At 42.3% G+C, this 71,693-nt stretch overlaps 4 protein-coding genes across 5 annotated transcripts in view; 1 reads left to right on the top strand and 3 right to left on the bottom strand.

Moving 5' to 3' along the window:
* The window catches only part of LOC308120635 (equilibrative nucleoside transporter 1-like), a 20,310-nt gene extending 13,320 nt beyond the window's left edge, over positions 1 to 6,990 (bottom strand). Inside the window, exon 1 of one of the 2 annotated variants that reach the window (XM_080481359.1) lies at positions 6,898 to 6,990. The gene's annotated coding sequence lies outside the window, so the exon portion shown is untranslated. Of the gene's footprint in view, positions 1 to 4,816; positions 4,899 to 6,897 lie in introns of those variants that run through there. The other variant, XM_080481358.1, reaches the window with a different exon arrangement.
* An 18,321-nt stretch (positions 6,991 to 25,311) lies between these two features.
* LOC308120727 (uncharacterized protein) lies at positions 25,312 to 28,199 on the bottom strand. Its single transcript, XM_080481508.1, has 2 exons — positions 28,003 to 28,199; positions 25,312 to 26,663 (listed from the first exon to the last, which is right to left on the bottom strand). The coding sequence occupies exons 1-2, from the start codon at positions 28,175 to 28,177 to the stop codon at positions 25,690 to 25,692; spliced, it is 1,149 nt and encodes a 382-aa protein (XP_080337634.1). The 5' UTR covers positions 28,178 to 28,199; the 3' UTR covers positions 25,312 to 25,689.
* Positions 28,200 to 28,781: 582 nt separating this feature from the next.
* On the bottom strand, positions 28,782 to 31,496 carry LOC308121201 (uncharacterized protein). Its single transcript, XM_080482314.1, has 2 exons — positions 31,250 to 31,496; positions 28,782 to 29,838 (listed from the first exon to the last, which is right to left on the bottom strand). The coding sequence occupies exons 1-2, from the start codon at positions 31,422 to 31,424 to the stop codon at positions 28,988 to 28,990; spliced, it is 1,026 nt and encodes a 341-aa protein (XP_080338440.1). The 5' UTR covers positions 31,425 to 31,496; the 3' UTR covers positions 28,782 to 28,987.
* Positions 31,497 to 36,837: 5,341 nt separating this feature from the next.
* On the top strand, positions 36,838 to 63,218 carry adss2 (adenylosuccinate synthase 2). The gene is made up of 13 exons (XM_080481577.1): positions 36,838 to 37,193; positions 45,767 to 45,869; positions 50,740 to 50,808; positions 50,928 to 50,978; positions 51,174 to 51,240; positions 54,255 to 54,362; positions 55,629 to 55,710; positions 55,792 to 55,918; positions 57,563 to 57,717; positions 59,156 to 59,280; positions 59,431 to 59,528; positions 59,982 to 60,131; positions 61,173 to 63,218. Exons 1-13 carry the CDS (start codon positions 36,840 to 36,842, stop codon positions 61,223 to 61,225), a joined length of 1,542 nt encoding a protein of 513 aa, XP_080337703.1. The 5' UTR covers positions 36,838 to 36,839; the 3' UTR covers positions 61,226 to 63,218.
* Positions 63,219 to 71,693: the final 8,475 nt, after the last annotated feature.

The following is a 71,693-nucleotide window of genomic DNA, read 5'->3' as shown; positions in this document are numbered from 1 at the left end:
ATGCCCCCTTCTGGTGAGAAGCAAGAACAGAGCAGAGGATCATAAGATTTTAAAATCCAATCTTTACACTTGACAATTATCTTTAATTATTCGAAAATAGCAAGATTTTTAGCAGAGTGGAAATTTGTGGTTAAAAAAAAACTTGGAACAATTTGATTGCTGTTTTAGCACATTTAAACAATCTCCCAGCTCCGGAATAGATGTTGAGAAAAGACAGTGACCCCAAAAACAGGGTTGCTTTTATTCAAAACACCAAGTAGACAGATGATGGTTAAATGATTAGGGGAAGCGTAACCTTTAGCAATTTCTGTTTCAGGTCATACACTTTTCTTCAAGCAACAGCAGACTTGAGTGTAATTTTGAGAATTGTCGAGAATGGAAGTACTTTATTTTGCACAGTCAGTGTTGACATACCTGATCAAAAGGTTTGCTCTAACTAGAAGTTCAGTTTTAAACCTTGATTTCAGGGAGTAAGGAAAAAAATAAATGAAAAAGAAGGAGAGATACAGCCTGGGTGTACTTTACTAAAATTGATTTCCTTCAGGCAAAAAAACAACAACTTAAGATTATCATCTGAGCCGTTGGATCCATCTCTTCCCATCAAGGACAATTGTGCGTTATGTCACCTTCAGAGGCTGGAAATGACCACCGACACTTAAACTGGGCCAGACAATGTCAATGAGAGTATCAGCGACTGGGCGGGTCTGAGTAACAACAAGCTAATTGTAATGGAGCTCAAGTTAAGGAGTATAACAGATGACTTGTGGTCAACAGGGGGTTTCCTTTGCACCACTTGGACAACAACAGTGAAGATGTGCATGCTATTCATAACTCTGGCCGACAGCTGAGTTTCCAATTTCACACCGTTCACAACATGATCGACACACACGCAGGAAAACTGGTCGGGTTAACAACCCAGATCTAGACTGTCCAGGAACACATTAAAAAAACTGCTTTATAGTACATTGATTTTTATCACCTCAAGTCCAATTTCACGCTGCCTTTCTTCCCCTCTTCTTTCAAGGACACAAGTATTGACTCTGTGTCTTCGAGGGAAACGTGTTAGACATTTAACAACTGCTGGGCTTGAAAAATTTAAGTATATGTAGGTGATATTTATTCACAATGTGTAAGCCTCTCATTGCTCAACACATCTCATCCGTTTCTTAACAAACAAAGAGATTAAAATCAAGCTTTTGTCAGCATTTTTGCAGAAGAAGCGTCTGCATCAGATTTAATCCATTACTTCAAGAACATCAGCAACACTGAACATGTGCTCAGATGATCCAACCGTGATAATGTGCATTCATTAGATGGCCAGGCATTGTGTTGATCTTATTTAAAAGGGTAAAGGTTCATAACTATGGGAGTGTTCACATGAAATGATGTCCTTGGCAAGACATTGTCTTTCGATCTACTGGGTTACTGAGTAACAATGAAAGAGGTCATTCTGAAGTTCACTATTAAAAAGTGAGCGGGGTGTGTAAAATGGCACTAGTGCAAACAAAAAGATACATGGAAAGAGACTGGTCACTACAAGTAGCAAACCCCCGATGCAGAAATAATCATTTGAAATCTTTCAGATGCAAAACAACCCCAACTGGAAATATATTGAAAATAAAGTGTATCCTGCAGCAGGGAGGATTCACAGATAATCAGTTCACTCTGAAATGATCATGATGAGCCAGTTTGTAAGTAGCACACAGTCTAGATTATCATCTGCATTGTAAACGACTTTGCAAGTTCAATTAGCAGCGGCAATGCGTCTAAATTCACTCACTTTAATAAGTTTGTGTGAGGGAAGATGAGAAAAAGCAATCCTCTGTAGTTAATATTCATTCTGTATTAATTTTCATTGGTTTCCTGTACAATGTAGGGTCTTTATATATATTGTAGTGAGTCATTATGAGAAAAAAATCTAGAACCTGCTGATCCCTCGCTCAAAAAAACAAGACCATATGAACAGAGAGGACTTTGGGTATTCAGGGGAAATCCAAAACGCAGCCAGTGTCCGTAACGCCACAAAGACCCTGAAAGACCAAAAGCACACGTCTAACAGTATCTGGACATAAAGCAATCAGACGAGGTAGTCATAAAGTAATATTGTTATATGGATTAAAAAAAAAACATTTTATCTGAGATATATATATTTAAAAAAAATAACGGTAAACAGAGAAACAAAGCTTGGCGGACATATACTAGTCATTGTGGTTTCAAGCCTCCATAAAGTCACATTGAGCAACCAAGGGAAAAATGGGCAGAAGCACAGTCAACAAATATATAGTGAAAAAAAAGCAAGAAAAACAATTAAATGCTGTCGTCACACGAGTTATATTAAGCATCTAAACCACGTCCTGTGGGGAGTTTGTGCTTTCTGTGGGTGCCGTCGAATTTAGTGTGTTGTTCAGTGTAGGGTGGTAACGGGTGTCTGAGCAAACACACTTGTCTCTCCATAACTGAGGATGCAATCAGCACAATACAAGTAAGAGCAGGAAACAATGACACAGAGACGGGAAACAAGACCTTTGTGAAACGCTAATGAGGGGAGCATGAACTGAAATCCTTGGGGAAAACTCTGGATATTGAGCAGAAGAAGGTTCATCCATGCCAGACGCAGGCAGGAAGAGAGGAGCCCTCTAAAACCATTGTTCGCCCGCTTTGCATGTCAAACCCTTTCCCGCCACTCTGTCAAGGCGGGAACAAAGGCCGAATGAGCTTTCAGTTCTCGAGGTGTGGATGAATGGCGAACCAATGAACAGGCAACGACAAGTCCACTATACACCATGACTACACTACAGCGGTGGCTGATAGTTTCAATGAGTAAGACCAATGTGGCTCCTCCCTTCCCTTTGATGACTCAGTTAATCTTCACAACAGCCTCAAATGGCAAACTTACTCTGGCGGTGTCGTGTACAGTAATAAATCTGCTTCTCGCTCCGAGAGTGCTCAACTCAGGAAACAGGTGGGGGAAACTTAACTCCCTCCGCTTATGAAACAGATAAATGTACGTGCATCCAGTGGTGAATCGATGCTGCTGTCCCACGAGTTCCTCAGTGGAAAACAAAGCCCCCATTCTGAAGCACTTACTCTCCTTGCTTCGGGTCAGCAGAGTCACAAATAGCACAGACACGTGTGACATGGAGCCAGAGCCAGAGAAAGAAAAATAAAAAATAAAAAAATAACACAATCGCTCGGTCAGTCAGACATTTCCCGACTTTCTGAGGAGTTCCACTTAAAAATGAGGTAATGTGTAAATAAGAGAGACTAACTTTATTCAGATCTACAAAAAAGATTTGTGTTTGACTTGTCATGATTGTCAAGATGAACACATGAAAGGGGGTAGGGGGGCTTGTTTTGCTTGATTTCCTCCAAACATCTTAGACCGAAAAAGTCAAACATCACAAATCATTAAAAACTTTACCACAATAGAAAGACAAAATGTAATGTATCCCGATTTTAAGTGTTGATGTCAACTTTCAACTTGACTCTATTCAATGACCTGATTACTGCATCATGTGCTGTCTTATTTGTGTAAACGAACATTATTCATAAAATATGCAGTACATAGTCACTTTGGGTCAAGGAGAGTGGCCCATGGACGAGACATGAACGTAGTCAGGAAATAGCTGAGACTGCAGATTTCATAGAAGTGAATTGTACAAAATAAGTTTTGAGAAAGACTGTTCAAATTCACTGCTTATGTCCATTTTTAATTGATATTAGACTGCTGATATGGCCAGTAACTGTATTTACTGTTATCAGCATTGGCCAATTTTTTCATATCGGTGCATCATTAATATATAAAAGGCAAGGTAATTTTATTTATATAGCACCATTCAAACAAAGCAATTTAAAGTGCTTTACAAAACAAAAATACATTAAAGCAAGACAATTATAGCTAGAATTAACATTTCTAAAGATGTCTAGCAATTATAAAACCACAGTATTGAAAGCAAAGCTTATGAGACATGCAGTCAAATCATAAACTAAACATGATGCTATATCAATTACACACACAGACATATATAATTCAGGGGTTGTACTAAGTAAATCAAGAGCTGGAGAGATATATGTTCATGAACTTTCCAGTGGTCTCCTGCGCTGCACTGCCGCAGCAGGAGAGCCTCTTTGAGTCATCGCCGCTGACACACTCATGAAGCGTGCGTGTCTTTTCCTGTGATGCGATAGCCCACGTGGTTCCAGTCAACCGCGCGCGTACAGCCGTTGTGTGAACGCACGTGGTTAATTAATACAGACGAGCCCCGCATGATAAGCACGAGCGGGGCTCGGGAATATCCCACGAATTTAAAACGTTTCACCTGCAGTATTTAAAGCGGAGGTCGTTGTTGGCTTGGTGAAAGATACCGCGAAATGAAGCCGGTGAAAGTGGGTGTTTCAACGAGTTAGATTATTTCACACGCCAAGCAGTGACTGGGGGGGGGGTCTGCCCGGTGCCGGTGAGCCGCTTACCGGGCTCCACCGACCACGCTTTGGGTTGGCGCTAAATTCAATTCGAGAGGCTCAGTCAACAAAGGACGCACGCTGCCATATCCGGAATTAGAAAAAAAAGAAAAAGCGGCAACCTCGTCAATTCAACGCTCCATGCTCAAGATAGAAACACCAAATAAAATAAAAAGAGACGAGATGAAAAGAGAATTACAAAACACAGTAAGTTAATTTTTATCAGACATGGAGGAGGCGACGGTCGGTTTAAAGTGGCCCGTCACCCCCCGAACAGACAACACTGAAAACGGAATAAAGCGACATCATTAGTTAGTCCAGGGTGTTGTAGTGAGAGAGAGAGATGAGCTCCTACCTTGTTCCAGTGAGAAGCCTTGTGTCTGAGCCACTCTCCCCGCGCGCGCGTGTGTGTTCTCCCCACTCAACTCTGAAGAACCACGAAGACGGCTTTAGTGTTGCTCGGAAAATTCAACTTCCCCTCTCTCACACACCCCTTTTTACACCCTCGTGTCACCGTTTTAAGTCTTGAACTGTGTATTTTCACGACATATCAATCCACGTATCCGCATCGCAGCTCGTGAGATTATAAAACAAAGTCCGGATGATTAAAAAGGGTAAAAATGTGTTTTTGGTTCAACTGACCGGGACAGAAGATGAAGTAATCATCGAAGGCGGGCAAAATTGGGATCGCTAGATTGTATGGAAATTGTGTGTCAACACAAAACTAAGTGGACACTACCTCTAAAAGGTGAAGGACAATCAATACTATAAGCTCAAAACACAAAATTAATAAAGTGTTACACAAATTAGACTCGAGGCCATTAACAATCTCATCCAGAACTGAAGGTCATAGATGTAGTCTGACAACAGAACATTAAAAGAAAATAAACTATATATATATATATATATATATATATATATATATATATATATATATATATATATATATATATATATATATATATATATATATATATATTAAATTGTCCATTTGTCCCTGAAGCGATCACCAGTAGAGCACTCCTCCCCTCAGTATTTCATGTGGGATGTCTTTAAAATGTCATCCAAATGCCTATGGTTTCTGAATGTGTTATTTCTGTGCACATTTTTGAAGTAAAGCGTCTTGAATTGAAACTTTATGAAGACAAATTCACCACCAGTGCTCTGTTGTGGTGTTCACTGTCCAAATAAAAATCATTACAACACAAATAACAGGTTCGGCTTTATTAAAATCTATGAATTCCATTTTAAGATATATTTTCAAAAGACGTTTATGTTTTTGAAAAAGGAAGTGTTGACATCCAGCCATTATCAATGTAACTTGATCACTTGTAAATTTGTCGAAGCAACTTCTGCATTTTTAACTGTTTCATTCAGCCTAACCGTGGATCATAACGCACCAAATAATGAGTGAGAAAATACTAACAAAAAAAACAAAAAAGAAGACTTCTGTGTTCAAAAGCAGGGAGGAAAAGTAGAAAGTCAACAAAAAAATAAATACTCAAGTACAGATACCTAAAAAGTAGAGTAACAAAGTGCAAACTCCTCGCTACGTTCCCATTGATCGTCCCAGAGAAGGATCGTCCGCCTGCTCAATTTGTTTTGTTTTTGACACTCTGGCAGGGGAAAAAAGAAAAAAGCGTCTGGAAATAATTTGTGACTCAGAGCTGAACTGCCAAGCGAAGGAGTCCTTAAAGCAGGATTCATCTTTCAACAGTTGAAAACTAAAAGTACACGAGCAGATTGGACTGTCCTCGATTAACTGACCATGTGCTTCTCACAGTCACAACAAGGATCAAGTCAAAGAAAATTACAGTATGCTGCCCCAGTTCATGTAAATGTACAAAAGTAAAGAGTTATGTTATGTTCATGGTCATGAGTCATAAATATATAATATATATATATAAATACTCACACTTGCTCATGGTGTGTTCTAGTGCTAAACGACTCCCTGAATTCAGACTGAAGGTTAAAGCTGACTGTGTTTACCACTTTGAGGCATGAGAGACAAAACTGCTGAGGAGAAGATAAAACAAAAAATAAATATTGAGTGCAGTGAGGAGAGTCGAACTCATGTGACCACTGAGGCTGTTTACCGAGGATAAAAAACATCCACTTCTGGCTCTCTATGAAAGGTCTTGCAAAATGACTTACTTGAGGAGAAATGTGCAATCAGAAGACGCTATTATGCAACCCAGTGTCCTCCGCATGAATCTGTCTGCAGGAGAGAGAACGCAAACATGCGCCACTGCTTCCCTCGCCTTCTTTCAGAGGACAGCTTGTTTTCTCGAGTGTCTACGAGAAGTGGCACCAGTGTATAATTTCATCAGAACACGTGGGCCCGGTCTGAACCGCCGCGCCGAGGCGTTGTTTATGGACGTATTTTGTGCCGTGTGTAGTGTGAGTCTGGACACACCGAGCTTTTCCGCTGTTTACCGGTATAGTTGTGGTAGGTGGTGGTACGCAGTCATCCACACCCTGTCTCCCCCCTCGTCTAAAAAAAGACTCCTGCGGTTCTGGACAGAAACCATCTGTGACAGAGAGCAAGTCTGGCTGCTTCCTCGCCAACGGAGGAGGAGGAGGACTGAGGACTGAAGCACTACTGTCTGTCTCACTCTCTCCCGGTGTGAACACACCAGCCAGTATATCTAATTTGCCTCAGTGATGATTTACATAAACCCTTTTGATGCAGGCCGACGTCTGGCTCTCCTTCCCTCGGTGCTCCTTCGAGAATGGTGTGGCCTGAAGGGCGATTCAGTCAGACTCTCCTGGGTGCAGAAAGGCACAACTTTGAGCGGGTTTTTCCATGGAGAGGAGGGAGACCGAGGAGGAGAGAGAAACAACAGACAAGTAGAGCAGCGGGAAAATGGAGGGTTTTTAAAAGGTTTGTCTTGAGCACGAACGCTGGAAGATGTGCCGAGAAGAGAAATGAAAGAAGTTTCACCACTTCTGGCAGCCACGCTTCTCTTTACTCCACCGATCACATTCAAACACACATTTACGTACACCGTGGGAGCTCGAACCGCCAACCGTGGGACTGGACGAGGACTCGCTTTACCACCGGAGCCACAGCCGCCCTGCAGATGAGCACAGGTGATAAACAGCAGAGAAAAGCAGCAGTTCCAACCATCTCAACTGTAAATCAGGGTGTGTGTGGTTGAGGTCTCTGTCACCAACTAATTCCTCCCGTGAGAAAAAACGCTGGAAATGTGCCGGTGCAAATCCAGAACAGATAGGAGCTAATTATTAATAATAACTGGAGTTTCTGTAAACTGGTAAATGATACATTCCCATCTTTTTGAAAGCAATTACAGAGTTGTGAAGCTGCTGTCTCTCTCTCTCTCTCTCTCTCTCTCTCTCTCTCTCTCTCTCTGCATCGCTCATGAAATGACTTCAGTATTTTCAGAAGTCAAAGCGCAGCCCTGCTACTATTTTACTGGCAGATTAAACATGAGCACATCTTTATCTATCTGCTGTTTATCTCAGGTGTTTTGTTATTTCTTCATTATACAGAGCATCTTCCTCCTATTGAACACAGGCATTACACCGATTCATATGTGCTGGGCGGATCATATGATTTGGATATTATGGAGCTATTATTAGGACCCGGAAGCGTCGCATTCCCACGTAACTTTTTTATATCTTGATCATCTACGTAATAGAGTACATCCACTCCCTGTTTAAAAATGTGTGGCAACTACATATAACAGCGTTGACAATACATGTTGCACAACAAGAGGCTCCATTTGTGGCCACTAAACCTGATGAGAAACCTGTATTTCAAAACATTGTCGAGAAGTAGCTGAAACAACAATCAGTCTTTCTGTTTTATGCTTTTGAGCATTTCTATAGTCAGACAGAATCTTCACTGGTTCCCTTCCTGCTGACCCCTGAAAGTTCCCCCTCACACCATTTTTAGAACACATGTTTATGGACAAATAAACATCACACATGTCCAATTTAACAATATCCTGTGAAGTCTGTGGCATAGGAGGGGCGCTCCATAAGAGGAGGAGGGTATGACATGAATGGGCTGGAAGTGACTTTTTGACCACATACAGAGACTTGAGAGGACAAAGTAGAAAGAGGAATTCCAGTGGATGGCCTCTTCAACCCCTAAACGACCCTGGAAACACAGAAAGTAAATCCCAATTGGGATTAAGATTTTGAGGCCCGACTCTGTTTAGGGGATTCAAGTTTTAGATAATGGCACAAAGGAGAAAGAAAACGTCCTCGGGGAGATCTGTGAGAGTGAAATCTCTCTTCATTTTTACCTTAAAGGGACCTTCGAATTCCCAACAGAGTGTGAGAAGTTTCGAAGGGTCACATGTCAGTATGGAAGGGTTCAAGGAGAACTTTCCACAAATCTGCTCCCGAACAGACAATAGATCCCTTTAAATCCAGGAGAGTCAATTATCGGAGACAACGTAAGTCCACCTGCTTCAAAACAGGCATTTGTCTCAATAATACGCCCCTGAATATCTCTCCTGTTGACTTGTTTCTCACATAATAAAAAAAATCTTTAGAAATTATTTGAATACAACACAATAGTAGAAATAAAGCATCCCTGCCTGCCATTAATTTTCTTTTTATTTATTGTCTCCTGCTTCTTTGAAAAATCTCATTAAATGTTTCAGGAAGGATAACAGGTATATCAATCACATGACTAGTACGAGACAGATTCACAAAGGTCTTGAAGACAAAGCATTTCAGTCATTTTTGGTCGCTACTTCCACAAGATTCACATAAACTTTGGACATTTTTGGAACTTTAATAAAAATCATGTGTTTGTGAATTCCTTTTCATTTCCACACTATCATGCTGAAGATATAAAAATAGATTATGGTCCTGATGAAACTGTTTCCAGGTCTCTGAAGAAAGGTCTTCCAGGATAGAATAGCGCTGACAATGTGTTCATGCACAAAACAATTACTTCAAATAGATTGTCAACTAAATAATAATGATAAGCAGTATCTATAGCAGGGGTGCAAACTCCATTTTGTAGCTAACAACATGGTAAAAAAAAAAAAAAAAAAAAAAGGACATTTATCTTATGCTGTTATATACGGAAGAGTTTTGGGGCCACTGAAGAAAAAAAAAAATTCGGAGGCTAAAAAAAAAAAAAACCTTCTTGGCCTCAGAAAAAGTCGAAAATCAAAGTCGAGATTTTTTTTTTCACGGTGGAAAAAAAAGTCCGTTCAGCCACATGCCAGCGCGTGTGACTGCTTCCTTAAAATGCATATCAGGTGGTGAAGTGATGAAAAGATGCTTCAGGACAGAATCTAGCATAAACACGGTGCAGTTATCATCAGTATCAGGACTAGAAGAGACAGAGCAGCCTGCTGCCTTGTTCCGTCGTGGAACTTCGTCGAGTACGAAGGACAAAGACACGGATCCTGGGCTGCTTATTTAAATGTGTTCTTATTAATCAAGGAAATCCTGTGTAAAATCACATGTCCATAAGCAGTAAGCAACCTGATATAGTCAGAATTAAGTGATTTAATGTGAATTCACATCTACGGGCAAATGATGAGGGATGGATAGACGTCTCTCCGTGAAAAAGAAAAAATCTCGACTTTGATTTTCAACTTTTTCTGAGGCCACGAAGGTTTTTTGTTTTTTTTTAGCCTCCGGATTTTTTTTTTTCTTCAGTGGCCCTAAAACTCTTCCGTAGTTATGTACAAATTATTGAGATTTTTCCAAATAAAAAAAAGTTTTCACTTCCTGAAATACACTTCTGGTCACTGCAACAAATCAAACTGCTCTGAAATTTGATGATTTGTTTGTAGTTTGTAAAATTCAAGCACATATATGTATGATATAATTTACTTTTCTTCTAAGAGTACGTGTACCTCTTGAAGAATTTTGTATGAAGGGATTCAGAGATCTTTTTTTTTTTTTTGAAATCTCTTTGGAAGTTGATGCCCTTTTATGAATAAAGACACTTGATTATACCGGACTCAGATTTCCTCCAATACATTGTGTTGAATTCTGTCCTGGTTGTTTTGCTGCAGTGCATCATGGTACAGTCTGTACTCTCTCTGAGAGGACTTCGGGGCTTTCCTGAGGGTCAGCTCATTCCTTTACCATGTGGACGCACCGTATCAGATTTACTCTGTCGCTCCAGCGTGTGTGTGTGTGTGTGTGTGTGTGTGTGTGTGTGTGTGTGTGTGTGTGTGTGTGTGTGTGTGTGTGTGTGTGTGTGTGTGTGTGTGTGTGTGTGTGTGTGTGTGTGTGTGTGTGTGTGTGTGTGTGTGTGTGTGTGTGTGTGTGTGTGTGTTAAATGTATATGTGTGGGGATACATTTTCTTTGTGTACCTACGGACATAACACCAGCTGCTGATTCCATTAAGAAAACCTGAATTCCCCGCTGACAGTTTCATGTGGTTGAATATACCAGAGAATGTGTAAGACTTTTATATGTCCACTCACATCTGATCTGAACTGATCTGATATGTGCCACTTTACAAAAAGACTGTTTCATCATCCTTTACATCGCACATCGCTTTATCTTATCAGCTGCCGGCAGCCATCCTGTTGGTCTGTCCTGAAGTGGAAAAGTAATAAAACAAAGCCAAGTGAGGGCAAGGTATTGTTTTTTTTTTAGGTATTGGACAGCAGCTATTACCATGTTTTTTTGCGGTGTGGTTATACCCGTTTGCCCATTACACAATTGTTCTTTCTCTGTTTGATTTTCCAGTCTTGCAGGTTGCACCCTAGAAAGTGTTTTCAATCCGGTTTTCTGAATGTGAAGGCAATCTGTGAAAGTCATCTAGAAAGACGCTCTGGGAGGTTATTTTTACAGAACATAGAACAAAAAGCAAATTATACAAGGATATTTTGACAACAGTTACGTCCCGCTGTACAATATCACAGTGAATGGAGCAGCATTTCTGTAAAATTGAAGGTTTCCAGTTTTGGTATTTCCTGTCTTGGCTTAGAAAAGAAAAACACATTAGCCACTTAAAATGAATTGACCCTACCTTTATGTTGGAAAGAAAGTAGGATAACCGATCACATCTACGGAGGAAATAGCTGCTTGTTTTATGTTTGTCACAAGTCTGCAAACGACCGTGTTTGAGCAGAGTTTTAAAAATGACCTTCAATCAAATATAGAAAACACTTTAATCCAAACTAAATTTAGAAAGAAAAAAAGTCCAACTGCAAATTTAACATTTCTTATTGTGCGTTCTGTCGCAAGCTACAGTGAAACGTCTCTAAAGCTTTGTCCTCCACTTCTGGCCAGCGTTCTCCCCTTACGTTTTGTCCAATTTGTCCAAATCTGCAAAACAGTCATAAATCCTCTCCGCTGCAGTCTTTCTCTTCAGGCTAATGTTGGTAAAAACCTGCTCTGGCACAAGACTTCTGCAGCCTTCTGCATGTATGTTTTTACAAATTCACCCTCACAGTACGCTAAAGCCACTCTGCTCCTGAACCAGCATTTACTGTATGTTTGCTAATGCAACCCCCTGTGAACAGACGCTACTTACTATTATTGAAACATGGATGTTAATATTCAATGTGAATATCTAATCTTAACCCCAGGCTAGTTCAATTGGTAGAGCACGAGACTCACAATCTCAGGGTAGTGGGTTCGTGTACCACGCCGGGCACCACCTTCCCGTGGGCTCACCACCTTAATCGGTGCGATGTGATCTGGGTGACAGTGCTCAGACTGTCTTCCCTGTGACCCGGAAATGGATAAGCGGAAGAAAATGGATGGATATCTAATCTTTGCCAGGTCTAGATTAAACTCCATGCAGCCCTGTGCTGCAGCCGACTGAGGCAACAATGAAAAGATCTGACAGGAAGTCTTTCTGATTAAACACGTGTCCTTATCACACCTGATTCTGCTCTCTGTTTTCCTTAACAAGCTGAGGTAAGGTCATTTCAGAGGAAGACACCGGATCCCTGGGATGCATGCGGACTATGTGGCCGTGTGACATCCGTATGATTTACTGAGATGCATCTGCCACATGCACGTCCCACAGACTGCCGCAGCCCACCAACTGCAGTGTGTGAAATAAAAGTCCAGCGCACAGATCGGGGAAAGGTCTCGCTTCGACACGTCGACAGAGAGCCGTTCAAGACTGAACATCACCGATGGAGAAGTCGACTGTCGGACAATGAAGTTCACAACTGTTGTATATTTGGCTTCTTTGGTGCCCCACCTCTATTTTTAGACACTGTGTCCCTGTGTGGCTGCAAGGTCATTAAATGACACAATGAAAGGTGAAGCCCGAGTTTCAAACACAACAACAAGACGGTTGTTGCCAATTATAGCAGACAATAAACAGAAGAGCAATGTTGGTCAACTTCAAACAACAGGATATCTCGTAATGTAAATCTACATTTGTCTGTTGTCTCAGAACCGTTTGAGCATCAATGTGCAGTGAAACATAGTCATGTTGTACAAGCGTGGCAGAATATTGAATTCTATGTGTTGAAAATGTATCTTTAACTGATCTCAAATGCTGAAATTACTATATAAAACACTGAGGATTTTAGTGTGTGACTGTAGCTGCTCCATCCCATGAAGGACTAATGTAGTGACAAATAATACTTGTGCCTTCACATGACTATGTAGCAGAACTGGCAATCTTCAAAACCACTAAATCCACTTCAGGATATCTGTTCCGATGAGTACCAGGTCATGATGTTTGGGTAGTCGCTCCACGCTTTCTAAGTACAGGCTTCAAGTCAGACAAGTGTGTGACAGAGCTGGACTTGTTCTCCCGATTGTTTTAAGGGCATCGGTTCTCTCATCAGATGGGCTCACATCTCTTCAAAATGGTGCAATGCTGTGTTGGCAAAACGATGGAGGTCTTGAATTTCCAGAAGTCAAGAGCAAGAAACAACGACACAACTCTCCGCCCTGAAACAGTGGGAGTCCCGCAGCGACCTTCATCTTCACGTAGAAATGTGAAGCGTCCACCTACAATCCATCCTTATAGTCTAGAATCGTCAACCTTTCCCTCTGACCAGCCGTAGAAGTGGACTGCAGAGGCCAGAGAACACTAAACTCCTTTAATGCACACATGCTGTTATCGCCTGTGCCCAGGAGTTATTTGCAGCAGTGTCTCGTGCCTTCATGCAGACCACCTGATGTTATGAAAATGACCCAGTTCCACATCAGAAAGCCCATTCCCTTCACAGAAACCTTCTGCAGCAGTTTGATCATGAAGCGACTGAAGGTTTCGCTGACTTTCAGCAGGTTTCGAGTGTCTGCAGTGCATAAAGACGTCTCCCACCACAACTGTTTGCCACAGCTCTGGTATGATGCCATCGACAGCAGCTCCACACCTGTGCATACATTTTGTCTTCCACTTAAATAAACCTGTGTCACGGAAAAGCTTCTGACTGGGATGCTCTGCACCGTGCAGTCCTCCCACGGGCCAATCAGGACAAGCAGCTCCAACATAAAGTCTCCATTGCTTGACACAGCCACAAAACAAATAAACTCCTGCTCGGGTGTTTGTGATGTCCTTGGATCCATCGATCACCAAATCAGCCAACCTCAGCTTGGCACTTATGGTTCTACTGACCAGCTACGTGTTTATCTTTATAAAGGTTTGTTTTGCCAGTGAGCAAATGGATTATTTTTTTCTTGTCTCGTTATTGGTACTGGCTCGTGTGCTTCTCAAAAGATGACTGTAGCTCTTCACATGTACCTGCTTTGTTTGAGCAGCTTGTGTTTGTCCACATTTCAGTGCGCTCTTCATTAACGTCAAGCCATAACACATCATGGAGACACATTCCTCAAAATAAATATATGTATACTGTATACTCTTCTGTTCAGACTCACAGTGTGTTGCTTCTTTGTAGGTGACAAAATAGTTACTTAATACCTGTTGTGTCGCTGCCCCCAGTGTTCAAATGCAACACCACTTGTTGACGTTTCACATTAACATTTTTTGTTGTCTACAGCAAGTATGTAGCTGCGTACTACATACACGTAAAGAAAGAAAAGTCAATTGAGACTCACAGGACGTCACACATGAGTTCTTTATCCAATTGACAATCTAATTTTGAAACATCAAAACGGTTTGGTGCTTAAATATTAAAAATGTTTCATGAGTCTCCCTGTGCAGCTGCATCAGGTTACATCTTAGCTTTGAGTGGCACAAAAGGGCACAGTCGAAGAGACTATTATTAATTCAGCAAATTGGCCCAATAATGAAGCTTCTGACACACAAAATGGCACAATCTGCCAATATGCTGAGGTGAAATTGTGGTTGTCTAGAAAGCAAAAACAGCCTCGCCAGGCTGAGTAATGTCAGAATTATAGAAACCACAGACCTCAAAACCTGTTTAAGCACATGAGTGGATTTATTCTAGAGACACAAAATGTTTTTTTTCCCTGTGGGACACGCAGTGCTCTGGTCTGGAGACAAGAAAGTGTGAAGGTAGAAATATGATTTGTCTCACTTTAGTATCTTTCTCGTGAGGACTTGAGAAAAACATTCCGTCTCCTACACATCAGCTGTTTGCGTTAGTTGAATCCAACGTCGTCACACGTCGTCATGTCATTGTGATGAAGAGTGTTTTACTTGGATTAGATTAGAGAGAAACAGTTTACTTGTAATGTTGATAGGTTGGAGAATCACGGTCACCCTTGTGCCTATAATCTATTTAGTTTCTGTCTTTTGCTCGATCTGTGTGTGGTCTTGGCTCTTTCTATCACAACAGCAATGTCCAAGCACATGTTAGTTTCAAAACCATCCCGCCAGTGTTTTTTTTTTGAGCAAGGCCACGCCATAGACACATTTAACAGTGTGAGCGAACTCTCAAGCATCACTGACTGAACCCTGGCTGTATTGTATGGAAGCATAGCTGCACTATAATTGACCAAAACACATCATCTTGAACACAATAAGTGTTTTGCACAGGTCCAAAATGAATGTAGGAGAATTCTAAAGCAAAGAATTGAATGACAAAGACAATCAAAACAAAAGTATATATACAGAAGAAAGGGAAACAAAAGGTTGCATCTGCAGGGTCATACATGACAACGATAGAAAAGATGCAAATCTAACACAAAGTAAATTTAAGAAGAATACAGAGCCACCAAAAGTAATGTAAATTGCATGGGAGTATGTACCAACATATGTTGTGACCTCTCTGTGATATCAACAAAAAAACCATCTCTCAGCATGTCCAAAGAAAGGAATCCATGTTAGATTAAACTTACTAAATGAATGGTTTCTCATGCACCTGATTTCCCCCAGTTTAATAAAGTAATCTTTCATGCATGAGGAGTGGGAGGGAGGCACAGGTGATTTCCATGTCAGCAGAATTAAATATTGTGCAAAGATGGTGACAAAAATGACAATATGTCAGTTTTTTTTCGGAGAGTGGGTGTGGGATGTAAGATCCTAAATAGAACAGTTTGTGCCGTCAAGTCAAGTGGAGCACTCGTTTCATCTCTGGCCACTAAGTTTCTTTTTTTGTATTCCAACCACCAAACAGTCGGTCTTCCTTCATTGCACAGGCCTGTTCACTCTCTGTTTTGAGTGTAGCATGTGAACCATATGATGTGAATTTACATTTTTTATCGTTACAAAGAAGACGGAGAGCGGAGCTTTAAGGAAGTGTTACACTTTGGAAGCCGTTTTCAAAAATCGTGCATCACGTGACAAAAACATTCCCTTTCCCCTTCGAGTCTTTACAAAAAGGTAAAATGCTTAGCGGAGCTCATTTTGACTGAAACTTTGGACTCGAGAAGCATGACTGCACGCACAAAGAGCAAAAAAGAGGCGCACCAGTGCAGTTTCCAAGTATGCAGGGTGTGGTTATCTGAGGGAGAGTGTGCATCCACCCTTCATCCTGTCAATGTTTCACTGCAGGCATAAAACTGACCCCCCCCCCCTCATACTAATTAATCCATTTCACCAACAGACTAACATAAAGTTTAAGGTCCCACACAGCATGCACTTGGTCACATGTAAAGGTGCAGGCTTTGGTTTAAGATAGACTTCTTAAGGAATTTCACTGTTGCGACAAATAAACAATGGAAAATTGAATATTGAACATTTTTACCTTGAAAGTGGAAGTTAGATGCTTTTTATACTAAGGTTTGTCATCACTTCACCTGTTCCTCACAATAGTGGATCACTTTAATATGTTCTCTTTAAAAATTTTAATTAACTCTTAAGTAGCAGTTTTTTTTAACCGTTTTAAACTCTACTTACCCCAATTATGACATTTTTGAAGGCATGCAGAGAAAACATACTAATCCCCCTGATCCCTTTTGTCTTTGCTTACGTACGGACAGCTATATGGAGAGCATATTATCAGGAAAGACGCCGAGCTGCTGACCTTTAAAACAATGTTCCAATGTTATTTGAAGGTTTCAAAAGGCAAACATATGTTTCCGATTAACAGAAGGAGTTTCCTTGAACCAACATGGCGAAGTTACATAATTCCAGCATTCACTCCCCGATGAAAAATTACTTTCCTACCCTTTTAGTCAGTGCTTGAAATTTCATGACACCATTTTGTTCTGTTATTGCAAAATATGCAGTTAGTTGATGTGAATGTTTGCGGAGACCAGCCAAACTGACCCCGGCTCGCCTCCTCTTGATACTCCACAACAAACTGGAACTTTGCGTCTGTCCAAGAAAAACAAACCTGAGATTATGAAGTTAATGAAATCACATTCCCGCATGTTCGAACTGAAGTGAGATAATATAAGCATGCCATCGCTACTGGGCGTATAGAATCAGTATTCCTGAAGATAACTTTGGAGCTTTAAGATGGTTTTAGTCATTCAGCTCAAAAAGCAAGCAAAATAAGCTTCTGCAGACGAGTGACACACAAGCATCCGCTCATCTTCACGTTTATTTAGAGGAGGCGCACAGAGAAATTGAACCTATCCCAGCTGACAGTAGAGCAAAGGAAGAGATCATTCTGAGCTTAACAAGCGAATCCAAATTCTGTGAACATGACCGCCTGTACTGTTAGGTTCTTACACTCTTATTGCCCCAGTTGAGATGAAACTGGGTTGTAAGTAAAGTATGTGGCCTCAGAACTAAAAAGAATTGGGCATAGCTGATTCAAGGTCACCAGATACTATCAAAACTATTCCTTTATGACTGAGTGAGGAAGCTGGAGCACCAGGCGATCACTGACACGTCAGTCTCGACCAGTCTGCAACTATTCCTGAAAAAAACATATTTTTTAACATTAAAATGGAAATAAAGCAGCTCATTGTGTTATTTAAAAGCTTTTCTATGCATGCAGAAACTCTGTGTTATGTTGCATTGGTGAAGTTTTGGAAAGGTAAATATTTTAATGACTTTTTTAATTGTTGTATAAAACAATGGTAGCCAACCAAAGCTATAGAATTTTTTTGCAGGTTGTTTTTTTTTTTACCTTTCAACAGGATTTTAAAAGTGGATTTAGCCATTTTAGTTGTTTTCTCCATTTCAATCATTGTTTTCCTTTTCTAATGGTGTAAGTTTTTTTTTCTTAGCCATTTCAGACAGAAGATGTGTCCCGTCGAAAAACAGTCTGGTGGAGGAATAAAAAACGTTTTTGCAACCAACTGTTTGTATTTGAACAAGAATCAGTTGGTAAAGTGGGTCGTCTCTCAACAGGGAGGTTGCAGGTTCAATCCCACATCTCCCCTGTTATATGTTGAAGTGCCTTTGAGCAAAATACTGAAACCCAAACTGCTCCCAATGCATGGATTGAGTGCCTTGCTTTTCAGTCATTTCCTTTGATGTATGAATGGGTTTAATCTGAATTTAGTTATTGTCACCATACATGACGCATGATGAAAACCAATCAGCTCCCGCTGAATGGTGAAAAAACACGTTAAAATATACATGAGGTAAAAAATATTGTACGATAACAATTGCTGAGATTGTCCAACTCCAGTGATTTGGCTCCTCATGTCAAGGATCTGAACCTCAGCAGCTGTCCAGGATGGGAGGAAACCTTCAAGATTTTTGCTGCCCTGCTAAAACAGCGGAAGCCAACACTGACCTCCAAGGGAGGGAGAGGGCAGCCGGTGGTCTTTTCAGCAGATCTGGTGACCCTTTGCGGAGCCTTGTCAGCACACGTTCTATGCAGTTTCTCCTCTTGGTGGCTCCTTCTGGGCCTTTTTAATCACTTGCTGATGTGTTGGCCGTCCAGGCGAAGTCAATGGAAATGGAATTTCCCAGAAACTTAAAGTTGGCCACCCTCACCACACATGTTTCTGTTTTGGATGCCTAAGATAGGGAGATCCTGATGTCCTGGCTATCTCCTCCGGGATGCTGTGGGACAACTAGAATGTGGCTGTCACTTCCTCTCCACACATTATTCTACAAATCGGCATGACTGTGGGAGAGTTTACATCCACTGGCACACGCACACACAAAAAAGTACACATAACAGAGTGAAAAAGCACCAATTCAGGGAGCAAAGAGCCGCAGTGACCTTGTGTGCCACCATCTAATATGATCAATGTAAATGTGATCTGCTCAAGTGAACAAGCACTGTATATGATGCTGACCATTGCCAGATAGTGCATTTGTTGTAATGTGTTGCCCTCAGTAAGTCTCTCTGTGACGATTTATAGCAGTCATGACTTTGTGTATGAGAGGGCATCCACTTGTAAACACAATGACGCATTGCTTGATCCAGTCTCGGTCACCTGGTTTCACTCCACCGCATCACATTCCCCTAGCTGCATATGCAGAGTACGTGCTGTCTCCTCTGTCTAGTTTTCAGAGTGGTCGTTCTAATTATAGTTGGTTAATTGTCTCAGGACACAAGGTCCCACGTCACGTGGTTATGGAGTGTTTGACTGAGGTGCAGAGAGGAACGGTGGGATCAAACTATGGCCATGCTGAAGCAGTAAGGAGATCAAAAAAACACTTGGAAGAACTAACATTTACAGTATGACCTGTGATCTCTGCATGGTCATGTGGAGCAAACATCACTATATATATTATTAATTATTTTAATTTACCAGAAAAACTACTTGAGGCCAAAACTTCACATATTTGTGCATACAGGGACAATTTAATAATTTAATTTCCTATCCAGGTCAGCCACAGTTTACTGGCAGATAAATGACATACATGAAATCATCAATTATAAACACTTGCATTAAATTAAACGTCCCACATCTACTTTTAGCACCAAATCAATAGGTTTTTTTTCACATTTTGTTCAGAAGAGGACATGGCAAAAAAAAAAAAGAGACTTGAAAATAAATGCTTGATAATAAAAAGTCTTTGCATAAACAAGCATTTTAAGGTTCATCGAGAACCTTTGTAATCGGTGCTAAAGTGTATGACCTTAGTGTGTTTGCCCTGTGATGGACTGGTGACCTGTCCTTGTATACGCCATTCATCGATATCAGCTGGGATCAAATGCAGCCCTAAGTTGGATGAAGCATTATAGAAAATGGATGGCTGTAAACGAAAAGGACAATAATACAACAGTGCCATAAGAATCACATGAGTTTAGGTTTTTGAGTTGAGATCCTAATAATCATCCAAATAAAGGCACGGGATGATGGAGTGGAGGTTTCGTGGTCTCGACCTGTAAAAGCTGTATTCAGCTAAAGTGAAATGGATGGATAGTGCAACTGAAGTACATATGGCATGTAAGAAACAATACAAACTATATTACAAACCTTCCTTTTATGTTTGAATTTAAAAATCAAACAAGAAACATAATCAAGTTTTCTAGCCCATGAATAAGATGGTGAAACCCACATGGCTTCAGTGAAGTTCAGGTTAAGTAATAATGACCAACGTTTTTAGTCTAGTGTGAACTTCTCTCCCTCCCAATGTACCCGGCGGTGCTCGCTGCAGGTGAAAACTGACATCAACAGAACAGCTTATCACTGTGAGAAAAGCAGCTTTCTCAAAACCCCAGGCAGGCAGCTGCATCAAACGTTATCCACACACTCCGCCAAGCCTGCAAGGAGCTCACTGAGGAGAGAGGACACTGGAAATATGTGGCTGCACTGGAAACACACTTACATGATACAGTAGGTAGTGTTTTTAGCTCAGTGGGGTCTATTCTTGGAGCCCTTTCATGTTATCTCCTGCTGGAGGAGAGTGTGTGAGTGTGTGTGTGAGGAGGATCCACAGTGTATTCTCACACTGTAACCAGCTGTGATGCTTCAACTCAAACTGTGTCCAAGTCTCGACCTCTGGCCCGCAGCAACTTTGAAACCCAAAGCCTCGTCATCTTTCAACTTCCTCTGCAGCTATCACAACATGGATGCACACGCAGGGAGATGACACGAATAAATCAGTTTTTAAATCAGCGCCATGCATCCATGGTTGCATGCATTCACACGGCCTGATCTCATGAGAGCCTCCAGCTGCGCACTTGGAGACATGACGCGTCGGTCACGTCCAAACGGCGCACTGCGACTTTGTGTGACAGTGTGACCTTGTCATCGTCTCTCTGCAGCTCCAGAATCTATTCCAAAATCTGCCACAAACCAAACACCTGCATCACCAGAGACTGTCTGCAGAGAAAAACAACATGCACTTTGTGGGCATCCTCAAGCACAGCTACCCCCCCTTACTGCGCCTCCCCTTATACGTGTCAGCAGACGGCACAAAGTCTTTTTTTACTTTATAGGACGCAGAGGTGTGAGACACACGGACTTACCCTCATTTAACCGGCCCTGCGTCGTTTCTTGGGTTACGACGTTGATGCATGCATTCGCCTGTTTTTTCCCTTTCTCGTCTCTGCAAAAAAAATCAACAGCCAAAAAACCCCCCCAAAAAACTCAGCGCTCCGTGCTCCTGCACGCTGGCACAGATACACTGGCTGCAGGGGGGTGCGCAGGGGGGGGGGGGGGGGGGGGGGGGGGGGGGATCTGTGACTGCCTGGTCCAGATTCCCACAAATAGCAGGCTGCCTGGCTACTCTGGATTTTATTTTATTTTTTTAGAATAAACCACCAGATTATAATCCTTTCGAAACATGCGCCAGATTCAGATACTGGGTCACGGAGAGAGGACACAGTCACAAGGTCTATAAAAAACATGAGGCTGTTGAAACTCCAACAACTCTGGTCCATCTGGACTCCGCATAGACTCCACTGCACATGGGCTCTGGGTCTATGCACTGCAGAAAAGGGTGGCACACTTATGAGATATAAACACTAAATTTGAGAAGACAATTACATAAAACTAGTGAAACTATCTGTCCATGCTGCAAGTAAATTTGACGATATGAAATCTTGAAACACGATTATTAAATCAAGAGAATAGAAAATAATAGATATATTTGATGTCTAAAAGTGATATTTGAAATCTTGTCAAGTGCCAAACAGTTCGCGGTGCTTTGGACCAATTAAAATCTTATTTATTCATCAAATCATCAGAGGTGCACAACAGCCAGAGGACGCTTTTCTGCAAAGAGTTACATTTGTACACCTCATTTAAGGAAGTAAGCCATGGATTGGCAATGATTTTCACAAATGATAATAGGAACGGAACCGGAATCTTATATACACCAACACACACACACACACACACACACACACACACACACACAGGCAGAACATGCAAACTCCACACAGAAAGGCTCAGGCCAGTATTTGAACCCATGATCTTGTCACTGTGAGGCAAGTGTGCAGACCACCACAACATGGCAAAATACTGATCTAACTGGTTTGGGGCAAGAGAAAGAGCACTGTTATTTGGAAGAGGAAACTTCAATCCACAAAATCAAAGACATTAACGTGACCTAAGTGTCGACCTTGCATTATTCCAAATTATGTCAACATTCAATATTAATGACATGTTAAGATGGAGGACGTGGTGGTGGATGGTGGGTGTATAATGCTAGATCCTTCTTTATGTGTAGCTTGTTGTGAATATTTACTTGTTTTTGCTTGAATTGCATCAAAACACAGACAGACAAATAAATAAGAACTGGTAAATAGATTTTCCAACAAGTCATGTTCAGTTTAGAATGTAACCCCAATTTGCATGATCCTTCTTGAAAAGCTTTAACCGGCGTTTCTATCAACATAGTATAAACAATCATCAAAACACAGTGGGGTTCTTCTGGACGTAGGAATACTGAGAATACATTTTTTTTTATAAATTGCACAAAACAACACAAAATACAGGCCAACACGGACCAAATTGCATCATTGCCAGATGTCAAGAAGTGAAATCAGGGCATAAAGGGAGAGATGTGTGCAATCCAACAACAATACAAACAGCTCAGTATTTGGCAGCTGTTTGTTTAAGAGTAAAAAAAAAATCTGTTTTCCAGGTCTTAATCTCACCAAAACAGATGTGCTATATTCAATTAAACCTATTTGAAAAAGGTATTTCTGTTTTTCTTTTTTAAATGTGGGACATGAGGGCAGTGGGCAGTAGGTTAAATGGAAAAATCATTTAAGTGTCAGTTGCATGTTATGACATTAAGGATTTGCTTGATCGTGTTCGGCACTCCAGTATGTAGCAGGGAGCATCTGAGGAAACGTTGTCTTCTAATAACAGAGCTCTTCGATGTGCCAAGGTCCAGTTTGACATTTATAAATACAAGGATTAGCAGTTGAGAGTAAACCATGCTGCAAATGTATCATCTGGGCTTCCTCAAGATGTTTCCGCTCCACAAAGAGACCATACGTTTACACCACAGGCAACAACAGCCTCTTCATCAGTATCTGAGTACGAACTGAAAACAAAAAACCCTCATCACTGCTGTCGTCTTCCAGTCATTCCCACACTCAAAGAGAATTGAAACATAATCTATTTCTCTCTGACGGGTGGATTCATTTCATCCAGCACGTCCACCAGATGTTTGCTGTCCTCCTCCACGCCGAGCCCAGGCTCCAGAGCGGCGAAGGAGAGCCCGCCTCCCCTCCTCAGCACCTGGATTCGCCCCGTCCCGCACAGAGCCGGGTTAGCGAGCGGCTCTCTGACCCACTTATGCAACCGAGGGGGTTGTGGAATTCCTGATGACGGCCGGCCGTGTTCCAGCTTCTTGGTGGGCGCAGAATGTCACTCTTCACACACGCCCGCACGCTCAGAAAAACCCGTCAACGTAATGCCTACTTTGTTGTGGGGAAACTGTGAGACCCAGCCTGACCCACTTATAGAAAATCCCTCTTGTTCCCTTGAGTAAGTTTCATATAATTTCAGGGACAGAAGATTAACCTCTTGACCTTTTTAAGGAGTGGGCCACTTTTCCCATGTGGCGAGTTTGGGTGAACTACTGCTTTGTATGCAAACTGGAGACTCTAATACAGCAGCTGAAGAAGGTTTTGGCTGCAATTTAACAGAGACTCAAGCAGATCAAGCCGCCGAGGGTCTTGTAAACAAATCATCCTATTAGATTTGATTGGCTGAATCCCCCCCATTGGAGCTAGATACGAGCGGACGTGTGGGAATCCATTCCCAAGGATCCAGAGGTGTCTGGCGGCGGTCCTGTGTCTTTAGGGGTTGGTTGCGTAACCTGATTAGGGCAGTTAGTTTTAGGCTTGAGGGTCAGTGAGGCCTGATTAGCTCCATAGCTTTACAATCTGAAATCTCAATCGCCTGAAGCAGCTTCGCAAACACAAGAGATTCCTGAATGAGCTTCTGTTCTGGGTGAGATTTTTTTAGGCCACCTGGGAACAATCCAAGTTGAGCTTTTTTTGGAGGGGGTGACCCGACGGTCTTTTCACTGCAGAAAAACAGGGTTAAAACCCGGATGACTGTGTGAAGCTGTTTTCAGAGAAAGTGAGAAGTAATTAGAAGTTTAATTACATCCTTTGAAAAACAGTGGAGCAGTTGATTAAGCAGGGGGGGGGGGGGAAACCTCTCTGGACGGAGCAGTGAAGACCTGACGTAGATAAATCTACTGCAGGAGCAACAACCTCTTGAAGAGCTCCACACTGATTTACCACTTTGCTGAATAAGACCTTGAAAAATGTCAGGGCATTAACATTTCACCATGTTAACAACACTCAGAAACTAAAGATGAGACAAAAACAGTTTCTTGAAGTCTTTAGATTTTATGCTCCTGAGACAGTTAAAGATGTATTTTAATCCCTTTGCTCTGCTCTTAATGTTGATTTATATTGTGTTTGATGACAGCACTGATATTAAAGGCTCAATAAACTCACCAGAACGTCCGGTGATGTGGTTGTGGTGGGATTGGAGCTGGACTCAGAGGCTTGGAGAACTTCTATTATTTTTTATTCTTTGGGCGCAAATAGACAAAGGATTTCTCTCTGGAATTAATTATTTCTATTCGATTACTTCTTATTATTAATGTTTTAACCTTATATTAAAAAAAAACTAAAGTATATGGGCGTCACTTTGTGTATGAGAGGAAAAAAGGCTGCTGCTTATAGATAAACAAAGAAACAACTGTCTTTTGACTTTAACTTGAAACTCAAATCAGAACAATTGAGCTCGCTGAACTGCCAGTTGAATAAACGCTACTACAGTGCCACCTAGCGGTGAAGTTCATTCCTCTCAGCAGAGGAAAACCCCAAAAGGATCAACTAAAGAAGTCTCATACTTCATAATGAGAAGTATCTGTTGACCTAAGACCAACATTGACTTTTGTTGGCAGACCAGTGGAGAGTGATTGTGTAAAAATGTTGGTCAATATTATCAGTTAAATGATAACATTCATTCCAATAAAATAGAGCAAACACATTAAAAAAACAAAACAAAACATCAGTGCACAGCTGGATGAATTCTTTTTGTATGATGACACAAGCAGTCACTGTTTCAGAGAGAACATCTGCTGCACATCTGCTTTCCAGATGAATTATCTTACTTTAATTCTTAGTTGAGCTTTTGTTTACAGCAGGTTACAACATCCACACACTTAAGACATTCACATTTATGAAAAACATACATTCCACATGTTCAATGGCTGTAAACAGTTTTATTAAAAATAAACACAAAAAAGTACTGAAAATGACATTATACAACTCCTCACTTTAACATACATCATACTTCTTAAAACTTAGAAATAATTTGGGATGCAAAATCAATCTTGAGTTTGTAAGGTTTAATAATTTGATGTTCCCATTAGGTTATTTTAATCAACAAAAATGAGCAGAATTTGAAAACAATGCAACATGTTGAGGTCAGATGGTCTTTTGAAAAATCTTTTTTTTTCTGATTTATGAATAATGACACATAACATATTGTAACTGAACACTACGCAACTTTTTTATTATTAATTATTATTATTATTATTATGTCGAGAGTATTTTCTAATGAATAGAGTTCCAAGTGGGGGGGTGTCAGTATTTTTGTGCGTGGGTCCTTAAGTGGTACTTGAGGTGTGCGCTCTGCAGAAATCCTCTGCCGCAGACGTCGCAGCGGTGCGGCCGCTCTCCCGTGTGGCTCCTCATGTGCTTCCTCAGGTGTCCGCTGTGCGTGAAGCTCTTGCAGCAGTAGGAGCAGCAGAACGGCTTCTCCCCCGTGTGGATCCTCATGTGGATCTTCAGATCCCCTTTGCGGGTGCACTCCTTCCCGCAGACGTGACAGCGGTGCAGCTTCACGCCGGCGTGGCTGGCCATGTGCTCAGTCAGAGCCGTGGTGCTGTTGCAGTGTCTGCCGCACATGTAGCAGCACTTGGAGCTCTTGTGGCTCTGAAGGTGGACATTCCGGCTTTCCAGGGACTCCATCGTCTTTCCGCACACAGCGCAGAGGAGGCCGCTGTCAAGCGAGTGCATGCGGACGGCGTGGTTCGTTAGGTGTTGGGTGGAGGAGAAGGATTTACTGCACAAAAAGCACTGATAGTCACGCAGGTTTGTGTGGGGCGACTCGGTGGAGTCCCCGGAAGTCGTGCAAGGAATCTGAACTTGTTCGGCAGGCCCGTCGCTTTCTCTTCTGTCTTCAATGCTTTGGCTTTGCACCAGAGTTTGTGGCGACGGAGCCGAGTTGAGAGGCAATAAGAGCTTTGCATCTTCACTTTCCTCAAACTCTTCCTCGTTGTCACAGTTCGATAATGACTGCTTTGCGTCATCCTGCTCGTAGATGGATGACTGAGTGCTGTATAAGACATTAACGATCTTAAACTGCTCCACCTGTTCTTCTTCTTCTTCTTCTTCTTCTTCTGCTTGTTGCCGAGCGGCCCAGTGCTCAGGAGCTTCCTCTTTGATGGGCCGAGGCTCTGTGTCTTCCTGTTGGACGCTGACGCTAAACTCCAGCTCACAGTGCGGCGGCTCGGGTGGAATTTCCTCTTTACAGACAGACGACTGAGAGGAGAGGTCTGGAAGGAGAAACAGGCATCTTTGTCATTCTCACATTTGCGAGCAAATTTACATCAACATGGTGGTGAACCTGTGGGTATTTCCAGACAGAATTGAACGTTTGCTGTTCTGACATACCTGGAGATGCTTAGTAAACTACTCACAAGGACTTTAAAGTAGCTATAGAAGAAAATGTTATGTTATGACAGACCTATAGGATGGAGCAGAGTATCTGTGTTTGTATGTTTCTGGCATGTTCATGAACCCACGCACCATACTCTCTTCTTCCATCTCTCTGTAGTTTATTCAATGACTCTCTGTCCAGATGGTCATTTCCTGCTCATTTTTGTTATAACCTTTGCTATTAGCTTTTTAGAATTGTTGAATACTATGTATAATTGACACGTTTTTGCAGTGTTCCTTTAGGCCAGGCCAACACTTTCCAGTGGGGTTTAGGACGAGTTGCAAACAGAACGCTGCAGCCAGAGTCCTCCAACACAAAGAGGGTGGAGCACATTACACCTGAGCATCAGTATCTGCACTGCCGCCTGTGAGTCAAGGGTCCACCTCAAAATCTGACTTCTGGTCTATAAAACTTTCAGTGGCCTTGGGGCTAAATACATCTCAGATGTTCTTGTAGAATATAAAATATCCAGACCCCTGAGGTCCTAAAAGAAGAGTTTTCAGAATCGGAAGAAACAAGGTAAAGCAGCTTTTAGTTCCTACACTCAAACTTCCTGAACACCTGAGGACTGCTGACAAACTCACTTATCTTAAACCAGGCATTTAAAACACTATAATTTCCTCAGGCTTTCCTATAAACAATCGATGTTACTTATTACCTTTATAAGGAGCCCCAGAGTGGCCATAGAAGAAGAAAAATAATACTTATAACGCGTGGGAACGAGATAATAAGTCGTTCCCTCAAGTTAATAAAGCGAGGGAATGAGATCATTTAATCCGTGGTCACGAGATAGTAACTCGTGGCCGCGAATAAGTTCCCTGGAGTTATATTATAGCGACGGCGGAGCCGGTGGCTTTAACGACTTGTTATCCCGTTCCCACGCGTTATTATTGTGTTTTCTCTATGGCCTCTCCGGGGCTCCGTATAAGACAGAAGAAAATAAGCACATTATAATAACCTGCTGCTGTTTATGGCTGTCCAGAATGTTCACATTGTAAAGCGCTTTGGGGCGATTTCCCATCAAATAACGGATCCGTTATTTGCACAAAGATCAGTCGATCGTGAGCGATTGGACAATATATGCGCTAATTAACGATCCGTTATCCTCGCAGCGCAATCGGTAGATCGCGCGAATCGTCCCAAAACGCAGGACAAAAGCCAGAATCAGTTCGAACCTGTTCTCTGTTGTTTCTCCTGCAGCAGACCTCTCAGCCTCTCGGTCTCGCGCTTCCAGCTCGACGCTTCTTCTTCATATTTCACCATCGTCCGCTCAAAAACCTGAAATATCTCCTCGGCAGCTGCGGTCAGCCGCTCGTTCACGAAGGCCCGGAGCAGCAGCGGAGAAGACATGTTTAAATAGTGTTTTATGAAGAGTGGGATGACCGCAGGTACTGATGCGTCCTTCCGTGTTGAGGCGTGTGTTGATGACGTATGTGTTGACGTTCGAGGCCGTACCACGTGAATGGTTCCGAAAGCGTTCACAGCGTCGCGCGCGTTTCGAAAATATAAACGCAGTGGATGTCCTCACATTTTGAATAATAACTTGTTCTTTCGAAATATTCATTGTTTGAGAATTTTTTTTTTCTACGATTGGATTGCTTCTTGAAGAAATATATATATATATGAAAAAAGCTTGTATGAAAAACCGGCAAGAAAGTGGGAAAGGTATAAACATACACACAACTTGCATACGCTTGCCATTAAGATTCGGCGTATCCCAGCTTTATCTGTACCCCGTGAAAGGGAATTTTCAAAAGTAGATGAAATAATGTCAAAAAAGAAAGTAAAATCACCTGAACTGTTGAAAAGTTGTTCTTCAATAAAAATGAATAAATATCCCTATAAAGGACACACGCACGCACACACACCTCACTAAAAAATGGAGGGAAAAATACCTTTCAAGCATTTAAATGTTGCAAACAGCTTAACTGAAAAATAAATAAATAAATCAGGAGAAGAGGATAAACAGAACTTTATTTTTAATCAACAAAAATGTGCTCAATAAAAAACAGTCAACATTTTGAGGTCAGATGGTCTTTTTTTCCAATTTATTAACAATCAAGAGTTCTAAGTGGATAAAAAAAAACATCAGAATTTTTTGCATGGGTCCTTAAGTGGTAATCGAGGTGTGTACGCTGTACAAATCCTCTGCCACAGACGTCACAGCCAATCTCCTATGTGGCTTCTCTTGTGCCTCAGCATGTGTCCGCTGGTTGAGAAGCCTTCGCCGCAGTCAGGGCAGCAGAGCTGGTCCTCCTGGGTGTGGATACTCATGTGTACCTTCAAATCCGATTTGTGGTTGAACCTGATTCCGCAGTCGGGACAGCGGTGCAGCTTCACCCTTGTGTGGATGGTCATGTGATCACTCAGAGCTATGATGGTGCTGCATTCTCTGCCGCACAGGTAGCAAAATTTGGAGCTCTTGTGGCTCTGAAGGTGGATATTCAGGCTTTCGGTGGTATCCAGCGTCATTCCGCACACAGTACAGAGGAGGCTGCTGTCGTGTGAGTGCATGCGGACGGCATGGTTAATCAAGTGTTGGCTGTAGGAGAAACGTTTACTGCATGAAAGGCACTTGTAGTTCCGCAATTTTATGCGATCCAACTCGGTGACCACTCTGAAAGTCGGAAAAGAAGTCTGAAGAAGTTCATCAGACACGTCGCTTTCACTTTCATCTTCAACGCCTTGGCTTTGGGAAAGAGTTTGTGGAGACGAAGCCGAGTCAAGAGGTAATGAGTCCTGTTCATCTTCACTTTCCTCAAACTCATCCTCACTGTCCCAACTTGAAAACGACTGCTCCGTGTTGTCCGGCTCGTAGATGGACGACTGAGTGCTGTATGAGACATTAACAATCTTAAGCTGCTCCACCTCTTCTTCTGCTTGTTGCAGATCTGCCCAGCGCTCAGGAGCTTCCTCTTTTATGTGTTGAGTCCCTTTGTCTTCGTGTTGGACGCCGACGCTCGATTGGAATGGAATTTCCTCTTTACAGTCAGACGACTGAGAGGAGGGGTCTGGAAGGAGAAACGGGCATCTTTGTCATTCTTACATCTGCAGCAAATTAAAATCAACATGGTGGTGAACTTGTAGATATTTCCACCAAAAACCTTTTCTTTTTGCAAATATCTATTGAGCCAGGCCAAAAAAAACTTTCCAGCACAAGTGGTATCCAAAACAATCCATCATCAAACATAGCTGCAAAAGCTTTACTTTAATTCCTGGGATGAAATCAAATACCCCATCTTGCTGGTAAAGAAATATTTCATAGGTTTATTTGTGTGTAAACAAAGATTGAGATAATCAAGTGATCTGTCAATCGTTTCCTCCATTATCCATTCAGTGTTTAGTCTGTAAGCCAGTTGGAGCCACACAGTCAGAGATGCTCCCTAAAATGTTGTTGATAGTCCCATCCTCCAATCACAACCAAGTATTTTTTATTCTTAATATCACGAAAGGACCAAAACGCTATACACTACTCACAATAAGTTCAGGATATTTGGCTTTTGGGTGAAATCTATGGAAAATGTAAAAACTTGATGCAACAGTGATATTATATAATGAAAGTATGACATGCAAGTAGAAGCATGCAATGGTAACTTCCTCTTTTTAAACGTTGGACTGAACCAAAGCCAACAACAATGGAGGGTATACCTCAATGAAAAATGTCACAATAAGTTGACATGAGCATCAGTTACAGCTCGATGACGGCATCGCATGCTGTTCACAAGTCAACTTATTGTCTGCCTCACCATGGCATCACACTCTTCTTGAAGAGTCAGGTGCCATGTCAGGTCATCGAGGTTCGGGGGTTGACAGTTCTGGGCCTCAATAGGACGTCTCAACCGATCCCAGAGGTTTTCTGTGGGATTCAGTTGGGGAGAAAGAGCAGGCTGCTCCAGTTGAGGTCCCCCAGCCAGCAGCAGTTGTTTCCTAATGATTCCACCTTGATGAGCTGGGGCATTGTGGCGCTTGTAGGTCGTCGATCACGCAGACCACGATGATGTAAATGGTTTCGGTGCCTCTCACCTCATATTAAATGTGTCTGGAGTTAAGTGGCATTCATCATCCGGTCTCACGGGAAACTGTTCACAATGAAGCGGTCATCACAGTGAGATGTGGCCAAAGGATGTACACTTCCATGCCTTTCTGTGACTCTCCAACCAGCTGGTGGCGCTCTAAGCTCAGTGGACAGACACTTCAGTCTGAGATCATCCTGTGTGAAGCCTCCAATGGGCAGCTACTGTTGATCAACTATTAGATACGGTCTTGGTCTCATGATGTCAAAATGCAATCAGCATGATGAGGAGGCCTGTTTAAATGCAGACTCTAAACAAACAGAAACTTGTGCAAAAAGCACTGAAACATTGAACAGTTGGACATGTGCATTCAAAAGCTTAGGGAAGAATAAATGGGATCAGTTTGAACCTGTTATTTGTTGTTTCTCCTGCAGCAGACCTGTCAGTCTCTCGATCTCCCGCTTAAAGCTCGACGCTTCTTCTTCATATTTCACAATCGTCCGCTCAAAAACTTGAAATATCTCCTCAGCAGTAGCGGTCAGCCGCTCGATCACAAAGGCCTTGAACAGCAGCGTAGAGGACATGTTTAAATAGTGTTTTACGAGGACTAGAATCACTCCAGGAATATGCTTTACTAGAGAGCAGGCGCTCTTCTGTGAGCTAACAGAATCCCGGAAGTAACTTTAAACAACATGCAGGAGCGGGTCAAGGAAGGGACACGATGGAGAGGTGCTGCCCCCTGCAGGACGAATGGCAGAACTGCGTGGGTAAAAACAAAAACAACAGTAGTTAAATGCTGACATTTTTCGCGGGGAAACCGTGAAATCTGTGATTTCACCAAAACCGTGTGGGATTCACCAGTTTTTCATAGATTTTAATCCATCTATCTTCATATGTTTCGTCCATTGCATTTGGACAGCGGCTTTTATTGAGGAGAGCTTATCCCCCGATGGTAAACAGACAGAATAGTTGTGCATATCAGTAGGAGGGTACAGTATATCCCTCCATACCCCTCAGCGACCTACACTCTGATCCTACCCATTCATACAGCATCCGACTGGCTCAGATAAAAAAATAATTCAAATACATTTTCCATCTGGTTACCTAACAGCAGTGTATCAAAGTCAAATGACTTTATTTGTTTGTCTTATAACATTTTGACAAACTCTGTATGGATCCTGAATAATGGAAACAGCGTCACCTTTCAGCCTCCCCTTACATGAGCTCCAGAGATTCTTGACTACTGTTCTGTTAAATATAAACTGTCATCAAAATGCAGCAATTTACTTAAATTTAAATTATGTTTAATGTATAAGAATTAAGAATTAAGAAGCTTTATTGTCATTGTACAGAATACAGCGAAATTCTGTTTGGTTGCATTTCTCTTATAGCAGCAGCAGCATGTCACATTTACAGTCAGATAAATAACTAGTCTATGGTAAAGTGCAATATTAAGGTGCAAAAGATATTATTCCTTGGCTGGGAGGTAGTAGTCCGTATGTGTGTGTGGAAGTCGGGAGGGGGGGTGTCATGATTCCTGCAGCAGTCTCTTCACAGCCAATGGGGAAGAAGCTATTCTTCAGTCTGCTGGTGCGAGCTCTCATGACTCTGAGTCTGCCAGAGAGGATGTTGGAGAATAGAGTGTGTCTTGGATGGGCGGGGCCATTGTGGATCTTTGTGGCCCGTCGGAGGAGCCGGCTGGAGTAGATCTCCTCTAGGCGTGGCAGTGGAGAGCCAATGATCCACTGAGCAGTCTTGATAACCCGCTGCAGTCGTTTCTTATCCTTTGCAAGCGTAGGTCAGGACACTCTCTATTGCAGTGATAAAAGTTTTTCAGCAGAGGTGGAGGGAGTTTGTTCCTCTTCAGCGTTCTCAGGAAAAAGAGTCGCTGCTGGGCCTTTTTAACGAAGTGGGTGGTGTTCACAGTCCAACCCAGGTCCTCTGAGATGTGCAGTCCGAGGGACTTGAGGTTTTTGACCCGCTCCACTTCTTCCCCATTATAAGCTTTACATGCTCTCATGTTTTTACAAAGAGGCCACAGATTGTGTCCCCATCGACATATGACATTACTTCAGAGAAAGTGGAATATTTATACCTCCCGTTATGACCCAGTCAGTGACTCTATCAGGTATGGACAGCTATCGTAACAGAGTGAGCTCTTCAGGTTTCGTCCCACAGTTAAAGAAAAATAATTTGGGGTTAACTGGTTACTCTAAATTGCCTTCAGGTGTAAATGCATTTGACTACTGTGTTATAAACTTTTGACCTGTCCAGACTTTACTATAGCCAAGCCCCTCACAACCCCAAATTAGATGTAGCATGTAGGTGTATCCAAGATGGATGGATTTCTGCCCCACAAGAAGAGGTTTTTTTGTTTTTTTTATGGACTTGGTATTATGCTTGACATCAGTCTTTGTGTCATGAAAGGGAAACATTCACTATAGGTCAACAGAAGGTTGCTGTCAGTGATCATATTCATTCTGAGGTTTCTCAAAATAGGTTTCGTTCCAATGCATTTATCTACAGGATTCCAAAGGGGTCAAAGCATGATAAGTAATGAAATAATATGATTAATCTATTGTGGACTTCGCGGTTACCAGGAACTCAGCTGAACACCTGCTGGAGATTTAGGACGTAGCACCAAAACCCCAAATAAGGAATTATCCCTTGAGGTTCATTGGAGCTGGAGTGAACATGCATGTTAACAGATCTGTGTGTATGCGTACATATCTTGTGTGTGTGTGTGTGTGTGTGTGTGTGTGTGTGTGTGTGTGTGTGTGTGTGTGTGTGTGTGTGTGTGTGTGTGTGTGTGTGTGTGTGTGTGTGTGTGTGTGTGTGTGTGTGTGTGTGTGTGTGTGTGTGTGTGTGTGTGTGTGTGTGTGTGTGTGTGTGTGTGTCAATCTGGTGCAGATGATCCCCGCGTGAGAGTATCTGGCGAAGAGCAGGCTCTTTAAGTCTGAGTCATGACATGTGCCCACAGCTCGCACTGGTGCCTCCTGTCCACCCACTGGACCATCTGTCCCACACCGAGCCCAGAGGAGATCAGGGCAGTGGTGATGTGTGCTCTACCTGAAGCTGACCTTTACTCACAGCAGGTAAAAAACAATGGTGACAATCAAAAAAACAATCTTAAGTCGCTCAAACTGAACAGGGAGATGTAAAAAATTATGCAGGCCTACTATTATCCATTATTTTTGCAAAAAGAGTGCAAAAAGAAAAAAAAACTCAACTGTCAGCCGCTATTAGGATATTCTCATGAAGATTGTGGATCACCAGATGCAGGCTAAATGTTCTGTTGGTTTTTATGTCTTTATTCCATTAAGGGATGGAATTGGATCAGACAGGACTTTACATGAGGGTATTTATACCTGCCGCTAGAGGGCGTTAAACTGTTAAAAATGTTATTTACGTATGACTTATTCATAAGGTGCGTCTTAATAATAAGTTTGCTTCTAACTGAGAGAAAACAGAGACGTTTATTTATGACCCTTTTTGTGTATGGACAGGCAGCAGCACGGTGTAACAGTGTCACAAATGTGTATAATATTAAAAAATAAATAGATGCTGCACATTTGGCCCAGATTGACTTCTTTTTTGTCACGTTTGTGTCAAATTTTGGATCACCGTCTTCGTCAGACGTAATTTATTGTATTATCCTTTGAAGAGTGAATTAGAGGAAGGCAGGTGGAAAGTAGAGGAGTTCAAGTACCTGGGGTCAACCACTGACAGCAATGGAGAGTGCACAGAAAAAGTGAAGAGGAGAGTGCAGGCAGGATGGAGTGGGTGCAGACAGGTGTCAGGGCTGATATGTGACAGGAGGATAACAGCAAGAGCGAAAGGGAAGGTTTGCAAGGTGATGTATGGTTTGAAGACAGTGGTGCTGCGTAAGAGACTGAGCTGGAGTGGCAGAGATTTTCAGTGGGAACGAGCAAAATGGACGAGATTAGACATGAACAGATCAGCTGAGGTTGACAAGTATCCAGACAAAGCCAGAGAAGACAGGTTGAGACAGTTTGGACATGTACTGAGGAGATAGTGGATTACTGGACTAAAAGATGTCTGAGGTGGAGTTTCCAGGCTTGTGTACAAGAGGAAGACCTCAGAGAAGATTCATGGATGTAGTGAAGGAGGAAGATGGTCTGTGTAACAGTAGAAGATGCAGAGGATAGAATGAGATGAAGACAGATAATCTGCCATGATCCCTGATGGAAACAGGCAAAAGACCAAAGACGGTCACATTTTTATGTAACTGTATCTGCTTTTGTACAATATTTTGGTTTTTGTACTTGTTTATTTGTGAGAATGTTTAGACAAGAACTTAATATTATTATTCTCAAAATTATTGTCACAACTAATATTTGTGGTTATCTGCTCCTGCTATGTCTTAAAAAACTAATCACATTTACATTTAGTTTATTTAGCCACATTACTTTGCATTGATCAGCACTTTTTCCAAACTGCATGAATGCTTCTGGTTCGATTCTCCTTTCTTAGTAGATTTTGCATTGCCTCCCTCTCCAGGTACTTCCCGCTTCCAGCCGCAGTCCAAAAATATGGTGACTTTGGTGACTTTATCTGACTGTAGGTGTGAATGTGAGTGTGTTTGTTTGCCCTGTGGTGGCTGACAACATGTTCAGGGTATGTTCTGTTTTCATCCATAGGTCACTGGGATCAATTCCAGCCAGCTCAAAGCATCAGGTGGATAAAGAGCTATAGAGCAAGGGTGTCAATCATACAGCCCAAAGGCCTAAGCTGGTCCAACACAAGATCTAATGCTGCCGCAGGAGGAATTTTATAAACATCAAAACAGATAAAGAAGTTTTCGAGAAGTTTGCGTTGAATATAACTACTTTGGCTAATTTATGTACTGGGATTTTGGTGCTCTAATAAGACTTGCAATGACAGCACAACACTTTAGACCAGACAGAGAGATTATTGATGCAGCAGTGACAGTCAGCGAGCCTGACGTTTTGTTTGTTAAGTCGCATCAATATCAACAAAGCAACACTGTAAAGGTCAGTTTGACAAAACCTGCACTATGTTGCAGCAAGAGCCATTGTTATCATGGAATTATTACTTATTTCAAATGTCAATTTGTTCTGGTTTTGTTAGAAAAACATAATAAACATATTAAAAATGTAACCATACCCCAACAATATAAACAAAGGCAAGGAAAGACAAATGTACTTATAAAGCACCATCCGGACACAAGGCAATTTACAGTGCTTTACAAAGAAATATAAAAAATACACGAAAGCAAGTTGATTAAAAATATTAATCTTAAACAATTAAGATTATAGAATAAATAAAAACAAAATGATCAAGAAAGGCATAAAAGGGACAATAAATAATGAATAAAGTAAAAACTTTATTGAGATGAAGCTGATAAAATTGGTAAAATCTATTGTTTTTTTTGGAAAGCTTGAGCAAGGTATAGTGTTGTCAGTTTGTCAGCCGCCCTCAGGTCTTCAAGAAGTTTGTTCAACAGGTGAGGACTGTGGGAACTTAGCTGCTTCGCCTTGTTTACTTTTAAGCCTCAAACACTCAGTAAACCTCTTCCTGAGGACTTCGGGGGCCTGAATGTTTTACTTTCTACTAGTAAGTCCGAGATGTATTAAGGCCCAAGAGAAAGGAGTTAAAAAAATGTGGTCAAAGGTTGTTGTGTTGTTGTTTTTCCGATCCTCACCCCCTCATGATAGAATGGAGCTGAATGTGGCCCCTGGACTCAAATGAGTTCGTATAGCAAATAGATGTATGTATGGATTTTGGCTCATATTAGTTGGTAAGAGATGTTTTTTGTAGTTATTTTGTTTGGTCACCTCTCCTTTCACAACTCCTTCTGTTTTAGATGCCTTTTGTGTACATTATGTGACATTCAATGTGATATTTCTGAGATAACATTAAGTCGTGACTTGTTCTATGCATGCTTCAAAAGAGAAAAAGATGCTCCACAAAATTGAATAATGGAAAGGGGAGTTTTCAAGTCCACCTATGTGCGCATGCGCACAGCCAAGTCTCTTCCTGGCGTCCAACGTTGCCGTGGAGTGCGCGAGCACTCTCTCTGTCTTTCTCTCCAGTCTTCTCTGCTCTTTGGCGCAGCAGGCGGCGCAGCGCGGTGCGGCAGGGCGCACGGACTCCTCACAGCCAGGGACCCAGCAGAAATGTCGGAAAGCGGGAGTCAGGAAGCCGCCACGGCCCCGAACGGCGGCCGCGACAGCCCCACGAAACGGGCACCGCGACCCGCCGTGGGCAACAAAGTGACCGTGGTGCTCGGAGCGCAGTGGGGCGACGAGGGGAAGGGAAAAGTTGTGGATCTGCTGGCACAAGACGCGGATATGGTGTGCAGATGTCAGGTTAGTTACACACCCACACACACGCAGACACAACACAACACACGCACACACGGGTTGCATTCACTTGTTAAGGGAAATGTCATGGATTTTTTAGGTGTCACGTCGCGTTCACGGACGCATCGTTTAAGTCGGAATTGCGCGCAGTCAGGTGGGGGAATCCTCAGTTTCTGACAGCGGAGACGTCAACAACCACGACTGACAGTCACACCAAATTCATCCCCGCGGCTCATTTTTCGGGGAGCAAATCAAGGCTGTCCCACTATTTTCGGGATGTTAAAGGGCTGCGGAGTGGGTGTGATTGTACGGTTGGCATCAGGGCTAACCAACCTGGCAGTCAGTAACTGACGTGTCTTTCTTCTTTCCCATTTTTTTTAACATCACGTGAATGCAGCATTAGTGTAACGAAATCTAACGTCTGGATGCTAAGCTAACATGTTAGTGGAGGCTGCTCTCAGGGAAATCGCTAATGTCACCTTGAGTTGCTGCTAGCAGCGTAGCCACACACACACACACACACACACACACACACACACACACACACACACACACACACACACACACACACACACACACACACACACACACACACACACACACACACACACACACACACTTCCCTGTGATGATCCTGTCGTGTGCACATGACGAGATTAAGCTGGTGGGGTGTCGCTGAAGTGTCCAGGTGCATCACCCGTGTGTGTGCGTGTGTGTTTCATTGACGTGGTGAAAGCCGGACGCTTCACCTGCCTGTAATCCGAGGCTCGTCTGCTGTTGGCGCATCATCCATGTCTGACAGGATGAGTTCAATCACAGAGCTGTCACTGCACCAGGATCAGTTTTCATCCAGATTAACCGCAGCACTGATTTACCCATTGAGGTAAAACAATTGTAATCCGGGCTGTTCAAACTATTTGTTTTTTCATTGTTTTCACACTATTATTAATTGTTGTATTCCACTAGATTAAATATGGAAATTAAACACATTTTTAACAAGCGCAAGTTATTCCTGCCATATTATTGGTACAGTGCCAAAAAGACTGCCTTGTTCCATTCCAGGCCGTGGCCTGTCACTTTTATAGTTTTAGTGTTGTTTTTTCCCCTTGGCTCTGCAGATTTTTTTATTCTTTGCACGCTTGTAAAGTCATTAAAGTAAGTGTCCACTCCACTGCTCCATTTTTACAGGCTTCGCCACTCAAAGTCACTGCAACTTGCACCACAGACTTGGCAGGTTTTTGGTGTTTCTTTCTGGCTGCCCTTCATGCTGCAAATCATTTTCAAACCCAGGTCGTCCACATGCAAGGTTAAGCCTTTACACAATACCCCATTATAATGAATTACTATTGTTGAGTCCGGCAGTGGCTCTAAATTGCTCGTAGGTGTGAATGTGAGTGTGTGACTGTTTGTCTCTCCGTATTTGACTTGTGGTAGACGGCTGACTTGTCCACAGAGGGATCCCCTCCAGCACTCCGTGTGCCTGAGCTGGATAAAGTGAGGATACATGAATGGACCTGCGTGGTGTTGATTCTGTCTTTGTTGATGGACTTGTGAATTGTACAGGGTGTACCTGGCCTCCAACAGTAACTTGGATATTGTCAAGATTTTTTTTCTTCCATTTGACAATGTAACTTCTTTGATGCCGACTTAATTTACAATGTTCTATAAGTAAAAGGCACCCGCAGTCAAAACTCTTTCATGCAGCATTAGACATCTTGAAGCTCTAAATTGGCATGAAATATGTGCAATGATGCACAGACGGGTAACAATTAACTGTTAATAACTGCTGCATTTGTATTAAAAAAAAAAAAAAGATAAAATGCTTTAATTGTTTCTTAACGCAGTGAAATACATTATTTCCGTGATGGTGCGATCACAGATTGCTCAGATGTGGCCAGCGTGCAGGAGAGAGGGAGAGGTCACATATCAGTCTACTCATGTTTCAGGAAGCTGTAGCTATTGGAGAAACCAGTATTGCAGTGAAAAGCCCCTTTGAGCAGGTTGTAGTCAATTCAGTATTAAAATCACATATTTAAATGGTTTGAATGAGAAAGAAGCTGTCGATTCCAGTACCGTGAGAAGAGCTGATGTGAACGCTTTAGTGAGAAAGTGGTTGTTTGGTTTTGTTTGCATGTCAGTGAAGCATCATATTGATAGTGAAGCTAATGAAAAGCCTGTAATTGATAAGCGGTTATCTTCCTAATTAACAAAATAGATATCATTTTTTTATGTGGCTCCTTTTGGAAAATCAATTGGTCCACTATGCTATAATGTACATAACTACAGAAAAAAAAAAGTTAGGTGGGAATTTAAATACATTTAAAACTTTAAAAACAATATCACTATCTGCTCAAAGGCAACCAAACGTCCTACCATCACACTGTGAGTGAAACATTGCCAAAATCATCTCTTGAAGTTCCAGTGTTTCCCCAAAGTCTTCGGTCTGCATTGGAAAACGTTAAAGTTCCTGAGCTTGTTTGGTAAAGCCTGCGCTCTTATTGATGCTCTGGATGCTTGAAACAACGCTGAAATTCAGAGAACCGTTTGTCGTCTCTGTTGAGAACACGTTGACATAACCAGGATTTCTCCTGAGCTTCCTGGTTCCTGCGTTGCTGCCAAGGCTGGAGACGTGTGAGATCAAAACAATTTCTGGCCCCGAGCCCTGCGTGAGAAGTGAAGTGTCGGAGCAGATAGCGTGGATCTTTTTATAAAAGCGGCTTTGCCAGCAGTCCTGCTTGCATATCACAACTTGACATTCCTGGAAGTCACGGTTTGGGTTACAGTGGTGCGTCGCTGGTGTCAACCAAAACATTTAGAGAATCGGAGTAGATAGCTGGCTAGATAGATAGCACTTTATTAAGGTAGATTATTCAGAGTGAGATTACAGGAATCCAAACCTTTAAACTGATATCAACGGTAATTACCTTCAGGTCCGAAAACAATTGGGGCAACATGCTCATAAATGAATGAAAAACTGGCACCAGTTTTGTGCTGGATGCCCTTCCTGGTGCAGATGGCGGGTAACTTAAGGGTTGCCGTGCCAACGTCAAGCCCACCCGTTGTTCCTATTATTGCCTATTTGTCATCGATAAGATTTGTAAAGTGACCAGCTTTGAATCTATTGCCAAGATCTTCCTTCTGAAAAGACACTATAGACTCTGTGTTAGTGGCACATTTTGAGTGAGCGCTTCTGTCTTCTGAAATCTGAAAGTCTGTGACAGTTTAAACCGAATGAAGGATATTAATTGACTTCATTCTCCGTGGATGAAGAAACGTGACGCGTGATTTTTTTTGTAATCATGGATGAAAAACAACTGGGTTTGTGCAGGTATTATAGAATGGAGTTGCACATGTTGATTTACCTTACTGATGTCTTCTGCATTTTTGTCTGAATACTAATGTAAACACGTTTCATATAGAGAAAGTTATATATATTATTTTGTATGACAGAGGACTGGATTGTTACTCAGTAGTGGATGAAGGAATTTACTTCCGCCCTGTTTACATGTGATGATTTTCAAGAGGGAATGGAAAACCTCTGTTGCGTTTCTTATGTTCGTTTACATCACAACGATGCTCCGAGCAACTGAAACCTTTTAAAAGCGGCTCCCAAGGTAGAACTTTAAAAAAAAAAACAACTCTCCAACTCTGTTTCCGCTGAGAAAACACAACTTTTTGAAAATGCTCCGATTCCGTCTCCAACTATATGGAGGAAAACACTACTTTTTTGAAGTGCTGCTACTAAATGTGCACCACAACTGGAGAAAATAGTTTTTCTCCACATACACAAGTAGATGATCAATAACAACAATGGCCTCCAGAGTGTCATGACTCCCAGTCCATGTTCTCCTGAGACTTGGTGGGTTTAGAGTTGACGGTCACTGTAATAACAATCAAACTTCATCGTCTTGATGCCCGTGTACTCGGCATTGTTAATGCTTATAGAGTAATGTCCTCTGTGTGTACGTGTGTGTAGTTTCATTACAGAAACAACCAACAGCGCCAACTCGTGGCCTGGCATGCTAACTACATAGTTTCTGTGTAAATGCCAAACTTTTCGGAAACAAAAATGATACGTTTTCACTTGAAACTTAGTGTTTTTACTTCCTCTAAATCCTTTGAGAATATGTTTTATGTATCATATTGTATACTTTTTAGGGTTGCACGATTTTAGGTAAACAAGTTATGATGTTAATTTTTGCAAATAAAATTGTTAATATGCATATATCCTTGATTTACTTTTTTGTGCTTGCGATGCAACATGGCCCAATAAATTAGGGCCATAAATTAAGAGAAAGCATACTGTTATTTCGCAAACACAAAAACATCAACCATTTCTAAATAGTTAAAGGCAGAATTTTTGAGAATTAATTGGAATAATCCAATTTTTCTTCCATATTTCATATATTCTTTTATTAATTATTTGCAGAACATTAATGTTTAGTCCATGTAAACATTTGCTGTTCAGACATTTTTTATTTTATTTTTTTCAAATCATAACATATTGTTCATTTCATTCTATACTTAAAATGAAGTTCTTTCTTTCATTCGATAAATACTGTTTGACACGATTACTGAGTTGTCCGGAGCCTGGGAATGGAGTGTGATGATGATCCACAGTACTTTGCTCTTCTCTATAAACTCTAGCATAATCTTGGTAAAGTAAACATTATGTCTTGGCCAAGTTTGTTGCTTGACTGGAGTTGACCTCCTTGGTTTGTCAAAGAGAAAGAGACGGCGATGGAACCAGTCCAACGGGAAACCACATTATCTCTGAAGAATGAAATACTCATCCACCTGCATCTCAAAGACAAAGGCAGATTTAAAAAAAAAAAAAAAAAAAGGTTAATCGGTGTGTTTTGTTTTTACACGCCACGTCTTGTGTCACAATGGCGACTGATTGTTGATGGACTTGCTCACAATGCCCAGTGCTCCGGACTCAGTTGTTATGGAGACTTTTGCTAATAAAACGCTGTCAAACAGGTTGTCGGCAGGGATGCATCAATTAAAGACCTGGCTGCACCAGGATCTGATCTTTCGAGCAGAAATGTCAACAGGTGAAACTACAGTAGTGTTATTTGGTCAAAATAAGGATTATTTTTGTTTTGCATTTCCAGGTTTTTCGGTGTATCTGTGATGAAAATGTCTATACTTTCACAAAAACCAAACAATTACTACCGAACATGACTGTAACCTCAACTTAAAACCGGCTGTGGCTCAGTTGGTAGAGCGGGTCGTCTCTCATTCCAAAGGTTGCAGGTTCAATTCCGAAGTGTCGAAGTGTTCTCGAGCAAGACACTGAACCCCAAACTTCCCCCAGTGGATGGACTGAGCAGTTTGCATGCTACTGGTGTGTGAATGTGATTAAATGTAAAGTGCTTTGTTGACTGCTCAAGCAGTTGCAAAGTGCTGTATAAATGAATTTCATTATCACTTACCATTAACATGTTCAGTTATTAAGGATGTTTAAAGCTAAAGTCCTGCAATTTGTCATATTTGGTTTAAATCTTTTCTTCCAGTTTGCTTCCAGGTTTCATAACCTTCACATTTTACCTGAGTAACTTGAACGTTTGCTGCCTTTTTCCTCCTGACAGGCAGTACAGTCGTTCAGCTACTAATGAATAACCAGTACCTGCATGTTTTAATGTCGGACTGTTTCAAAGTGGTTTCCAGCCTCGACGAATAAACTGGAGAAGCGACTCGTGAGGCGGTTCGTGTGCTGATCGGAGACGAAGCTCGGTCATAACCGGGCTGTCAGATAGCAGAACAGTTTACAGGGGAAATGTTTCTGTTTTCCACATTAGCTGGAAAAGTTCCTGTTTTGTTTTTACACAGAGGGATTCAGTGTGATGGTGTACAAGCAGAGCTTGGTGAAGCATTAAAGGTTTTGTTTAGTCAGTCTGTGCCTGAAGACTTTAATACACAATCTTTCCATCTTGATGAACCCTGTATGTGAACGAGTGTTGGAGACTCTACATTCGTATGATACCGATTTATCATTATTAGAAGTCTAAGAACAAGCTTTCTTTGAATCCTCTATGAAAGACGGTAATTGTTTTTAAGAACGCCTTGACTTTAGGGCAGGTTTTCCTTCTGTTGGATCATTCAAGTTTAAAATGTTTTCGTCAAGGGCAGGACACATTTTGCTACTCAGTGATCGTTGTTGCAGGGAGACTACAGTTTGTAGAGGGTCTAAAAGATAGAAAGTTTCCCAAAAACGTTGAGCTGAAAGTAACGCGCTTCAAAGTGTCGGCGGGGTTGATGGCTGCCGATTGACAAACGGGTCACGTGATGTGCTGAGCAGGAATAGTAAGTCATGTCTACAGACCCATCGAGGTGTGTGACCCGTGTTCACCGCAGGTCAGGGACAGAGTCACCGCTCCACATCAGGGAATGTGACTTCAAGTGTTGGAACACGTTGGCTCTTTTTGTTGCCCTATGTTTTCTGGAAAATGGCCGAAGGGTCCACAAGCACACAGACAAGGACAACAACAGTTACTTGGTGTGAAAAGTTGAAATTCTTCCGATGGGACGGGGGATCATGGGACTGTAGGAAGACGGTCCTGCCGGGGGAAGGGGCCATATCGTAAAAGTACCATCTAAAAAGGAGAGGTTGGCCCCTACCCCCCCCCACCTTCAGGGTATGACTGTGGCCAGGAATAACTCCATGTGGTCAAAGCACATGCTGAGCTTGATTTATATCCACAGGCCGCGGCATTAGGAGCACATCCCGGTCGCAGGGTAGATGAGGCTGAAGCCTCACCTCAGGTAGCGAGCGGTGACGCAAGAATCTGCTTATTTGTCCCTTCACTTCCCCCTTTTATTTGTTTTCCCATGTTCTTATTCTCTGTGAAAGAACGTCTCAGCGAGGAGAGCAAAGCGGGTCAGACCCGTTTCCTGGCTCCAGTTCACGTCTCCACACTCAGCTGTGATAAAGCCTGCGTGTTTCACGCACATTAACACGCAGCGCGCTAAGCTAAAATAGAGCGAGATGAACCATGGTCTGGGGTATCGCTCCTCCTGCCAAACGGCCTTCCGTTCAGCTTTTCTACACAGAAACTGAATTATTTGTGTTTTCAGAACCAGCTCGACTAGTTTTATGTATTTTATACCAACGTATTGAAGCAGTCGTGTAATAACGCCTTCTTTTTGTTCAAACTGAACACACAAGGATTTTGCCAGGTGAGCCGTTGCTGATCGTTTACATATATGTTTACTTGTGTTCTGAGTACTTCTGTAAGTGTGAGTAAGTAAATTTGTGTAAAAACGGTCAGAAGAGCAGCTCAACAGGAGCAGACATCTTCCTATGAGTGATGCTTTTATTTAGGAAATGAGCCTTCCAGGTTTCTGTAGGTCGTTCTTATTCTAAAATTTCTTCAGAAAAGATATAGTTGGGGCCCAGTTCTCACAAAAAAGAGGAATATCAAGACTGAAAAGGTGATTGGTTCCCTATTGGGAGCCTAAAACTCCCATTTTCACACATAGAATTACTCTTTCATAGCTGAGAGTTTTGATAATGGCTTAACGAATTTGTACTTCATGTCGGATCAGGAGCTTGTCAGTTAGATATTACTTTTTCTACGTGCTGATATTTAATAAACTCACAAAATACTTCAACCTGCAACAGTCTAATGTGTCTCATGGAGCATTCATGGAGTTGGATACTGAAGGTCTGTGACTGAGTAACCAAATTAGGTATTTGTCTGGAAGCATATTGCTTCTGTTTCAAAACTTAAGCCTTTGTCTCAAACTCTGTCGTAGTTTGAGCTTTTCTCAGACTTAAATATGGAGTTAAACTAGTTCTGCTCCTTCAAAAGCATTTACCTGCCATTCAAACACATGTCAAAGTGTACTGTATAATCACCAAGTCACACCTGATATTTGACTCCATGGATCACTTCCAAAATTGTCCTCTGATTTTATTTCCGTGATGTTGACCTGCAGAACTACTTCAGCATGACCCCGGGAGCTTAATGTTGGAGCCCAAATATAAGACGAGCCCTATTTTATTTATACCTGGTCAGGCAGTTACACCTTTATTGTTCACTACTTAAATGACAAATGTTTTGTTCTTGAATTCCATCAGTCTCGTTGGAGACAGCTGTAGATCCCATCTCTCCACTTACATGTTTTTTCTTGTAATATAATGAGTTTTGAGCAGGCGTACTGTTTGAAGGCAGACGTCTGAGACGGCAGGGAGTCGTGGATTTGTTTGTTCATATTTGTGGAGAGCAGCGGCGTCTCGGGAGGAGATGTTTATGATTTGGGGGTGGATTTCATGCACGTGTAACATGTAGCAGCAGCAGCTGCAGCAGCAAACCTTCTGACTTGTCCCGGCTTACATTTGCCAGGAAGTTTACACCACGGCGAGACCTTCTCTTGAGATGTGAGCGCGCAGGAGTCTCTAAGCAACAGCACATACTAACAGACAGTTTAGGTTTGTGTACGATGCTTGTTGCTACTCGCCAAACTATTCGTGCCGACTTCCCGCTCGTCAAAACAAACGCTGCAGAGCGTCTGTTCGGCCTCGGTGTGTGTCTGTTCGCCCCCCCTCACCGCTCTCTGTTTCCTCTCTGCAGGGCGGCAACAACGCAGGACACACAGTGGTGGTCGACTCGGTCGAGTACGACTTTCACCTCCTCCCCAGCGGCATCATCAACGCCAAGGTCACCGCTTTCATCGGTGTGTAAAAGCATGCAGGCCCACACACACACACACACACACACACACACACACACACACACACACACACACACACACACACACACAAACTCAAGGCTATGGCTCCTGTGTGAATTGATCGAGATCCCTTTTAGCCTGGCTCTCGTCATCGCCGCGCCAGCCTCCATTTTGACGACTGCCACAGTGAGTGTGATCAGTTTGACTCGGAGCCAGACTGCAGCTCGCATCACATCCACTCATCTGCAGTAACTTCATTAGCTAATGGGCTCTTACTCTTTTCTTTTAGGCTCCACAGAGCTGCACTTTAACATGTCTGGCCGTGTGATCTCGCCATGCTTCATGTTTCTGCTTCGACGCCTCAATGCTTTCCTGCTGGCTCGGACACACGTTGCACTCGTCCCACCCATTACTAATTGTACTACAGCATTAGTTTTTGGTTCGTTTCGTACTCTTATGCTAAACATATAAACAAGCTATATAACAAGAAGACTCGTGGACCTTTGAGAAGATCATGTTAAAAGCATGTGACAAGTCCTGAGGGACCACTGTGAAGACTCCTATATTGGCAGCAAGATCTTTTTCTATTCTTTATTATGGTTATTGAATTTTCTTGGTATCCTAAATGGTCTATGACTGATGGTTATGAGGATGCTGAGTACTGTCAATGGTGACAGGAGAGCAATAGAAGGGTTAATTCAATTTTCTCTAATAAGAACACATTGTAAGCTGCTCTCCTCACAATCCTGAAAGACATAAAATACAAAGATCTAAATGCTCAATTTGAGGGAAGCTTTTAGTAAAAGTATCCAGACAGCTTTGATGACGGCTGTGCTTGTGATCGTATACGTTCTTCTGGGTCTATCACTTTGTCTATTTGTCTGTTTGTGGGTTCCCTTTTAGTGTAACTTTTGTCAAATCTAAGAATTTTCACTGAATGTAAATATAAAAACTTAAGCCTGTCTGCCTCTATGATGCCATATTTGTTTATTTACGTATGTCTACCTGTGGCGGCACAGTTTGAATGCAGGCTCAGAGATATCATCAGCTAATGGATCTGTTGTGTGGTGCAGACATCCAGTGGCGGACCTGGCTTTTCCGCCCTGGGCAACGAATCCCCGTTGATGATTTAACTTCATCTTGAGTGCCCTCAGCAGGTCCCAGTTTTCTCCGATAAATATATTGAGAACAAAGAAGCATGGTCCTGACACACCCCTCAGTATTATTCGGGGGCAGTGAAATTTGAAACCTGATCTTACAGTCACACGCTCTCTGCTATAACCTTAAGCTTTTGCTTCTAACCATGAATAGAGCAGTATGATGGTTTCAGACTATATATAAAGACTTTCCAGATAATTTCATGTTTCTGTCTTCTAGCACATCAAGTGTTCAGTTTTTTTTATTGACTGTTTTTATTGCAAATCATCCCAACAGCCTTTGGCAATAAAAGCACATGGTTCTCAACAATTGCTGCATGGTGTTTTATAGTGTAGATTACTACCATAAAACCTGCATTCAGCCAGTTCTTCCTCTGCTGGCTCTCTGAACTCTCCTTCTTTGGATAAACGAGCCATTTTTAAAGTTCAGACCTTTTATATCTAACATCACTGTCACTGATTTCCCGCAGTCCAGCAGCTTCATGGACAAAGTGTAACGCCCATCTTACTCTTCCACTCACTGATCTCTCCTCACTGTCACCTCTTGCCTACCCTTAACCAACGCAACCAATTATGACAAGGACTATCGCCCTATTAAAGAGGCATTCATGTATATTTAATATCTAAGTTCAATATTGAGGCAATGCCAACACTCGCTCATGGCTTTCGAAGCTGCCTGTGTCAATAAAAACTTGATGTTCTCTGTGGCTTCCGAAGTGTCTGCGGTTGCCATGTTTCTGATGAAAACACTGACTTGTCAAATTCACAGGTAACCAGAAAGTCCTGATATGCCACGGTGCAAAAAACAAAAGATCGAATTTGTGAGAGCAAAGTTAATTGGCTGGAAAAATGTCGAACAACTTGTTGGAGTATTTGTGACATGCTGCATGTACAGTTGGTGCATATGCACATAAAACAATAGCTTCTTGGAAGGATATTGTTCTGCAGTTTCCTGCTTTTTAGCAATGCAAAAGATAAGTCTCAAGCAATGACAAACCCCTAAGTTTCTTTCACAGATAATTTAAACTACGCTCAAGGAAATTTGCTTTCAGTAGATTAGAAAAGCATTTCTCTTATAATTCCCACAGTGTAAAAATACTCCCTAGTAGTATCATACCATTGGAAAGTTTATTTCTCTTTTAAAGAGTGCCACATTTATAAGGAACATACTTTTGAGGGATAAGTAAAATTTGCCAAAACCTCTGTGCCAGTGCTAAACAGGTTGTTTTGACCTTTTGAAGTATTTGAATCGTTATTACAAGTTATTATTACAATCTGCCAAACACAAATTTCCTATTTTTATTTTAGCCCTGTTTTAACTGAAAACACACTGGTTTTGCATTTTCTTTTCAGAAACGTTGTTTCCCCCCGTTTCCACAGAGACTGAGGCCATGTTACATGTACTCAGGGTTTTCACAAAAACGGATATTTCCCCCTCTACGTTTACAAGAAAACCATCATTGGCACGAACTCGCATATACACCTGGTTCTGAGGTACTATGAGCATGCCAAACCTGTAGGGGGCAGTGTAACGAGAAACATGAAACCATGATAGCCAATCAAAATCCTGGAAAAAAACACGTCGTCACGAATTGTGACGTAAATCTCCGCCTACGCCCCTTTAGATGCAAACGGAAACCCAGACCTTTTCTAAATCTCCACTGTGGCCGTAGCTGCATTTACGTATAAATGCGAGGTCCAAACATAGAGAAAGATCCCTGTTTTTTTAAATAGCGAGTACGTGTAAACGTGGCCTGAGTCTGCGCAGTTTTGAAAAGTTTTCAGTGGCCTAGTGCACCGTTGTCGGTTTTCACCTGAAAACGTCGTGTAAGCAGGTTTTTTGTGCGCAGCTCAGATGTTGTGTGTATTCCGACAGCTTTAAGTGTCACTTTAGTGACATGTTGATCACTCGTGCTTTTAGTGTTTTAAAGGTAAAATGCGGCAGTTTATCACCTGTTTCTGTGTGTACGATTATTTTCTAGAGCACCTGGAACAAAATATGTGTCCAAGTCTACTTTTGCTGTAAATAGTTTATATCTGCATCGCCTGCATACATTCCAGCAATGGCATTTTAAAAGAAAAAAAAAAAAAGAAGGCTTCTGTAACTCACATTTCCACATTTAATACATTTAATTTAGTGGAAGTAATTACCTCACCTCCCTCCAATTATGCAGCCCAATTAAAAGATAATTGGAGCCAGCTGTCTGAGCTCTCTTGTGAGCAGCCGTTGTTCAGGCCGGTGAGGGAAGTTAAGCTGCCAGAGCAAACGCTGCTTTCTAATGGATGGACTGGTTCTGATCAAATCTGCTCTGGAAGATGGACGGATGGATGCAGTCAGGAGATAAAAATGCCTCCGCACCTATTATTCTCCAAGTTAAGTCGTGTTTCAACTTGGTAGTCCGCTGCTTTCAATCTCCTGAAATATCCCACACGTGGAAAGTATTTTTAAACATTTTTAGAGTCTCTGTTTATTTCTTTGTCAATATTATTTATTATTTCTAATGATACAATATCCTGAAATAGGCTCGATTTGTCTAATGGACTTCATCAGTTGTGCATTTTATTTTAGAATCTAACATGGAAACATTTTGTCATCACAAGTTACTTATAAAGTTTATAATTTACAAGGCTAAACTACTGATATGATAAGAAAAAGTGTCTGCTTGCCAGAAAATATCTTTCCAGTGTCACTGCAACTGCAGAAATAATCAGGTCTGTCACTTCTGCCACAGTTGGGTTGTTTAGAGTAATCTGAGAACATCCGGTTGCTTCAGTCACAATCATCTTTAAGCAAAATAAACATTGATGTCTGTCAACTCTGCCCCGGGTCATTCGACCCGTGACGGTGATGTTTAACCCTGGATCAAATAAAACACATATTTATTTGCTTTGCGTTCTGGTGGAGAGATAAAATATGTTTGTCCCCATTGAGAGAGAAAAGCAGCTTCATCAAGGCTGACTGTCGCAGAAACACTGTAGAGTACAGCAAGGGCCCGGAATCATGTTTATTATACCTGATCCATTAAACTAATCCTGAAATGTTCTCCGTATTGATCGGTTGAGCAGCTCAGGGCTCATCTGTTCCACGGTATCACAACCTGCAGCCCCGGAGCTGAATTCACCGCCGATCACCTGATGAAACAAGTGTGACTTTTCCTGCAATCTAATCACACGCTCCTCGCTTCACTGCTCCGTTTTACACTTTGCGTCACACAGATGTCTCGGGTCTTTGAGTGGATGTTGCTGAAAACCTTTTAGATATAATCAAATAGGACCTTGAAGGGAATCGACCAATCAGATAAACTCACCTTGAGAAAAAAGAATCGCCTCTGTTCTTGCAGAGCGTGTGTCCACCTTTACGGTTCCAGGTTTCCCGGAGCCACTTTACAGCCGACTCTGCCTTTTTGCCAGCTTTAGGATGAGTGATGTTGAATCCTGGTCCTGGGGGATTTCGCCATCCAGCGGCAGGATTGGTTGATGAGAAGCTCCTTATCAGGTTTTCTGCAGAGCTTCAGGTGCGCTACAGCAAGGATGCATGCAAGATTGGGGCCCTCCAGGACCAGAATTGAACAATATTGAGATTTTACAAAGCTGTCTTCAACCAAAAAGTGGAGACTTGATTGTATAAAGGTCATGAGGTTGGTATAAGTGTAAAGCTGGTGTATCAATAATGATAATAAACCGAGAAATTAACCGAATTCTGTCTCATTTCTCAGGCAACGGCGTCGTGATCCATCTTCCAGGCCTGTTTGAAGAGGCAGAAAAAAACGAGCGCAAAGGGAAAAGTGAGTCCATTTGCTGAATTTTTGCTTTGGTACATACTATATTTTTATAAAAACAAGTGTAAACTTCATGCGTTGAGTGTGGAGACTCAGTGTTTTTTTTTTTTTTTTTGTTCATTCAGGTTTAAAAGACTGGGAGAAAAGATTGATCATCTCTGACAGAGCACACATTGGTAAGTCCTCCCAGGTCTGCCACGAGACTGTTCGTGTGTGTGTGTGTGTGTGTGTGTGTGTGTGTGTGTGTGTGTGTGTGTGTGTGTGTGTGTGTGTGTTGTTTGTTTGCATGAAGAAGAAGAAATGTGAGGGAGTGCGAGCCCAGCTTTCTCCCAGGTGTGTGAGAGTGTGTGTGTCCTCTCCCTCCTCCGCAGTGTTTGACTTCCACCAAGCGGTCGATGGCGTTCAGGAACAGCAGAGGCAAGAGCAAGCAGGCAAGAAGTAAGACACCTGTTGCTTTAAAATGGCTGACACACACACACACACACACACACACACACACACGCAATTATATAGTAACCTTGTATGATGTAAAAAAAAAATATATATATATGTAACAAAGTGATAGATTCACCAAAAAAGTCAGGTCTAGACGTCCCAACACGGTCATACTCTTCTCTCGGGTTCTTTTTGCAATGTGATTTTTATCATGACTCATTGGCGTTGACACGGTTTCACGACTGGTGGCTCAAGGGGACGTTGTTATCTTGACAAGTGATTGTGAGAGGAAGATCCTTTTAACCATATTTGCAGCAGATGGTGATTGGAGTTACTCTGGAAGTACTGTATTATAAGAGGAAATCTAAAAGATGTTGCAGACTTTCCGTCCACAGTGCGGAAAAAAAACAAACCCTTGCATTTGTGCTCAACTGGAGACTCTAAAATTGCCCGCAGCACCATGTCGGACAGAGTCTGAACAGATTCAAGCAGCAGGTTCCTGCTGCCGCTCGTATTTTTACACCCGTCACATAGACACAAGCTGTAAATCCAGATATTCATTAGTCAGGTTTTATTTTTTTATTTCTTTCCAGTTTTATTACCGGGCATGCAGTCAGCGGACCAGCGTGACGAATGTGAGGAATGTTAAGCCGAGCCCGAGGAGCATTCGGAGCACAAAGCTGAAAGGAGACGCCATGTATTCCTGTTTAAAGCCGAGCTGTCTTTACCAGCTCAGTAACCAAAGCCCCGAACCCGGCCTGCCGGCTCCCGGGTGTCTTTGTTTCACTGTGGGCAGACCGACTTGTGTGGGTAAAATCTGGGACTTCACTACTTTCTCCATGTATCTGAGGCTCAGAGAGCTTTAAAGTCATGGTTAGATCCTCAAAACAATTGCAAACCCTGTTACAACAATATTTCTAAGTCTGCTGATCCCCCCCAAAAAAAGAAAAGTCTTCTACATAAAAAACCCATCCTGATTTCAGTAAAAAGATTTAGTGTTAGGTCGTGGTGTTTGACGTTAGTGACTCCGTATGTAATTCATTTTAGCCAAACTGTATTGACTTGCTGTTCAAATGTGTGCCTGTGTGGGAGAGCAGAGAGAGTCAGCGTTTTCACAGGCGGCATGAATGGCACAGTCATTATCAGCTTTTAGCAGATTGCAGCGTGATGCTGCTGGATTTCCAGACATGACGCAGGACGAGTGCTGCCGGACGTCAGAGCCCAACAGGTTCAGGTTCATGTACGGCCAGAGAGAAGCACCTGGACAGTTTGCAACTCCCAGAGAGAGAATAAAGCACAGACTCTCCAGTTAACCTCAAAATTGTGTTTTTTTTTTTTTTTTCCACCCAGACAAATCCAATGTATGCACATAGAGAACACGGCAGCTTATAAAGGCCCCCAAGCCTGAGATCAAACTGGGATAGTCTCCTTTAAAACCTGGGTATAAATGACAAGACATTCACTCCTTCTGAGGAACGCTTGTGCCGAAAACTAGAAAAACAAAAACAGTCTTTCAGCCCAGTGTCAAACAAAGTGTGGAAATATACCTGAAATAATTAGGACTGTACAATTTCAGCTTTACAGTTTGCCGTAAAGTTCATAATTGTGATAATGACATGCAAACTGTAAGCAGATGATGGTAATATATGTCTCTGCTCTTAATGTAACAGTGTTCTTTCTCTTGTCCCTAGTTTACACCAGCTGTGGTTGAGGCCTTTTCCCCTCTTCGTCACTTGTTCTTTTGCTCTTCTCACCTGCAAAGTGTTTCAAAACTGGACTAGTTTGCTGTCTTTGGTCATTTTTGCGTGATACTTGATATTTATATTATATACATTTCTTTAAGAATTCCCACAGCATGGTTGCACAGTTCATGGAAACAATTGATCCCAGTCCAGGAAGGGTATTATGATGAGTGTAATTCACATGTTGCCGTTGTGACACATTGATCAACCCGAGTGTAAATCACTTTTTATCATCCGCTGTTGTCATAATGTTTTCGTCTCAATTTATTTTATTTTATAGAAACCAAGCACTTTAATCTGAATTTCGACCTAAACCCCCTAGTTTATTTGTTTTTATCAGTTGTTTGCAGCTCGTTCTTAAATATTAATGTTGGACACGGCAGCTCATTCTCACTCCGGTTTGGGTCGAAATGTTAAAAAATGTTTATTTCTTTGCAAATGTTTTATTTGATTGTGACTTTTGATGCCGATGTCATATTCTGTGCTGAACGGCAACTTTTATTTATTTGTTGTTTGTATGAACTTGCCATCTTCATGCCGCTGCAGCGTCTTTTTGGTTTTAAATGGTCGCATAACAGGTGTTTGAATGAAACATTTGTAGGTGTTACAGAGTAAGCGTGACTTTGCTCCACCACCTGTTCACGAGCACGCTGCCTCTTCACTCTGGCACTTTACACACGTGGCAGCTGGACGCTGCAGGTTTCACCGCTGGCCGGGTCTAATGAGGAAACTCGATAGCCACTCAGGATCTTTTTCTATTTCTGTTCGCTGGTCTGTATGCAGGGTCAGCAAATTGTGCTGCGCCAAGCTTTTCTTTTAATAGGCCGAGTTATCGCTGGCTCGTGTTGACGTGACATGTTGTCATATGCAAATGTGTGTTTTCCACCTTCTCTGAGACAGTTTTTTTTTTTTTTTTTTAAATCTATATTTAAAAACACGTTTAACCTTTAAAGGAAATGCTGATGGCGACACAGCAGCGGTGTGAAGAGCTACCATGTGTCTGGATGCTGTATGTTTTCCTGCAGAGATGCAGCAAATTGTTCTCTGTCAGAGAAAGAAGTTTCCTCGCCACATATTGAGGGAACAGCTGTTTTACAAATCTGTGCTTTCCTGTAGTTTGCATTCATTGTGGTTAAATCTGATCCAGTCGGTCTTATGGCCCTGAAAACAGTCATATAGTTGCTTCTATGAGTTGAGACTTTTAAGCAGATTTGGACCTCATTCTAATGTTTATTTGTTTCTCTTCCGCTCCTCTCTCGGTGCCGCCCTCCTCAGCCTCGGTACGACGAAGAAGGGCATCGGCCCGGTGTACTCGGCCAAGGCGGCCCGCAGCGGCCTCAGGATATGCGACCTGCTGGCAGACTTCACACAGTTCTCTGAAAGGTCGGTTCGCACAACATTAGGATTTGGATTTGAATATATTCCCTCGTTAATGGCGGCGCTCTCCATAGGTCACTGAGCAGTCAGTCATTCATCAAAGTCCTGCAGGGAACGTTTATGCCTCCCGGGACTGTAAAACTATTTGAGGAACATGGTCAGAAACTTAATGTGCATTTTGACCTGAAGATGATTTAAACAGACTTAAACACATTTAAAATGGCGCTTTCACAAATCGATGTTGCGCAATAAGACATAAAGTATTATCCAAGAGTATATCAATACATTAGTGAAAGCTTCAGAAGGCACAAATGTTTGGATTTGAAACAATTGCATCATAAATATTAGAGTTTTCTCTCCACTTCAGGGGTTTCCATGTGTCAAATCCTCTGAATCATTTGGACTGATTATTAGCAGTGTCTCACAAGTGCCATTCTTGGACCTGGAGTTTCTGTTTGTCCAACAAAACACTTTAAAAAAAACAATAACAAAGTTTTATCTGATCAACTATAAAATCCAGATGGGTAAAGGAAATGACACTAGTTGGCAGGTGTGAAGATAAAGAGTCAGCGTATGGGAAATGTTCAAAGTTGATGTGTTAGAATTATAAAAATGGATCAGTGTTGGTGTGAGTTTGACCAAATGGTGAGCAAGTGGCTGAACGACTGGCTGGCAGAGAGAGAAAGTCTCCAGGACTGCAGCTCTACCGAGTTGGTGTGTTGGTTTCCAGTTGTGCTGGACAAGTTTGACCCATAAATGTCTCGCCTCGCAAATGACAGGACTTAAAGGATCTGCAGCTCACACCTATGTGTGAGACACTACAGCACAACTTCAGAGGTTCTGTGAAGTCCATACTCAAACTGAAGACCTGCACAATCAGTCATTTGGTTAAAATGTCTTATGACTGTTTGTTAGTATTATCATAAATCCACATCAGTTACTAAAATGTGCACATTGATAACAAATAAGGATTGTAGCCCTCAGTGGGCTGCCAGGGTTTGTTACATCTGTGTGGCGTCTGCGTGTTCTTCTCCGTGTCTACGGAGGATCTCTACCAATTACTGCTCCCACTAAAATAAGTAAGAGATTAACCAGTGACTCTGAATTGGCTGTAGTGGAGAGTGGTTTATCAGATAGAGCTGTGGATCATTGAGGGATGTTACGGCCTAATCCAACCTTGAAACTGGGGGAAAAAAAACTTTTGATTTCCTCAATCTGTTTTCAGATCAGATTAGATTTCAGCTGAAACTGACCCCATGTCGCCTGTTGCAGGTATAAAGTTTTGGCCCGGCAGTACAAATCCATGTACCCGACTCTGGAGATCGACATCGAGGGAGAGTTGGTCAAACTAAAGGTAAACGACAAGCCGAACCCAACACTTCTGTAGACATCCAGCTGTTTCCTTCACGGTGCTTGTTATTTGAACGACCTGCAGACGTACGTGGAGCAGATCAAGCCCATGGTGCGGGACGGCGTGCATTACATGTACGAGGCTCTTCACGGCCCCCCCAAGAAGATCCTGGTGGAAGGAGCCAACGCAGCGCTGCTGGACATCGACTTCGGTCAGTGAGTGACTGTGCCGGGCGTCTGGAGCGTGCACGGCTCCGAACCTCTTTGGTTCTTGTCCATTTTCCAGCCTCTCCGTGCTAACACACACACACACACACACACACACACACACACACACACACACACACACACACACACACACACACGCTCGCTCTCAGAATAACGTCTGACTGCAGAGCCTCGTCCGTTGCTTCCGCAGTGACCCGGCGGCGTTTCCCAGGGAACGCTTAAAGCTTTGCGATGCTCTTTACAAACGGCTGCTCGGAGCTCGGACCCCCGACGGTGAGTTGCAGCGGCGCTGCGGCGGCCAGTAGTGACCTCGTGCACGCTCACGAGATGAGCACACATTGCCTGTGCATGAGCACGGCGGCTCCAGAGGAAGAGAGCATGACACTGGTTTGTTCACGGTGGGATGATCACACACTGGACTAAACTAGGAATCACCGTACAAAAGACAACTTCAGCAGCCGGTTGTCATTTTTAATCTGCTCACTTTAAAGACCTCGTGAAATGAAAAAGTCTTCAAGTTCATTGTTTATTTTGAGATGTGGCACCAATAGAACAGTTTGTGTCTCTACTACAATTGGACAATCTCAATCTGTTACAGTAAAATATTAACCAAGTGGAAAACTTGTAGCTTATTTATGTGTGTTTATACATTTCACTGTATAGTTGTACATATTTTATCTTTAGTACTTGAACTATGCACTTTCATCTTATTTCTTCTCCGCTGTTGAACTATTTATAGCTCATGTATATGTTATAAGTTTGCATTGTGTAGTGGAAGCTCATTCATCCATTCATTCCTTATTTGTGCAAATAGGTGTCCAAAAAAAGTCTTTATTAGAGTTTGTCAACTTCAGATTCTCTCTTTTTTTTCTTCCTATAAAACAAAGTCAAACATCAGATTACTTCTGCACTTGTTGGTGTTTCCTAATTGTAGAAGTTCTTTATTTTATTTCCACACCAGTGAGCACATTCAAAACAACACTGTCATAAATAGAAATACATTGAAGTGCGGGGCTGTTTAGAAAGACTATATACAGTTCGCCATCCCACAGAAATGCACGTACAGGTTGGTTTAGTACCAACGGCAGCATCGGTTTGTGATATCGTCTGAGATTGATGCTTCGAACGTATTCCTCTCATAAATACTTCAACGTAGAGAATCAAATATCACTTTGGCGTCATCTCACGGGGTCTTTAACCTTTTAAAGATATAGTCTTGAAAGAAAACTACAAAGACGCACAGCGGCTCCATTGTCAAACACTCACACAGTCTTCTTCTGCATTTATGGCAGGAGTTGAAACTATTGAGCTCAGCTGAGGCAGAGAGCTGTTCTGAAGTCTGTCACTGAACATTGTCTCGCTCTTTCAAACCTGTTCTGCTTCTTGTGTGGACTCGTCATAGAGACAAGTGGCTTCAGCCTACTTTCAGGTGCAGCGAGGGAAGCAGGAGATTGAAGGTTAATGTCAGGACTCATCACTTTGGACCGATCAGGCAATTGCAAAGACGCCACCTCTGAGTATCGTCTAGAAAACAGACCAGCCGCGGGAAGAGAAAAGAAAAAAAGACGTCTGGATGAGTTTGTGGAGCTTCTCCTGTGACCATCCCCTCCCGCCTGCTGTCGTTTCAGGGACGTACCCGTTCGTCACGTCGTCCAACTGCACGGTGGGGGGGGTGTGCACGGGCCTCGGCATGCCGCCCCAGAACGTCGGCGAGGTTTACGGAGTCGTCAAGGCGTACACCACCAGAGTGGGCATCGGCGCTTTCCCCTCGGAGCAGAGCAACGTAAGGAGGAGCCGCAACGTGACGGGAAACGTTTCAACTCTGTGGTCAGAAAGACGCGGCGGCCTCAAGTTTATTGTGCCTGCATTTCTCAACTCACACTTCCCCTCCTCTTTGAAACTCCAGATTTACTGTTCCTGCACTCCTGCAGCAGCTCGCTCACACAGCACCGAGTCAAGTTGCAACAGGAACACCTGGTATTTTATTTACTGTTAACGAAGGGGAAAAACCACATTCTGCTGAATTATTAAAGCTAAAAGTCCTGATTGATAAACTTTACATCTCCATCGTTTATCCGATTCTATATAATTCTATTTGTTTTTGGTGTGAGTTCACATTTATGTCGTGTGGAAGCCTTCGGGTTATTTTAACCAGTCGTTTCCTTAAACTTGGTGTTTTCTCCTAATTTCCTTGCGCGCTTCATCACTTTCCCTCTGACACAAACAACGATCATCCAACAACTCAAGCAGGGTAATGATGACAGTAGGTTCATCGTGGAGTTTTAAGAAACTGCATCTGCAAGTCCTGTTGAGGAAAAAACTTTAAATGCACAACTTCCATTTTAACTCGTGAACATTTGAGCCAGTCAGTGAATCTCTGTTTATGTGAATGTAACTAAAAGTGTTTTACAAGTGAATGAGAACACGTGTAGTGTAGTAAATGTGCAGTAAATTAACGAAAGGAAAAAAGGAAAGGGTAAATGGTAATGAATAATGAATAATGAAATAATGAAAATTGAAATCGGTGAGAAATATACTAAATAAAACAGTTTGCAACACACATATTTAAATATATGTATTATATACAATAATTATATATTTTCTGTAAAAGACTATTACAGTAGGATGGGATAATGTATATGGATAAAGATTAAAACTGAATATATAAATTTGTTAAAACACATAAAAGCCAAACTGAACAGTTGAGTCTTTAGTTTACTTTAAAAAAAATAAAATAAAAATTTGGTTAAAATACATTTGGGAAGCGTGTTAGTTTAAACATTCAGTTTAACTTGATAAAATCTGAGTCTGTAGTTTTATGATCAAACAGCGCCCCCCAGAGGAGGTTTTGATACACTACCTGTAATTAATGAGTTGTGTTGAAACATAATTATGTGTAAAAAAAAGAAAGATTGTCCTTGAAAATTTAATTATCAGTCATTTCTTCACTAATAATGTATAAACTAAAATAATTTTTAAATTTCATTAGTGATTATTAAAAACTGGAAAGATTTATTACACATTTTTTTCATGTTTTTACCCTGAACTTATAAAGAATCAGACAGAAAAAGAAAAAAGGCTCCAAAGTTTTCAGTCTGTGTGATAAATTCTGTAATTTCTACTCTAATTCCTTTTTACACTTCACTTGTTGAAGCCAACGGATGACCATGTGACATCTGCCTGAGCGTGGAGGCTGAAGGAGAGCTGCTTTGTGTGTGCAGGAGATCGGCGAGCTGCTGCAGACTCGGGGGAAGGAGGTCGGCGTGACGACCGGCAGGAAGAGGAGATGTGGCTGGCTGGATCTGGTGCTAATCAAATACGCACACATGATTAATGGCTTCACCGCGTGAGTCTCCATTATCTCGTCGATCGCAAACCACCCCTGTTTTAATATTCTTTGTTTTCCTCAGCTACTTGCTGCTTAGATGGAAGTTACCTGGTATGATGGTAATAGAAACCAGCCGTGTCTCACACCCCGCTGCTCTCCCTCTCTCAGTTTAGCGCTCACCAAGCTGGACATACTTGACGTGCTGCCGGAGATCAAAGTGGGCGTCGCGTACAAAGTCGACAACCAAACTATACCTCATTTTCCAGGTGAGCCGTCGCCTCGACGTGAGGACTGACTTTGTTCTCCTTCAGATGGACGAGGCGGTGCTGTCGGGTTAGTTAGTGACACATCCTGCCTTCACCTTCACCCCGCCGATAAAGACGTGTCGGTGTGCAGCTGTTTTCATCTGGTGTGCAGCTTCTGATTGTTCTGGCTTTTGACATTTACACACACACACACACACACACACACACACACACACACACACACACACACACACACACACACACACACACACACACACACACACACACACACACACACACAGTAAACCACTTGATGACTGGCGTGGATGTTGTCAAACAGGCTCCCTCCAGTCTGCCACCTTATTTCTAGAGTTTCATCCTGAGGCTGAGACGTTATCGATCCTCCGTCAGCCCTTTGACTGCAGAGGTAATGTTTGTTTTTATTTCCTTCTCCCTCTCACTGCTTCGCGGCAGCCAATCAGGAGGTGTTGCAGCGCGTGGACGTTCAGTACGAGACGCTGCCCGGCTGGAACAGCGACACCTCGGCCGCCAGGAGCTTCGAGGAGCTGCCCGAGAACGCCCAGAAATACGTCCGCTTCGTGGAGGAGCATGTGGGAGTGCCTGGTACGACACCAGCTCTCACACACACCCACACACACACACACACAGATTACATTAGATTAGATTATTGGTCTCACCGTAATGTGACGATGAAAGCTTTCTGAAACTTCAATACCTCATCACATAAAACGTTTCGTTAAACGTTCTTGATTGTTTTTATTACTTTATTTACTTCAATCATTGCAAAAATAAGAAGAATTAAAAAAAACTACAATGCAGAACAGAAGTTTTCAAATTCCTGAATGTAAAGGAGCAGAACGAAGAGGAACTCATTTCTTCTGCACCTTCATGTCAGTTAATCCTTTCCATCGAAGATTAAAAGCAAATATCAAAAAAACTAAATGACTGTAAGGTGCGATTGGCCGACATAGCCACCCTCTGCCTATAGCCATTATATTTCTTCAAAATAAAACAAAACAATAAAAAGCACTTTGATTCTCCTACATCATTTCCACGTGTTACATTTTTTTCAGGCCTATAACGTTTGGTTATTTTTATTGAACAATAGGTTGATCTACATTTAAGTCATCAGTCACAAAACGACCCGGTTTAAATGTTTTCATTAAAACTGGATCATCATGCATCTTTTATGGTGAAAAACCAGAGAATGAAAGTTTGAAACTGTTGAAGCTGAAGCACCAGTCCCCCAAACACCCCGAGACAGAGGGTGAACCCAAACCAAGTCAACTCATCATTTCTGAGGATAACGAGGAACCTCTTCCACACATAGAGTGTTCATGAGCTCACTTCACCTTGTTTATAACTCATACAGGATTTTGAGCTTGTTGACGAGGTTGAAATGGGTTTGAATCACTGCTGCAGGCCGCCACTGTTGCAGGCCGCCACTGTTGCAGGCCGCCACTGTTGCAGGCCGCCACTGCTGCAGGCCGCCACTGCTTCAGACTTCTGTTCATCGACACAAACACATTTTTTGACATTTGATCCATTGGCAATACATGATTGAACATATTTTATAAGTGTGTGTCGAGCTTCTGTGTGAAATGAATGAATGAATGACCTGGTCTCTCCTCCGTTTGTCCTCAGTCAAATGGATCGGAGTGGGAAAATCTCGGGAGTCGATGATCCAGCTGTTCTAGATGAAAGAGGAGAGCCGAGAGGATGCATAGCAGCGAATCCAGTGTATTACCCCCCCATACACACACACACACACACACACACGTACCCTCCCTACCTGTCTCCACTCTCTGACAGAGACATGACCACCATGTCTGCTCCCAGTGCTTCATCGCCGCCCCCCCCATCAGACTCGACCTCTGGATCAGACTCCCACAAGACTGACCTCGCCACCTGAAATCCCCCCCCCCCCCATACGACAGCAGCAGCGTCACTCGTACCTCTTTTTATTGTATCGTAGCCGTTTGATTCAGACGTGCAGGCGACACCAGCTGCCATCAGGTCTGAGAGGACGCCAGGGAACAGACTCCACACACACACACACACACACAGACGTGCGGTACGGCGTCTGCAGATGTATGATCGGTCTGTTCAAGTGTATTTTCGTTAATCTATGCTGTGATTTCAAGGCGCTGCGCCGTTTGGGTGTAAAATCAGTTGAACCAGTTTGAACCTCGGCACTTTAGATGCTCTGGACTTTATCTGCTTTGTGTTTGACTCTACCAGGTCTGCAGCACACCCTGACACGATAAAGGGATCCTTCACTATTTTAAATATGTGTCGTTTTTTTGGTTGTTTGTTTGTTTTTTGTCTTCAGACTTTTTTTGTTTTGTTTTGTTTGTTTTGTTGCCTTGTCAATCAAACCCCCCAAAAAACGGAAGAAAAAAACCCACCGAACCTCGACTTTTCTTTTCCATGTAGCTCGCGATCGCTTCCACTGAATGGCGATAAAGTCGATGCACATCTTCCTGTACTGTGAGGGGCGCCGCATGTTAACGCTTTAATTTCTCCAGGTGAGTTTTGCAGGAGTGTTGCAGTACAGCCAACCTAATCTAAAACACCACGCGGCGTCTTTACACTCCCGTGGTTGTGTTGGTGACGGGACGTCACCGGGACTCCTTTTGGCCTCTATTCGGTGTTTTGCTGCCGGTGGCTGGTTTTTAATCTAAAGGGAAACATCCCACCAGGCAAGAAGAAATTTAACTCCCCAGAAAATCTTTTTTTTTTTCTTCTTCTTTTTGTTAATCAAGCAGCATGGAAATACTGTGTGAAGGATTCATTCGAGGAAAAACCACGTCCAGCAGGTTATTCACTGCTGCTCCAGTTCCAGGACAGACGTAAATATTTGGCCAACAGATATACAATGTATACGAATAAACAGTTCTAACTTTGTCCTTAGTGTAATTTCATGGGAGTATTTTCCAGAATTGAGTTGGCAGATAACATTAATTGAAGAACTCGGCGTTTTCTGGAAACGGTCGTAAAGTTGGAAACGTTTAAAGATTTCTGAGGCAATACCTGGAGAGGCCTGTGGCATTACGCTCCTCGCAGGCTCCTTGAAGAGTCGGTGGTTCGTCCCTTTAATGAGCTGCAGACTGTTCGATGTAACCAGGTGGATCAAGGATCTCGTCTCGCAGGCCTCTTGAATGTATTCTTGTTTTTAACGTCAAGACGGTTCGACCCGGTTCACTATAAATGTCATGTCTTGAACGGGGGAATTCTACTGCATTTTAATGGGAAACTTAAGTACAAAGCCTCATTTTGAATTTCACCTTCGGTGGTATAAAGTGTAACTCGTGTTGCCTCTTGTGACTGAAACGTGGCTCTCATACAGTCTGAACCTCAGGACAATAAATAAAAAGGGGATTTTTAGAAATTGTATAAACTCTTGACGTTTTATTTCTCTCCGGCTCGTCGGTGCAATCTGGAACTGACGGGATCCACCAGACCGGTTCGAAACATCCTTCCTAATCTGATATAATCTTCATTTCTGACGTGTCGACCCACTTTGGCCTCCGTTGGGTTTTTTTCTGTCTGAGGTGGAGATTCACAGGCAGGAAAACACGAGATGAGTCCCTTCTCTCTATCTGCTGCATTTATGAGCCTTTATCTCTTCATTTTTCATGAAACTTTTGGAATCTCCACTAACATCCACAATAAAGTTCGGTGACTTTCAACAATCTTCTGCTGCAGTTTGTAACGTCAGACCTGAGAAATGTACTGGAACTTCATGTTGAATATAAGCACAGAGGTATAAACCTGCTTTATGTACATGAGGGCAACAAGATAACGGAGGGAAAATTAATAACGTGCTCATGTCAAGTAGTTGGAGGCAAGCGTTTTATAAAGTGTGGATGTATTCCTAGGTGTAATCTGATAATTAAAACTCAGAACAATTGAAATTCATTAGGAATAAAAAAAAATATATATTTTTTAAATTATGAGGCAAGATTTTTTTTCTTCCACGAGATTAAATTGCTAAAATAACACATGTTCTTTGTTATAGTGCATTATAAATCACCATATATGAACTAAAAAAAATAAACCTTTAAAAACATGTGATTACACTGAATTCACTTAATTAAAAAAAACAAAAACTATTTAACTGACTCAAATATCACTGGACTAAAATTTGAATGTAATTAGTTTTCTTGAGGAAAAAAAAAGTTATTTTATCTGATTTTCTTTTCTTTAAGACAAAACAAAACAAAAAAAGCAGAAATTTAAAGACTGAATAAAACATTTCTTGTACTAATAAACGTCTCCGGTTAAAATACACAAATTGAACACATGCAAGTTGTGAAAAATACAACAATCTCAACAGCTGTACAGGTCACAAGAAGTGTTTTTATTTAGAGGGGAAACACGAGTAATGGTTGTTGAGGTTTTAGTATTTCTGTCAAGTTCATTTTACTGGTTCAGAACCAAATACAACTGTCATTTCAAGGCACTTTTACGCAGAAAAACCAAGGAATCCACTCGTGAGAAAGGAAAGAAGCTCAGTCCAGTAAAGGTCTGGAAGCAGTATAAACCTACAGCAGCTTCACTAGAAAACCATCCAGAGTGGCCTGAGGCCGCCCAAACCAAGTTTTTAGTAAATAGAACCGTTTTCAGTCTAAAGTTAAAGATTGTGTTCATCTGCCTGACTGACTTTATGTCTGGTGTCGTGTGTGTGTGTGTGTGTGTGTGTGTGTGTGTGTGTGTGTGTGTGTGTGTGTGTGTGTGTGTGTGTGTGTGTGTGTGTGTGTGTGTGTGTGTGTGTGTGTGTGTGTGTGTGTGTGTGTGTGTGTGTGTGTGTGTGTGTGTGTGTGTGTGTGTGTGTACGTGTAGACAAGGCTCAGTGTGTCTTTACGTCTTGGTAAGTCATTTATCCATCTTTGCCTCAATCTCTTTTTATTTTACGGTTTCTTTATTCTTTCTTTTCTTTCCTTTTCCCCCCATTTCCCCCTCTTTTTTTCCTTTCTTTTATATTTATTGTTCTTCCCCTTTACTCCCTGTTTCTGGTAAGGCTGTGTCTCTACTCGCCCTGTCTGGACTCCCTGGTTTGTCACAATACGTGTTTGATGAAAGAGAGACAGACTTGACCCAGGACTCCAAACTGTATGAGGTTCCTGCTGTTTACCATCAACATAGAACAGAAAAAAAAAAAAACAACATGTTTAATTTTGGCAAAGTGTCATTGGAAATACTGGTTTTATTGGGTATTTTTAGCTGCAGCGTGGAGGCAGTTTGCACAGCTGCTGCAGAAAGACAAAAACACCAACAGCACCTTAATATGAGAGGATTGGAGGCTTCCCCTGGAGGACTGGTGGAGGGGCACTTTCAGTTTTTGCAGCCAGCTGCAGGTATTTTTCTCCGTGTTCCCTTTTCTTCGGTAACAGTTGGAAAAAAAAAAAAAAAAAAAAAGCCATGGCATGTTGACAAACAAGCGGCTCACTTGTTTTGAAATATATTCAAGAATAATTGTCCAGTGAAAATGTCCAGCTTTTCTTTTCTTTATCTGAGCTGTGTGATGCAGTCCAGCAGGTGGTGTATGAATTCTCCAGGCTCAATCAAGAGTTTACAAAAATGATGGACTTTGATCTAAAACTCACATATTATAATCTGCCAGCAGCTTGCTCACATATCACAGTATCTCCTTCTAATTCATTCTAATTGAGGCTTCTTCTTTTGTTGCCACACTCTTCTTTACTGTCAACATTTTGGCTGGTCATATGGTGAAAATCACAGGGATGAACGGCTCTATAGTCGCCACATTAATCACATGAATGAGATGAAGTCATTTGATCACAATTTCAGGAAGATGGGAGGTAGATTTATTTAGATTTTTTTTTAGCTCTATTCTTTTCGTTTCACAGATCTGAGCAGTTTTTATTCTTCAGGAAGAGAAAAACCAAAACAGAAATGCACAGAAATGGCCAATAACAGATCCAGACAGAAACGTCTTTACTGTGAAGCGACGGTAGAAATCACTGTGCAGCAAATAAAAGAATAAATTAACAGACTAAAATCCAACCAATGGGGTTGAAAAAGACTGAACCGTTCTGTTTGTGACGTGCTCCTTGTCAAACTTCATCAGTGATCACACATGTAAGCGCAATAGACTTAGTTTGATCTTAACCCTTCATAATCATTTGTGATGATTTGACCTCCTGCTGGTATTGTGTATTTGGTAACTTCTGGATTATTTCCTCTTTCTTCCAAACTAAAAATAAAGTGTGACGACAGATTTGGGATATGAACTGGTGGGTGGGGAATGTCTGCGACGAGTGGAAAATGATAATGTACAACACTTCTGATTGACATGATATTTCTCATGACTCCCACTGTACTACAATTAATATTTAAAGATTATTTAAACTGCAGATTGTAAAGTCTGCCAGTTTCATACTGTCATTATATTTGAAAGGCCGATAATGGTGCAATTGAAGCTGGCGTTGCTTTTCAGGTAGTTTAATTAGTGTTTTATGTGAAGGTTTAAGTCAGAAGAGTCAGAGTTTCTGGCCTGTGGGCGACAACCAGAGGGTCTAATCCAGCCGGCAGGACGCGCTTGCTAAGTCTAAAAATGACAAAAGGGGACAAAACCTACATCTTTATAGATAAGACTTAATGTTATTTGCTGTATGGCCACTAAAACTGGACAGTCGACTGCAGCAATGAAGAGCAGCAGTAACATTAGTGAGAAGGCGGATGAGACAAGTTTGTGTGAACGTGTGAAGAAGAAAGAAATTCACTCTGGCAGTGAGGGATTTCAGGTTACACTCTTTAGACAACATGCAATTGTTTTGTAAAAAGGTGCATCGGGTGTGATCTCTTGAATGTCATTGTTTTTGTTGTTGTCAATATCACCACCTCTGGTTTCATCTCAAATTGAACATGCAGTTACTCAGCTGAGCACCAGGGGGAGCCATTCGACTGCAAATAACCGCAAAACACTCAGGAATTACGGGCTCATTTTACACTGAAGTGTTTTGTTGTTGTTTTAAATATATGTATATATAGCCATGCAACAAATGATTTTCTATTATATGTGCAATGAGAGACAAACAAACCACAATCAAGTGGAATTGATCAGAAACAAGTGTTTTCCTGTGTTTGTGTCGACTTTTAATACTCGCCCCGACCGCAGATTGTCTTTAACCACAGCTTCACCTGCAGCTCATTTCCCTGCTCTGGCCAAGCTTCCTCTCCTAATTTGACTGAATCTGAATGAACAAACAACCTTGGGGGGAAAGAAGAAACCCACAAAACCCACACAGAAGACAGAAATCACCCAGATGCGTACAGCGACGAGAAAAATAGAGAAAACACACTTTTACACACAACAGCAAAGTCCACAGCTGCCCCAGAGAGAGGTCATCCTGTTGAATGAGCCATGTCACCTTGAAGCGCACAGAAAGCACACGCGCGCACCGCGGCGCCTGGCACAAAGCCTGGCCTTCCTCTGAGTTGTGTGACGACGTTGACGAGAGGCTGGGCGGCGTCTCGCAGCAGGCCGGAGGGCACCGCCGCCACGCCATTCGGGGTCGGCACTGCGCTAATTTTGTAGCCGGGCTCCCCTCTTCACCCCTCAAACTCATCACCCCCCCCCCCCCCCCCCCCCCCCCCCCCCCCACCCCACCCCACCCCCCCACCCCGCTTCTGGTAGCACTCATTCAGTCCTACCCTCCAAACTCAACCTCCGTACCCCACCGACAACCCCGTCAACCTCTCGTTACACGTCTCCCCCTCCTCGCCCCTTCATTTGAATCCCACAGCGAGGACTCTTTGTCCAGCCGCTGCCGCTGCATTGTGCTTCCGAGGGGAAGCAGAGTAAATGGACAAGCAAATGAGTTTTCTCCTGCAGACGCTTGTGGTGTTTAGACACACACACACACACACACACACCCTGGCGCCCTGCCCAACATGCACAAACACACATGCAAAAAAAAAAAGAAAAAGATGCGGCCTCGTTCAGGAAGTTTTAAACGTTTTCTGAACTGAACGTCCTCCCTTTGTGCGTCTGTGACCTTTGGCCTGGAAACAAAGCTCCCGATGAGAAAGGGAAGAAGAGACGGACGTATATCACCACATCCACGGCTCTTGCCAAACCCCCCCCCCCCCCCCCCCCATCCACCACCACCACCTCCCTCTCAAAAACCAACAACCTGCTTCTCATTGATTTTCCCCACAAATATTTCCTCAAACGGTTTGTTAAATTTCATCGTCTTGCTCTGTTGAAGATCTTTCCATCTCCTCGGCGTCGTCACTAACCGTAAAACCAAGAACCCAAGTTCATGTGACCTTTTTAGAAAAAAAAACTCAAACACCTGCTTGCTGCAGCTGGAAACGTATTGAAAATGGAAACAAAGAGCTAAAGGATGGAAAAACACTTCACAGAGCAGGATAGTTGAGTGATATTGTATTGTGCCATTTTTAATTACGTTTCTTTGTAAATAGTGTCCCAGGATGAAAATCCCTCAATAGAACATCAAAATGTAAGAAGGGACATTCATGGATACATTCACCATATATATACATGTATATATGTATTTATTGTTTGAGGTTATAGGGAAGCTTGTAACCAGAAGTTGGCTCGTTTAAATCCCACTGCCGACAGGCAGCACTTTGGATTAAGTCTTTACACTGAGTGTGGTGGAGATCTGGGTCCTGGAAGGAAATCAGGCTTGTAAAAAAAAAAAGATAACCTCGCCAAGCCTACAGTAATAACTTGTTGCGACTCTTTTAAAAGGCAGCAGCTGAGGACTAAAGCACATATTTTCAATCTCTCACAAACACAAAATTAACCCAGCGAACAGGAGTATCCCAAGATAAGTGAGTGTGAAGCTTCTGTCTCTGACAGACTGACCAAAACACGGAAATGAAAACGACTTCCCCTGTTTGATTCTGTTTGTGGGGAGTTTACATGTTCTCCCCGTATGGATACTAGTTTCCTGTAGGTATGAATGTCTCTCTCTCTCTCTCTCTCTCTCTCTCTCTCTGATAAAGCCATGTCAAGGATGGATAGACTATTTGAACTAGAATAGAAACACATCCGTTGCATACGTTTAAAGTTCAGACGTTTCCTCACCTTCTCCAGGCGACCTGCAGCAGCGACTCGGCCAGGTCGCTCCTCCCCTGGGGATCCTCTTCCTGCCTTGGTGGTCTGCAAAAGGTCAAGAGGGAGCAGCGTTCATCTCACCTCATTTTCACATTATTTACCCGTACAGCCGGTTCAGGTTAAAGTTTAACATCTGATATTTTATCTTACGGGACCTCATGATGTCCTCCATGTGGAAAGAAGGGAGGATCAGTTTGATATTGTGTTTTCTGTGTTTTATCTCCCATGTTTCATTTATTATTTTTATGGTTATTTGACAGTTCTGCACAACACCTGCTCCGTGGCGGCCCGGTGACCCCCACCTCCTCTACCTGATCTCCTCCACCCACTCACCCGTGACTCTGACCTCTGTGAGGAATGTGCGGCAGTAAAAGCCTGTGACGGGCCGATATCACCTCGCCATCTTCTCCTCTGACCCTCGCTCACCTGCTCCGGTTGTCCTGTCCTTAGTTTTCCAAACCCCCCCCCCCGACTCTTCAAACCACCGCCGCTCTGTGAATCGGCACCGAATGCAGCAGATGTGTGACGGCCGACGCTGTTAACAGCTGTCAGCTCTTATATCAGCTCCTGTGCGGTGTGTAACCTCATACTGCAACCTTTCAGTGTGCGGTCTCCAGACGACCATCAACAACAGTTGTAGCGCAAACTTCCAGGGTGAAATACAACCTGCCACTCACACAAGGCTGCTTAGGGGACCTTATATTTGATTAAAAGCTCTAAATATTTGAAGGGCGCTAATGAAGTTAAAATCCTGTACGACACATGTCAAGGAAGTTTGCATGTTTTCCCCGTAGCTACATCCTTTTTTTCTCTCCTCCAACAGTCATTTATGATGCTTGTTGGGTTAAACAGAAGCTTTAAGCTACCGGCTGCTGTGAATACTAGTGAAACTGTCTGTTTGCCCTGTGGTGGACAGGTGACCTCCACCAGGTGTGACACCACTTTCGCCCATTTTTAAACTGCCTCCAGCCCCTAAATCAGGGCATCTTAGTTCAGGGGCCAAATACAGTTTCATCTTGTGTTGAAAAGCAGAATATAAGTGAAGGCCATTTACCATTTAATCGTCAAAGTTATGTCTATATTTTCACAAAACCAAACGATTACTACCAAAAATTAGCTCAATCTCAACATCAAGCCAATTCTAATGAAACCTGCAGCTTCAGTATCCCCTCATGGGGAGCACACAATTGTTTCAAGACATCTGAATGCTTTAAATGTGTTTGAGGGATTTAGGCCAGGAGCCCGGGTTTTGGTGCCCGCCTCACACAGTGATTGGCCGGGGCGTGTGGCGCTGAGGAAGAGTTTTCTGCAACAGTATCTGGCTGCCAGAGGCTGAATTAACAACATGAAAAAAAAATTTAAACCCTGTTTACGCGACAAGATTTCACGTGACAACACCTTATCCTTCAAAAAAAGAGTGCGTTTCCACTACAACAGCGGACACACTGACAACGATGTAGTTGCGATGGCGGGCCACAGGAGAGCGCTGTTGCTTGATTTTGTAATGAAACTACACAGACGTGTGTGCAGAGAACAATATATATATAAACGTGAAGAAAATGGAGAGAACCCGATATCCGTATGGACTGATGACGTATCGGATGCTATCAGGGGGTGAGTCTCAACTATTAAACTACTGATCTGGACGATAAAACTAGAACACCAACCGGGAGTTATACCACTACGGGTCCGCCATGTTGTTTACAACTGGATGAGGGGGAGAGATGCGCATGCGCAGTTCTCTCCATTTTCTTCCCGCGCTTTGTTCTCTGCACACATGTCTAGGTGGTTTCATTACAAAATCAAGCAACAGTGCCCTGCTGTGGCCCGGCAGACTAACTACGCCATCGTCTGTGTGTCTGCTGCTGCAGTGTAAACGCACTCTTTCCTTTTAACGGATTAGGTGGAGGCAACACCTAATCCGTGAAAATCCGTGAAACATTGTATAAACGTTGGTTTTGACTTGAGGTTACTTCTACTACTTTTGCATTTGAGTGTAGTTCATTTGCATGATTGCACACCTTCCGTCTTGACAGATATTAGCCTGAACAGACCGGATACCAGCGTTTTGATGAATCTATATGTGTATTTCATGGATGGAGGATGGAAACGGACTAAACATAAGGCCCAGTTTAAATGAATGACATTTCAGTTGAAGATCTGCACGCGTGGCTGTCTCGCTCCTGTCCTGCTTTTCCAGCATTAACACGAGCCTTATCTAAAGCTGCTGAAAAGCCTGTTGCTATTTCGTGAAATTCTTATTTACAGGCGTAGGGCTGTATCTATAGCTCATGACAACAATATTAAAGATTACAGGAGTGAGATAATTGCAGGCCTGTGTCGGGGAAGCTTTGATGTGTCGGGAGCCTGGAATAAACCCGAGCTTACCTTGATAAGAGTCTGCTGCTGTGGTTCATCTCAGCTGCCGTGTTTCGTACTTATTAGTACTTATTACTTCAATACAGCAGCTCCTTTCAAGAACCAATAAACCGCCAGATTATAGAGCATGAGAGAATATGAAAACTTAATGAGTGAATCAGTCTGACACACACTCTGTTTACAGCTCAGTTAATGTGTCAGCAATCACAACCATGTGCATGTTAGTAGAACAGGCCGATTGAAGGGAGGAAAATTAAAATCAACACAAGTGATACTGCTTTTTTTTTTTTTTGAAGAAGAAGAAGAAGTCACTAATAACTGTAATCAGTCAGTAAAATGTTATTGAGCAGGTATAAAGTATTGAATGTGATTTGCCTGGAAGGAATCCAGATGTCTTGTTATTGTCTCATCTTCTCCAAAAGATGATATTAGGATCAACGCGTTTAACTACCCAACTTCTCATTTATTCTCTCTCATGTTATTTATTAATATCATTACTTATTGTCCAAAACTTTATTGTGAATGATTAAAGACTAACTTTTGTGTTTGGTTTTTTTAGTGCAATGGTTGCCAACAGTTCTTTCCCTGGTCAGCAAAAATTTTTATAATTTAAATTTTTTTTTTTTACAAAAGGTTTCTGAACTTTTTCCTGCTCTTCAGATTGAGTTTGG

Source organism: Lipophrys pholis (assembly GCF_963383615.2).
Source record: "Lipophrys pholis genome assembly, chromosome: 15".
Taxonomy (NCBI): Eukaryota; Metazoa; Chordata; class Actinopteri; order Blenniiformes; family Blenniidae; genus Lipophrys; species Lipophrys pholis.
This window is presented reverse-complemented; position numbering and strand designations above follow the sequence as displayed.

Excerpts from the sequence above, each read along its gene's own strand:
- LOC308120727 (XM_080481508.1), bottom strand. The coding sequence starts at position 28,177 with ATGTCTTCTCCGCTGCTGCTCCGGGCCTTCGTGAACGAGCGGCTGACC. Across the intron at positions 26,664-28,002 it reads GGAGAAACAACAGAGAACAG|ACCTCTCCTCTCAGTCGTCT; the intron begins GTTCGAACTGAT and ends TTCTCCTTCCAG.
- LOC308121201 (XM_080482314.1), bottom strand. The coding sequence starts at position 31,424 with ATGTCCTCTACGCTGCTGTTCAAGGCCTTTGTGATCGAGCGGCTGACC. Across the intron at positions 29,839-31,249 it reads GGAGAAACAACAAATAACAG|ACCCCTCCTCTCAGTCGTCT; the intron begins GTTCAAACTGAT and ends TTCTCCTTCCAG.
- adss2 (XM_080481577.1), top strand. The coding sequence starts at position 36,840 with ATGCGCACAGCCAAGTCTCTTCCTGGCGTCCAACGTTGCCGTGGAGTG. Across the intron at positions 55,711-55,791 it reads GAGAGTTGGTCAAACTAAAG|ACGTACGTGGAGCAGATCAA; the intron begins GTAAACGACAAG and ends AACGACCTGCAG. Across the intron at positions 55,919-57,562 it reads GCTGCTGGACATCGACTTCG|GGACGTACCCGTTCGTCACG; the intron begins GTCAGTGAGTGA and ends CTGTCGTTTCAG.